The sequence below is a fragment of the Podarcis raffonei genome, chromosome 9, assembly GCF_027172205.1.
Source record: "Podarcis raffonei isolate rPodRaf1 chromosome 9, rPodRaf1.pri, whole genome shotgun sequence".
NCBI lineage: Eukaryota > Metazoa > Chordata > Lepidosauria > Squamata > Lacertidae > Podarcis > Podarcis raffonei.
The window spans coordinates 28,369,453-28,441,541 of NC_070610.1; the positions used below are offsets into that span (position 1 = coordinate 28,369,453).

Consider the following 72,089-nt stretch of genomic DNA (forward strand, 5'->3'; position numbering starts at 1 on the left):
CTATTGATAATTTGTCTCCATGACTAGTTTTGACAGCTAAGCTGTTTTGTAACCCTCAGCATACAATTAATGGTTTTTGAAATACAGTATATCACTTGCTATCTATTCTAATTCCCTTTGTAATAGATGCTGCAAGTCCATCAATTTACTACATCAGGCAGCTTTCATTTATAGCTTTCTATCGTTTCTATCGTCCCATGGACTGCAAGAAGATCAAACCTATCCATTCTTAAGGAAATCAGCCCTGAGTTCTCACTGGAAGGACAGATCCTGAAGCTGAGACTCCAATATTTTGGCCACCTCATGAGAAGAGAAGACTCCCTGGAAAAGACCCTGATGTTGGGAAAGATGGAGGGCACAAGGAGAAGGGGACGACAGAGGACGAGATGGTTGGACAGTGTTCTCGAAGCTACAAACAAGAGTCTGACCAAACTGCGGGAGGCAGTGGAAGACAGGAGTGCCCAGCATGCTCTGGTCCATGGGGTCACAAAGAGTCGGACACGACTAAACAACTAAACAACAACAACAACAATAATAATATAGACCTCATGATGTATAATTTGGGAAACAGTAAACTGCCTTAAGTCAGATAATTGGTCAATCTAGCTACCAGCATGACTTTGACTAAACTGCGGGAGGCAGTGGAGGACAGAAGTGCCTGGCGTGCTCTGGTCCATGGGGTCACGAAGAGTCGGACACGACTAAACAACAACAACAACAATCATTTTTTAAAGCACCAACTGTATTACATCTGTCTTTAAGACTGTGAAATTATGTGTGAGAGGAACCTTTGGCCCTCCAGATGTTGCTAAACTGCAACTCCCATCAGCCACAGCAAGCATGGCCAATGGCCAGGGGTGATAGGAGTTATATTTCAGCAGCATCTGAAGGGTCAAAGGTTCCCCACACTTCTTACAAACATTCCAATTTCAGGATATGAATCTCTTACTGACTCTACAAAATGCAAGAGGTGCCACTGAGGGTAGCTGAAGGCAGTCCACAACCCATGTTTTAGAACAGACGTTCTCAATCTGTTTCCCTCCAGATATTTTCAACTATAACTTTCATCAACTCCAGCCACCACAGCACTGAAGAAACTTACTATAACTTCTGGTAAGCTTCCTTAGAAATTCAGAGGTCTTTACAATGAATGACAACCCTACTCTTCAAAAGTCTTGTTCAAACAAGAATGTGAAGACTATTCAGGAATGCCCTGGGGAATTATTTCTGCACAACTGATTTGAAAACTTTGGCACTGCCATTGGTCTCTGTCATAGGCCAAGATTCTCAGTTGCCAGATTTTAAGACTTACAGTGGAAGGGCAAAGTGAGCTCGTGGTCCCAAAGAATGATTTGAAAAGCTTATTTTTGATCTATACTTGTACAATATATGGAATCTTTTATTTTTAAAAAATCAATTCAAAGCTTTGAATTCTTTGGGGAATCCTGTACACTGCCTGCTAATAAAAATTTCTAAAACAATCAGACACAGTATTTTGCTAGCAGTCCTGAAAACAAGATTAAATGTAATACATCACAGACAGGCAGTGGGAATTCTAAGGAACATCTGAATGATTTTTTTTTGTCCTGCTAGTTTTCCCCCCTTAAATGAAAATGAATGAGAAACTTGCAAGTTTGCACAAACTTCCCTTGAGCTCCTACTACTTTTCAGCAGACAGCACTGTAGTAATTGAACACAGCACCAAGATTGATGTGAGGATTAAAGGTTATGAGCTATGAAGACAGGCTGGGAGCTGAAATCCATAAAGCCCAAGAATATTAGGTTCTCGAAATGGTATACTGCATGTCAACTTGAGTAAGTGTTTCAGCCTAACTGTGCTAATTGGACAATACGATGTGAGCAGAAATTAAAGACACAATCTGAAGGGCTCATCAGAAATCCAAAATTGTTCTTTTTGTTATTTCAAATTATGAAGTGTGCACAGCTTTGAAGTTACAAGGAATACCAAACTGAGTTTGTACCTTGGGGGGGGGGACAGCACGATCCTATGCATGTTTACTCAGAAGTCAGTCCTGTTGAGCCTCAAGTATCTATGTAATGCATTGCAGCCAAAATGGAAGCTGCCTCTTACTTCTTTGTTGGATAATAGTTGCATAAAAGGTAAAGGTAAAGGGACCCCTGACCATTAGGTCCAGTCGTGACCGACTCTGGGGTTGCGGTGCTCATCTCGCTTTGTTGGCCGAGGGACCCAGCGTACAGCTTCTGAGTCATGTGGCCAGCATGACTAAGCTGCTTCTGGCAAACCAGAGCAGCACACAGAAACGACATTTACCTTCCTGCCAGAGCACCACCCACGTCCCTAATAGTTTCATAGGACTTGCTAATTGTGGTAAGAGGTAAACAGTTGTCAAGAGCATCAGACATGCTCATAATAAAACAGGGGTGGGAGAATTATGGATGTTCCTGATATTGTTGAACTCCAGTTCTCATCAGCTCCAGCCAGCCTGGCCAACGGCCAGGGATGATGGAAGCCATAGTCCAATAACATCTGAAGGGCTATAGGTTCCCCATCTCTGTTACAGAGGCAGCAGTGGCCAGCTAGGTTGTAACTGTGGGGCTACATTGATAACCAGGCTCCCCAACACTGCATACCACCATCATGCATTGTTATCAAGGGGGAAAGAGGAGGGGTTAGGGTCAGGCAGTAGGGTTCTTGGTGCAATGTGGATGTAAGCACTGGATGCTCCTTCCACTGCACCTGCAGCACACCTGGGACTCAGCTACATTCGTAAAGAAAAAGCGCTTTATATGCATTATGACACTGTGACACCAGATGGCCCTGTAAAGTCCTGCCTTTCACCAGTGGGATTTCCCTTTATGAAGCTTACAAAGCATTCAACTGAAACGCTGTTATGATGTGTCTAGATCTAGCCCTGCTGTGGGGTGGAAGACCCTCTGGTCATTTACTAAACAGTGTCTGAGGTGCTATATTGTTGCAGAAAGCATTGACTTTTCTGCTGTTTAGTGAATTAGTTATTATTTACTTGTTTTTGAATCTGTTGCTTGATTGCTGTAGGTTTTTTATTTGTTCAGGTTATTTTTTTTAATTTGCACCATGGTTTTGTTTTGTTTTCTAATGCTTTGTGAGCCACACCAGAACCTCTTGGATCTAAGGGAGAGATATCAGTGCTTAAATAAATCAATGCTTCTTGCTTAAAAAGCTTTTCTGCAAAACAACTGCTACTACTGCAAAACCCAGCTGGCTGTTGTTGTCCAACATCACATCTCCAATTTTCTTTTTCGTCACCAACAGTATTTAGTGGCTGAATAGGCTTGAGTGTGTTTGTCTTCAGGCAGAACGCCAAGGAGACACTGCAATCGTGGCTCTCTGCCAGGCGTCTTGCCCTCACTGAAGCCTTTAAGTAAGCTGGTCTTTGGCTTTACATCTATCAACTAGAAAACATGCTTTATCATTCTATACGGAGAAAAGAAACCACTGCATAATGCAGTGTTGCTTTAATGAGAGGTCAGTATCTCGTGAGTCCCTTGATGCCCATTTTGTTCCACTGTCCAGGTTGTGCTTAAGCAAATCTCCTGCCCCACCTCTGCTACCCTCCTGGACAACTGCTTGATTATTCACTCCGGAAGGAGTAACTCAAGCAACCTTCTCTCCTCCATTTCTCACCAAAAACTAAAGGGCAAAGCAACGGCTATGAAAGTAAAACTTACACAGAAGCTGTGACTTGTGCTGTCAAGTCAAACATCTTGCCATATCTCTGTTCTCAGAGTTAACAAACACTACGTCATGTATCTGTCAAGAACCAAAGCACAATGCAACCTGTCATACTTGGGTATTTGTATCCTCAAAGTTCATTTGGCATGACTTACCATGTATCTGATTCCCTGGCATGTTGCTACAGATCAGATTGCTGTTTTAACTGCCTGACACTTTAATCTGGTACACCGTTCCCTTCTTTTAGCGGGTAAGAGAGATAGTTGAGCGAATGCTGATTTAAATGTGAAATAAACAAATCACAGCTATTCCGGGTACCCTGCCTCTTCTGTTTTTCTTCCTTACGAGACTGGGATTTCTTTTCTGATTTTGTTCTTACTGCTTTAACTTGGCTTCTTGCCAGACTTCCTAACTCAAATACTTCTTTATATCATTAGGGAAACGGTTATGAATTCATTAGATCAACAAATCTTTTGATTTAGAGAACCATTCAGTCCAATTTAAAAGCATGCAACTGCTGTAATGAGAAATTACATGCAATCATGAAAGCTGAGCAGAACTGATCTGAGGTGTGAATCTAGTATCCCAGTTTAGCATCTTAACTCTAGCACCATTCTTTCTTCAGTACCTTTCAATGGGAAATAGTTTTCCCAGGTTTTCCATGGGAATGGAAATTATCCCTGTCTTTCTCACTTTCACACAGGCACATACACCAATTTCTACTGGCATTACATGCTGCCATGTATTTATCTAAATCCAGATCGGTGGTCCCGCTGTGCTGCAACCTGAACCAGAATGCCTGATGGTGAGGGCAGGCTTCAGACCCATGCTGGCTGCATCGTTGTAGAACTAGGCCCAATTGAAAGCTGATAATGTTCAAATAATTTGCCAAAGAACATTATCTGAATTTTTCAGTACTGTTCTCCAATCAAAAATGGTTTACAAAATATTAGTGGGAAATGAGCATAAAAATGAAGATTTTAGTGAAAGCAACATACAAAAATATATTATATCAGGGGAGATTGCTTGGAGGAATGTATACATTAGTCAAAACTGCATATAAAATGTGAACTAGAATTCTGATGAATTTTCGTGAAGTTTTTCTTTTTTAAAAAAAAATACAAGCTGCTGCAAAATGTGGAGAACTGAATTTAAACTGAGGAAAATGAGAAACTGGAAGAATCAAAATCGACACATCTTTCCATCCTGAGGTGCTTATGCAAATGGAAATACATGGTATTTTTGCACATAATAACAGGCTACATGATAGGGATCCACTGGCTTGATCCATTTGTTTTTTAAAAAATTATTTATTTGTATCGAATATATCATATGAGTGGGATCTTACTTGAATAGTCATTTATAAACCCAATCTCCAGTTCACATTAAATATTCTGCATTTGTATTGGTAGTGTACACAAGTTAAGACTTGATCCTGACTCTCCTGTGCATGTAAAATTACACACTGAAGTCATATGTTAACCAGCCCTACGTGCTATTGAAACCAGTTCTGCAGGGAGGCAAATATTCTTAAATTTCAAAGTGATGTAGTTATGTGAAATTTAACTTTCTTTAATTTTTTTCTACCTTTGTTTCCTTTTTTTAAAATATAAAAAAAAAATTTAAAAGTTACAATACAGTTACAATACAATCCATTCTCAATCAATATAGCCCCTCCACCTTTCTACCTTTAACATGATTTTGTTAGAATTCCTGCTGATCGCAGTCATGGGATTTTTGTCTATCACATGACGGTATATGTTTTGACTCCACAGAGTGGGAAGTGACGGAGACAGGATGTTGTGTTACTGTGTTCCATGAAGTGGGACTATTGTCCTTTGTTCTTTTTCTCTTTGCTGTCTGATGCTAGAGAGAAAGGGAGCCATGTTGCAGTGCTCCATGTGTGTTTATATGTAAATAAAGTAGATTAGCCAAAATGCTGAGTTGCTGAGATCTGAGTTGCGCAAACTCTGCGGATCCCAAAGTGTGCCTGTGCCGGTTGGCATCAGTCACTGTGATGTTCAAGCTGAAGAAAGCTTTTGAAGCTCCCAAACGAACAACCAGGAGGGAGAGAACATGCCAGTTGGGCATGTGTCTCTGCCAGGGTCCTACTCAAGTATAGGCCGAGCTCCTGACAGTTTTGAGGTAGCCTAGGTATGTATTCCCCCCTTTAGCAGAAAATCCCCATACAAACTTTGTGCAATGATCTACAGCATTCCCGCCACTTCCTGGCATGTATTCCTCATAGGAAGACCAATGGGCAGCTGGGGAGGCTGCTTTTTGCAGCATCCTCAGGTGCTCTTCAGGTAACCTCCTCAGATGCTCATGAGTCCTGCCATATGGAATGCAAGCCAGGAAGTTCAAGCAGCCAGTGATGCTGTGGAGCACAGGACCATGCCTGTCTAGGGTTGTTGTTTTTTTAAGACAAAGGAAGATTGCATACACCCCTCAGCCACTGTGTATTGTTAATAAGGTGAGTGCCATATCAAAGCACGCACACTCCTGAAAAATCCACTAAATACTCTTCCTCCTTTGTGAAAGAAGCCAGGAAACACTGCCTCTTTCATTGATCAGCTTCCCAAAATGGATAAGCAGGGTTCAGCCCCCATTTCATTCTCCTCTGTTGCTTTGACTGATTCGTAACTTGAGTTTCTGAAACAAGAAGACACAAACTCAGCAGAGCTGGGGCTACACAGGTGGTCAATCCATAAAGAAAACAGCTTCCTTCTGTATGCCTCGTGGTATCTTTGCTTAAAGGATACAGACTCAGCAAGCAAGCTAGCGAGCTGCAGAAAGAAGCTGGAGCACATCAAGAGCTACTTAATCGCAGCAGGGATTGTAAACTTGTGTGTTGCTTTTATTTATTTACATTTATCAACAAACACTTCGGGAGCATATTACGGATCCCAGTGCAGAGGTAACTGAAAGAAGCCCCGTCATTACTACTTCCAGATCACTATAATCTGCAGATACAATCTTATCAGGAGGTCTGTTCTGCGCAATTTCAGAATCGGGTCATTCGTAGTGAGGCACCTCCCCTTGAATAATTGGTAATATGTTGTCTTTGCAGCACCCACTGAAGATCTTCCTTCTTCCTGATTGTATTTTAATGTATTTGATATTTGATGTTAGCTACCCTGAGCCCGGAGGGTGGGGTATAAATAGAAATTTACTTACTTACAACAAACCTTTTAAGTTGTGATCTTTCTCAGTCTGCATCTGTATTGGATTTTTTTTTTTAAAAAAATTATTGTTTCAGCACTTGTTGTTTGCCCCCCTGGGCTCCTTCTGGATGAAGGGCAGCATATACATTTAATAAATGGATAATAAAAATAGTACAACAAATTGCTGTTGCAACGATATGATACAATAATCTTTATTGTCATTGTCCCATACAGAACAACGAAATCTACATCAAACATTCTACATCAAACATTCAAAAACCAACAAGCCTGATATCCCAGCCTGGTTAGCACCCTAAAAACTCTGATACCCCATAATTAAATACAATCTACTCTCATAGAGACTACCTTACACTGCGTGTAAGGAACCAAAATCGCATTCGGATAGAAACTGTTTCTCAGGCAGCTAGTCATAGTCTTTATAATCCTGTACCTTCTTCCAGAAGGCAGAAGCTGAAAGAGAGCAGAACAAAGCACATCTTTCTTCTTTGGCAATCACTTGTAGCCGAGTAAGATTGTCTTCCATAAACACGGTTTTAACAATGAGTCTGTAAGTGACTGTGGAGGCCAATTCTGGATCCACACGTCCTTCCACAGTGCAGGGTGGGAGTTGATCACGGTGTGGATTTGCCAAGTGTGCCTTCCTCTTAGCACGTTTCTCCCTTGCGTCCTGAGTTTGAGCGTCTTCAAAGTCCATGACACCTTTGTTAAAGGCTGTTCTCCAATTGGAGCACTCGCAGGCAAGTGTTTCCCAATTGTTGGTGTTTATACTACATTTTTTAAAAAATAAAATTTGCCTTGAGACAATCTTTAAACCTCTTTTGTTGACCACCAGCATTACGCTTTCCATTTTTAAATTTGGAACAGAGTAGTTGCTTTGGAAGACGATCATCAGGCATCTGCACAATATGACCAGTCCAATGAAGTTGATGTTGAAGAATCATTGCTTCAACACTTAAAAAATATTAAGTTAAATGGGGTCTGACTCGGTATAAGGCAGCTTCCTGTGTTCCACAATTCAAGTGCCTTAGGCTGCAATCCTTTAGCAGCTTACTGGGGTGTGAGACACATTGAACTCAATGGGGATTATTTCTGAGTAGACGTATTTGAGATTCCCCATAAATGGCTTCATATGCATCATCTCAATAATCTTTCCAGCCACCTTGTAAGGTAGGAGGGGATTGGGAAGGATGTGTTGATAGTATAGAGGCTTGCTGAACCTGAGGGTTACCTAGTGATGTTCTGGCTGGAGTGATACTCGAATTGGAATGGGGACTTCACACTATTAACCACTACACTGCTCCCTAATGTGATTAGTTTTTAACATCGAATGTAAAAATACAAGTTGCATTTAGCCATTTATTTGCCTCTCTTTTTTGACGACACCCAGTATGCAATTCAGCCTTTTTATTTGCCTGTGCTGTTTTCGGCAGATGTTACGATCTTTTGTCAACAGCATGACATAAGGTCACACTGTTTTTCCGTTCTTGTTCCATTCAGTGTCACAAAATGAAACATCAGAACATGAATGTCTGGGATATCCATTGAATTATTATGATTTTGAATGCACAGTGCTGGCCTTTTCAGTATTCTGAATTTGAGGGACTGGGAATGTCACTTCTCGCTTGTTTACGGCCTCAGAAACCAGCACAGTTCAGATGTGGAGGCTAGCAAATCAAAAATAAAACAGCAAAGAAATCAAACCAATCCAGCCCCAGAGGTACTGCTTTTCAGATAATGGCACATTCCACATAAATACTCGAATCTTAAAATCCCAGTTGTCAGCATACACAATTGAAAGGGTCAGAAATTTACCAAACATGCGGCATCAGACAGCAGCAGAACTGTAAGCATATGTTGCCAAGGTAAAGGGCTTTTCCCATGCTTCCTGCTGGATGGAACCTACACTGAATGCAACAGAATGACTTCAGATCTGGCTATGTAGAGCTCATTTCTTCAGTTCACTGTCCGTTTTGAAGTGCCATGTGAATAAATAAAACCTTATGACAATGCAGAAAATTGAATCATATCTATTCACAAAAGAGAACACAAATGACAATATCAAGGTTATTCTTTTTGAGAGTGTCTGTATTCCAAGATTGCACCACACATGAATAGCTATGCACATCAAGTGCAGAACTCAGGATCCAGGGAATCACAGCTTTCATTGCTTTTTAGAAGTAACTTTCCAGTCCTTAATATGGCAGTCTTAATTCAGGTATGAGGAGCTGATATGCCAGAAATTTCATATACTTCTGTAAAAGTGTGTGTGTGGGGGGGAGTTATAGCTATTTTTAGATTCCCCATTATACTGAATAAGGATTGGGTGTCTGGCTTTTGTTTTTAACAGATCAAATTTGGATTGGAAAGACAGAGTGGTTCCCAAATAGAGTAGCTGCTTCCCAAAGCTGCAGATAGAGATACATGTCAAATGTTGTGGGTGGTACACAAACCCTTTATGTATCCCCATTTTATAGATGATAAAACTGGTGGTGAGAGTAACTGTCCTATCAGGCATACAGCTGCTAATTTACTCTTTATTGACAAGAAAAGCTTCCACAGTGTTTCGGATACATATCCACACATGCTTCTAACCTCTAGGCAGCTGTCCATAGATCTAGGCTTATATACCCTCTCCTGACAGGTTGCACACCCGTAACCTGAGACTTATCCTGCACAGAAGTTGCCGCTGCTTTTCCTGCTTCAAGCCCCTCCTGGTTCTAGGAGACAGCAGGAGGGGGGAAGTCTACTGACCCATCTGTCACCTGAACAGCCTCTTCTTCTTTTGCCACATCTGGTGTGCCTTCCTCCATCTTGGACTGCCCTGACTCTCCTTCCTCACCTAGCTCCTACCCTGTGGGAGGCACCAAACCCCATAAATCACAGGTCTCCTCTCCTGGGTCACTCCCCTCATCCCCTGCCTCTGCCCCACACAGTTTGGAGTCCTGTCAGTTCCTGTCACCAACAGTGACTTCCCAATTGCCATCCAGTCAGTTCATGGCTGAGCTGGGATCTGAGCACGTCTTCCAGTTCCTTTGATTAACCACTAGAAAACATCTCTGTCTGATGCACACACTGCAAAACTCCCCAAAGGCACGGTACAAAATAATGGGTTGTAGTCAACAAAGTTTTATTCAGAGTAGAGCCACTGAAATTAATATGACTAAGTTATGTAGATCTATTAAATTCTAGTCTGAGTAAGGTTCAGCTGAATACCACCTGATATATGGAAGTCACAGCAAGTAAACAATGACCTGAAAGAGCATAAGCTATGAATAGTGAGTGACTCCAAAAGGAGCCAGGGACCCCCATCCACTCTTGATTCTGTAAATGAGCTGTTAGTGGAACACAAATGTAGACAAGAAAAGTACAGTTCACTAGGGCTAGTTGTAATGGCTGACATTCCAGCTGTCACAGGTTGCACTTCTGTCTCTTGAGAAATATCATAAGATGCTCAGAGAAGCGAAAGCATATGAAAGTGGATTTATTTGGGCTCTCTTTTCAGGCTGACCCTCCACTGCCATCTTTGATGGTATGATAAAAGTGCAATTCCATTAGACATGGCACACTTCATTGCCACTTCACTGTCAATGCCACATGTAAGCTTCTCTCTCTTTCAACTCTTAGCATTGTAATTGCAGCCTTGTATTTCTTCGCAGATGTCAAAATGGGGTTTTAAGACAATGTGTGCTTGCTCGTGTGCATCTCAGGGAGCAGGATGCACATAATCAAAACTGGCAGATACTGCATGAAAAACCCATTCAATGTTAAGCAATACTTTTCAGATTATTTCAAAGCACAGCAGTATTCTTTTCACCTCTGCCCATTTCATTACTGCTTTACCCTCAGTAATGGATCAAGAATTAAATATAGGGCATAGGAGATAAATGAAGGACTCCACCGTGCACCACGTAATGTGCCTATGGGGATGTAATGTGCAGCATAATATAAGTCTAGATAACTGTCTGCGTTCTGCTAGATCTGTGATTTTTGCCATGTGGCATCCGTTTTTATATTAGTTTCCCCTGCATTTTGGGATTTCTTAAAAAATGGAAAGTCTACTTGCAACCAAATAGTCATAGCAGGGATGCCAGAGTGCTACGGGGCATGCTCTGAAAGGGATACAGTCTTTGAAATAATTCCAGCTGAATACTCATGAAAACATGAACGCAAGGGCAAAGCACCTGATCTTTCTACCTCCCATTTCCTCCGCCTCAAGATCCAAGGGCCCAAGGCCCTGAAAATTACCTCAGGGCAGGGAAAGCTCATAGCAGGGGCCCTCAGTCCAAGACAGAATAACTTTGTATTCCTAGAATCCTTGGCCAGAAACAAATTTGCTATGTGTTATTTCTGCTGCAGTTTGCTGGACTTTCAGCCTCAGATTCTGGCAGGAAATAATGTTCTTCCGGACTGTAGAAGCCATTGTTGTTGCTTACCACTGTCCCAAGCTCAGTTTCTCTGTCTTCAAGCTCAGTTTCTCCATCTTCAAGTTTCTCTGTCTTCAAGCAGGGAAAGAGGGTTTCAAGAGTCAGCACTACACACAAGATGTACCAGGCAGATCTACGTACACCTTGAACCTGCTTGCTCCATTATCCTAGTGTTTGTATTTTCTTTTCTCTCTCTTTTTAAAATGACCTTTGTTTTGAGCTCCATTGGCCATACCTGCTAGTTCCCCCAATTCATTTTTGTCTTCCCCCTATCCATCTATATCAGTGGTTCCTGTGAACAAAACCCTGAATATTGTTGTGTTGTTGGGTTTCTTTGTTTGTTTGGTGCTGTTTTATCAATGCACAGTGCCCCCTGGCATTGTAGAGTGGGTGAAAGATGCAAAGGATGGAATGGAAGGAATTGAAAGCTGTGGCAAGCCATGCAAGATGCAGTCCTGAAATTAGTTTTAGAAATCCCTCTAAATTGAACTTTAGGGAAAGTGGAAAATAGGGCAGAGTGAAACCGTATAACATTAAATAAAAGGAACTCTTGTAATCCATTCATTCCTATTTCAAAGCCTACATTAAGGACAATATACCTGCTTTTAGTTTAAGATAAAAGGTGAGATTCTTAACACCAAATTATGTGACTTTTTCTGAGCTTGCACAGAATTGTGGTATCCACATTGCTCTGTCAAAGTCTACCATAAACACCTGTGGGGAAGGTGAGCAATGTCATCTGCATACAAAATGTATTAATGGGAAGTACAATGCAATTTCTCCTGCTGGAAAGACAATCAATATAAAATGAAAGAAATATTGATTGTCGGTTAAAAGCTATTAAGCTTGGGCTTGTCATGGGTTACACATGAACTGAATGACAGCATTTATCTGTTCATTCATTGCAAGCCAAAAAAAAGATGACTTGTGAATTTCCACTTATTTAAGCAATGCTGTTTTCTGTTGAGGCTTGGCATGGACAGTGTAACTCTGTCAGAGCTACGAACCTGTGCCAAGTCCTATATGTTTATTGTCTACTGCACATTGCATAAACATTGCTTTCTGCCTCATTTCAGTCCTCTTCAATCATTTTATAACATCAGAATTTTGCCCCCCTGGAGAGTGATTTTTCTTCCCTTTTAACTTAGAAGTCAATTTGACTCCACTGTTTCAACACATAAACAAAAGTTAAGATTTACAGAGGCTGACAGAAGGGGCATGAGGTTGCAACATATTTGTTAGACAAGTGCTTGGAGGCAATGGAGGACAGGACATGCACCAATGAATTGAAGCTGAATCCTGATAAAAAAAACCAGAGGTGTTATATGTCCCAAGTTCTTGAGTCCCAAGTTCTTGGCCTGTTCTTGATGGGGTTGCATCTTTCCGAAAGGAGCAGTTCCATCGCTTGGGAGTACAGTGGTACCTTGGGGTAAGTACTTAATTCGTTCTGGAGGTCCATTCTTAACCTGAAACTGTTCTTAACCTGAAGCACCACTTTAGCTAATGGGGTGTCCTGCTGCTGCCGCACCGCTGGAGCACAATTTCTGTTCTCATCCTGAAGCAAAGTTCATAACCCAAGGTAATATTTCTGGATTAGCGGAGTCTGTAACCTGAAGCGTATGTAACCTGAAGCGTATGTAACCCGAGGTACCACTGTACTCCTAGATTTGACACTTTCAGGGGTAGCTGAGGCGGCCTCAGTAGCTAGGAGAGACTTTTTCCAACTCCATCCAGTTCACTAGCTATGACCTATTTTGGACAGAAATGACTTGGCCACTGGACTTCATGTTGTTGTAACGTCCAGATGAAATTATTATAATATGCTCACTATTGGACTGCCCTTGAAGATGACTGAAAAACTTCACTTGGTCCAAAATGCAACAGCCAGATTACTGGGGTGGCATTCCACTTAAAACTTATATAATATCTGTTTTAAAACGGGTGCATTGGTTGGTAGTTCATTTCTGGGGCCAGGTTAAGGTACTCACATTGGAATTTAAAGTCCTAAACTTAAATCCTAAATATCTGAAAGGCAGTCTCCTTTGCTACAGATCTTCTCAGGTGTTAAGATCAGCAGAGGGAGACCACTTGGTGGTTCCTTCACCCTCAGAAGCTTGGTTGGTGGTGATCTGGGAGTGGACCTTCTCTGTTGCAGCCCCTGAGTTGTGGTGCTCGCTCCCCACAGAGGTGTGTTTGGCAACTTCACCATACAGTTTTCATTGAATACGTCTTTACTTTGGCTTTTGATACTCAAGATTTCTATTTTTAGGAGTCACCCTAAACTTGTGATTGTAATTATAGTGTATTTTAAATTGCTGAGACCCACCATGGGACGTCAGGGTAAAGTGCAGGTAAAACTTCAAAATGACAACAAACAATAATAATATAATAATAATTTGTTATTTATACCCTGCCCATCTGGCTGGGTTTCCCCAGCCACTCTGGGCAGCTCCCAATAGAATATTAAAAACACGATAAAACATCAAACATTAACAACTTCCCTAAACAGGGCTGCCTTCAGATGTTTTCTACAAGTCAGATAGTTGTTGATTTCCTTGACAACTGATGGGAGGGCGTTCCACATAGTGGGCACACCTACTGAGAAGGCCCTTTGCCTGGTTCTCTGTAACTTCACTTCTCACAGTGAGGGAATCACCAGAAGGCCCTCGGAGCTGGACCTTAGTGTCTGGCTGAATGATGGGGGTGGAGAAGCTCCTTCAGGTATACTGAGCAGAGGCCATTTAGGGCTTTAAAGGTTAGCACCAACACTTTGAATTGTGCTCGGCAACATACTGAGACAAATATGTAATATTTCTTATTTAACAAGATTTATTTGCCACCTAATCAAAAAATGATCCTAAGTTATTAGTGCTGTAATATTAAACACAGTTCCTAACCACCCTAAGGGGACTTACAACACAATCCTAACCATGTCTACTCAGATGTATTTCTCATTGTATATAATGGGGTTTGCTCCCATGGAAGTGGGGTTAGGATTGCAGCCTTAATTGTGAGTCAACATGCCCAGGGTTGCACAGAAAGTTAGACAAAGATAAAATTTCAGAGAAACAGATCCATGTCACTATAACACCAAAATGAATCCATTCATGACTTTATGAGTGTTGATGAAGCAGAGCTAAGAAGACCTGGGACTTGAGGTTTCTGCCAGCTATTCTTCATGTATCCCCAGAGAACACTTATTAATCTGCTGATTTATTACCTCCATGCTAATCTGAATACTGATCATACAATGAATTAATGAGGAAGATGCATTAAATAATTTAATAGCATATGTCTAGCACAGGTATGGTGACTTCCTCTTTTAATTATGATATTTAACTTTCCCCCTGTTGATTTTGTGGCCTATTGTGCAGCGCTAAACATTTGCAGTGTTTTTAATTTTTAATTTTATGTTTCTTTTATCTGCAACCTCCTTATCTTAAAGCGATCCTTTATCTTTCATGGGAGAAATGCTGACAGCACTCTTTCGTAGCTCAGTACTCTTTCATCATTGTATTTTTGGCCTTGGGAGCGAAAGAGAAAAAGTATACCTCATCAAATTCCTAGATTTCCCCTCATTCTCCTAGTAAAGGTCTTAATTGTGACTTGGTTGCCTGTAATTTGATTTTGATTTTTGTTCTTTTTGAAATTTGTCACATGATATCTAACAATACAAACTTTGGTCCAAATGGATGTGTTCTTGTGGTGTTTTATCTAGTATATCAATCCTTTCTATCACCATCATCTTTGACATGGCCTTATGAACCTACTGGTGAAAACATGTCGTGCTCCAGGCAAAATGTTGAACTTTCCCAGAACTATTTTCCCTTTGAGAGCAACATAGCTTATCCAAGGGACCTGTCAGGCTCTGTACCAGTACATCCTCTCTAGGTATGGGGGATAAACATGATTCCGTTCACTTTTTAAAAAAATACTTTTAATTAAATTTTACAATTTTGTCAATCACAATCAACATTATTTCAAAAACAAATTACAATATAATTCCCCTCCCCACTCCCTCAGGACTTCCCTCAACTTCCTTTTCTGGTTCTTGAGACTTTGCCTCTCCTGCTTATTTTCATTTACCTTAATATTGCATTCTTTAATTTAAATATTATTATATTCTTAACATTTTCATGCCATACTTATTTTCATATTCCCTCTTACACTTTATTATTTCCCAATTTTTACCGCTTAATTTCTATGTTGTTAATTGTAAGTATTTAGTCAAACCCTGCTAGTGAGTCTATTTCTTTATAGTTTTTCTGTAAATATAATATAAATGGTTTCGTCTTTTTTGAAGTCTCTATTGTCCTTGTCTCTAAGTTTTCCGGTTAGCTTTGCCAATTCCATCAGTTTTTCTTGCCATTCTTCTTTAGTTGGTGTCTTGTCATCTTTCCATTTCAAGGCTAGTAGAATCCTAGCCACTGTTGTTGCATACATAAATAATATTTTCTGTTCTTTTGGCAAGTCTTGGCCTGTAATGCCTAACAGAAACGCTTCTGGCTTTTTAACAAATGTGGTCTTATGATTCAGTTCACACTTAAAGGCAAATTCTACCTATTCCACCCTTTCTGAAAAAGTACACAAAAATCTTCTAAATTTTACACCTCTCCGAATTTTGAAGTGCAGTCCACACCCCTGAGCCAGGTTACTACAGGGGCCCAGATGCCCAGCTGCAACGCCACCCACCATGAAAGGTGAGCAGTCTTCTTTAGCAAAGTAATGCATACAAAAATACACACATGAGGGTAAAGTCTCTCTCTCTCTCTCTCTCTCTCTCTCTATATATATATATATATATGTGTGTGTGTGTGTGTGTGTGTGTGTGCGCAAAATGCATAATATTTGGGGAAATAGTTTTGAAAAACATGTATATATTAGGGAAAACTGGATACAAAAATGGGTATATTAGGAAAATATGATGAAATTTCATGATTTTAAATAAAATCCACATTATGTGGAAATATGGAAAACTGAACTTAAGATTGGGAAAAATAAGGAACTGAGAGAAATCAAAACTGGCACATTTGCCCATTCCTATTCCTCTCACACTGACTCTTCTTATACTTGGACCTACATGGTTTTCATGCTTGGCCTTTAATAGACTTCTTAAGAGGATTCAGAATTATATGTGCTACTACTTTGTATACTAAAGTTGTTCTTGGGAGCGAGATAGGCAGTTAGCTATCTAGCTATATTAAATTAGTAATAATGAAGTGCTTCCAGAGCAAAAAAAATAGAGGAGGAGATATCAAGGGATAGATATTTGCTGCCAAGCCAATGAACATTGATTTAGAGTCCCAGTGGTGTCCAAACTTTTTTCAAAGAGGGCCAGATTTGATGAAGTGAAACGTTGTGAGGGCCGACCAAGTTGTTAACCTTTTTTTAGGATTGAAGTTGTTGGAGTTTGTTTTTTTAAGGATTTTACCCCAGGAAATAAACTGCCACAGGGGCCGGATTAAACTGACCAGTGGGCCGGATTAGGTCACCAAAACGGACTTTGGACATGCCTGAATTTTAGACAGAGGTGCCCTCTTCCAAAAAAGATACTGACATGGACCAAGACAGTACGAGATTCATCATTGACATAACAGAAATTAAAATGACAAACCTGTGGTCACACCCCAGCAAGACTAACAGACAGAGTTAAGCAGAAGGCATAAGAGCAACATTTCTAGGCCCTGCAGGTCATGCTGGCTGGTGTTGATGGGACCTGTGCAACACTGGTTTCCCCTAATATATGCCTTGTGGAATTTGCAACCCTGTCTGTAAACCTTGACATTCAACTATTAGGCTTGTTCGTGAACTGATGAAAGGAGGCAATTAATCAGAAATACAGACATGGAAAAATGTGTGTCCATATTATTGGAAACCCAGCAATAGTTGTTGCTGTTGGGTATTCATTGATTTAGCACCTTAGAAATACACTAGAATTAAATTTTGTTGCCCGTTATACTTATATGTCCTCATTAACTTCAGTGGATATTTTTCATTGGTGAACCATCTCCCCTTCCCCATCAGTTGCTTATTAAAATTACCACCCTGTTACATTGATAGGGTATATTTAAACAGCTAGAGAAAAGTGACAGACTACTGAAATGTGTGGAGGTATTCCAGCCTCTGGTTGGAAGTCAATAAAAGGTATTCTAAGTAGTCTGGGAAACAGTATAATACATAAAAGAAAAGTGTGTTGTCACTTCAACCTTCGTTAATATAGTACATATTAGATAGACATCTAACATTTGAGGTAAGCAAAGTCACCTTTCCTTCTGTTTGCTCTTGTTGAAAACAATCCCTGCTTTTGGAGAAATAGTTTTCACAGACTGTGTCTTTGAAAGGGGCTGTTTTCTTGCCACAAGCCACTCTAAGGGAGGGGGAAATGCCATTTAACTTTCAAAAGGTAATAGCTTTTTTGCTATGGCATGGCTTCACCTTTATCCAACCAACTCCGAACAAAAGGATTTAGGTCAATCAGTCACGGACTCTGGTCATATAAGCCTCTTGCACACTGAAGAGGTTACAATTAAAACCCTAGAGCTTCCTCTAGCCTCTTGCTACATCCTATCTAGTTTCAGTGCAGTGGTATGCAATGTGAAGGAGGTGGTACCATCTGAAAAACAGGGGGGGGGCAACAGTCACATAGCATATGACTAGCAGGTCCAGTAAGAAGCATGTCATGGGTGCATGTTGTGCTTTCAACACATAAGCTTTGAGTCATGCTGCAAAATCTCAACATTGTAGAACTTTTCTCACACCGATGCCTTCCCCCTCCCACCTTTCGTTGCCATCTAAAGCTCAGCATACATTATTTCAGGTCACACTGTGCTTTCCTTTCTAATTGCGACTCTTTTCTTGTCTTTGGCTGATCTGGGGAAGTTGTGAGTGCCGCAAGAGTATAATGCATCACTATGCAAATGTATGATAAACTGTCTCTTTGCGGTGAGGGAGCAAGGAGCAGAAATTGTTGTTTAGTTCAAGCTGCCACTGAAGAATAATCTAAAAGCAAAAAAGGGGGTGGGTTCTTAAAAAAGAAAAAGCACACCAAAGGGGACCACAAGGGGGTGGGAAAGAAATGCAATGGTGGCTTTGATTCCGAACAATGGATGTCACGATCTACTTTAAAGAGCCGTAACTTGAAATGTTTAGGCACCAGGTTTCCAAGTAATGGCATTATAACTTCACCCGCCCACACCTGCACACATGTGTGCTGGCTGGTGAAATAGTCTCCTTCCCTGTCGCTGTCAGAAATGCTTCCGTTAAGGTGCTAAAATGGTTCGCTTGAGTGCTCTTCTGCCTTCTCCTCCCCACCTACCTGCATTAGGCTGTGCTCAGAGGGAGAATCACCGTTTATAATTTGAAGTCAAAGAACTGTGAGGTCAAGGTACCTGCTTGGGAGTAATTCTGAAATCTAAGTGTCAATACGTATCATACTAACAAAATATGGAAGGGGAGCAGTGTGGTATAATGGTTAGAATGTCAGACAAGGTTCAAATCCCTACCAAGGTATGAAGCTCACTGGATGACTGGGTGTGGACTTTCCCACCCTTTTCCATCTTAACCTATCCCACAGGTTTGCTGTGATGATAAAATAGCATAGTGGCTGGAGAAGGGGAGAGAATGATTATGTTTCTGCTGACTGGGGCGGAGGGCAACTGTAGCCTAGCCAGTGTGGTGCAGTGAGATTTTAGAGGTTCTTTCTAAACTAAGGTACTTGTTTCAGATGCTTAAGCAGTTGCAAGCAAGAAGAGGAGGTGAAGATGTCAGGAGACAGGGAGTTACAGATAAAAGGAAGAAGAAAATAGAAGAAAAGATTGAAGCTGTGAAATACAAGTAATAGACTCAAGAATGAGCTCAGTGGCTAGGGTAGGATTTGGAGGTCAGCAGTCGAGGACCTACCTTAGCAGAATGAGCAGGAAGGCCCCAATAAGACACAGCAGGGCTGACTTCCTGGGTACCTTTTTGATTATACAGTGGTACCTCGGGTTAAGTACTTAACCTGAAACTGTTCTTAACCTGAAGCACCACTTTAGCTAATGGGGCCTCCTGCTGCTGCCACGCCGCCAGAGCACGATTTCTGTTCTCATCCTGAAGCAAAGTTCTTAACCTGAAGCACTATTTCTGGGTTAGCGGAGTCTGTAACCTGAAGCGTATGTAACCTGAAGCGTATGTAACCCAAGGTACCACTGTATGAATCTCATCATTATTGATTGTATGAATCTCCTAATATTTATTTAAAGTTTTTATTTCCTGTTCTCCTATTGAAGAGATGCCCTGTTTCTTCCTATACCAATTTATCTGCATCGAAGTGATTTCATTCCTTTGTCTCTGGTGTCTTCTCAGCCATATCAAGAAGCTCACGCTAATGTAGCTTCCAATTTAACATGTCACACTGAAATGTATGAGTGTCTTGCCTGTGAACCCGACAAAACAGCCCACATAACTACTTTAAAATGTGGTACTTTCAACTTTGGATATGTATGAGTGGTGTGTTGACAGGAATCCAGGAATGGCACAAAGACTATATGCAACCAAGATTTCCTAGGCTTGTGTAGCACTAGTCCTAAAATTAAATTGAAGCTTTAAGTAATTAAGCAGTTCATTCCTCTTCTCTGTCAAGGAATGTGTGAGCAGGATGGGACAGCAGACAAGTGCTATGTTTTTCATCACCAGTGACAGATGTTCCAGAGATGTGAATAGGTGCCCCAAACACCTTGACTGTAGGGGACAGAGCAATGCATATCTGCACTACTGAATATGAAGAAGGCATCCCACTCCCCTCTGGGAAGGAAGAAGTACTCTTTTACAAAATACCTGCAAATATCAGGTCAAAATTTAGCTGCTTTTAATTATAGATATTTCCTCTTGATTTTTGGATAAGCATCAGCTGATTGGAAGCAAGACCACATTATCTGGGTATGTGCTATTCATCTTTGGAGACAGATCCTCTCTCTCCCCGCTGGTATGGCTCATTCAGTGTTTGTATTATTTAGCACTGTTATAATTAGACCCACAGTTACCAATAATATCAGTCTTTCGTGCCATCTATGCACAACGGTCTGTTCAGCTGTTTGTGCTGCATGGTTTCAATCACGCTAGTCTAGGCAGCCTTCTTGTGTTGAGTGAGTCACTACAAATGACAGTACATCAATTCCCAGATTAAATATATCCATAAACGATGGATTCATTATTTATAGGAATGAAACTGCGCCCCCCTGGTGAAAATAAGAACCATCCCTGCATGAAAACCTGCAACAAATCAACTTAACTTCCATGTATAGGTCGCTATCACTATCAGGAATAAATAGAACCAGTGTTTCTTTAGAATGGCTCCTTTGACGATCTTAAGATAAGTATTCAGATGAATATTGTTATTTCAGTGGATATTCTATTACAGTCATACCTTGGTTGTTGAATACCCTAGAACTCGGATGTTTTGGCTCCCGAATGCCCCAAACCCGAAAGTGATTGTTCCTTTTGGAACCCAAACATCCAATGGGGCTTCCACAGCTTCTGATTGGCTGCAGGAGCTTCCTGCAACCAATCGGAAGCAGCGATTTGGTTTTTGAATGTTTTGAAAGTCAAACGGACTTCCAGAACAGATTCTGTTCAACTTCCAAGGTATGACTGTATTGTTTTAGGGGATTCCAAATTATATTTAACCCCCCTTTTAAAAAGAGAAAAGAGAAAAGAGAAATGTTGTAGCCAAAGTTGAGAACTATTGAGCTTGGTAGCCTATAAACTCTGGAATGGACTAAGTCCCATTGAACTCACCTGGACTTACATCAGAGTAGACATGCAAAAGAGTTCACCCTAAACCCACTTGGCTTCAGTTAAAAATATATAAGCATGTGATAACTCACCCATGGAAATCAGTGGGACGTAACTGGCCTTTAGTGTAACTTTCCCTAAAGTGTGGATACAAAGACATCTCTTAGCACACTTATGAGAAAGATCCCCCATTTTTACTTTGACATCAGTTCTTCAAGGAATTTCTTATTTAGTAAGAAGTTTGTGTGTGCCTGTCATATAATATGCTGCTGACTGTAGCTGCTCATTCTTCACTTCATAGCTTCTTTCAATTGTGCTTGTACATGCCTCCATAGCCACCTCCCCTTTCCCTACACAGTTTATGATGCTTCCTATTACTTTTATTATTCTTTTCTGCTGAGACTGTATAAATCTCTGTCGATAGCCATTGCTTGTGCATTGAATAATGATCAACACGGATCACAGTCTTTCCACATTGAACTCATGTGGAAAATAGGCAGACTGAGCATCTGTGATGAGCAAGTAGTTCTTAATAATATCAGACAGCTCCTTGCTGCTGGAGAATTTACTAATTTATTAATCAGCCGTCCATGTGATAGCAGCAGCTGCCAATTAGAGATGTCAGCTCTTGGCAAGGTTTCACAGTGTGTTGGGGCTTTCCATAAAGAGTGAAAGGATTTTGATAGGACTCCCTGTATGAGCCAAGAACTGGCATATTTCTCTTGGGGGGGGGGGAAGATCCTTAGAAGGAAATCCTTACTTGCTTACAGCACCATCCTAACCATGTCTACTTAGATGTAACCTCTATTAAAGTCAATGAGGCTTATTCCCAGATAGGGATGGGTTAATCTGCCAATTATGTTTTGCATTTTTCCAATCTTATGCTCAGTTCTCCACATTTCCACATCAGTTGACACAGTGATTTTTATTTTTTAAAGGTGCTGGTACTCACCATGATGTTACAGTAAGTGGACTTTTAACATTTGGGGGGGAAGTGCTGGTAATGCATAACCTTAAGTTCTCCTAGGGGGAAAAAAGCACTGAGTTCTTTTCTTTTTTTTTAAGTGCTCATGAAATCTCATTAGCATATTATTGTGGATTTTTCCTAATAGACACAGGTTTGCATGCAATTTTGCTTAATATACACATTTTTGCAAAGCAATTTCCCCAAACATAATGCATGTTCGTATATTCATATGAATGTATATTTGAATATATGAACATGCATATTCATTTTTATTTATATTCTACCCTACTAGATGCATTGCTAACACATACCTGGAGAACTACATCACAACATTTTAATAAGTGAAACTTCCAAATGAGGGATGTGTTTCAGAAAGTGAAAATTACGTCAGTTCACCTTTAAATGTGAACTGAATCAAATGTGAGAGTGAATCTCTTTTTTAAAAAATGGGCAGAATGTCTCTCTAGCATTCATGTCACTGTCTAGACCTGTGTTTCTTCATATTGCTCATGAGCTACATACACCATGTGGATAATTAGGACATGAGCAATCTCCTGAGATTTTTTAAAAATGGGATCAGTCTCTCTAATTTCCTTGAATGGAGAAAGAATATGCTACCACATGCCCAGTGCAATATCCATAATTAAAAAGAGCCTGACCCATCAAAATACAAAGCGAAAGTTAAGTTTTGGACATTTCACCTTTGAGAACAGCCATTGCATTAGCTGGAAGATTCTTACAGGGAGAACTTTCTTCTCCATCTTGAAATGAAACTATGTAGAGATGATCTGTGAAGCAATATTTTAGCATTCTGCATGGTTTGATATTCCATCCATAAAGCAGAAGTAGGATCAGAAGCTAAAGGTATATTATGGAGGGAATGAGGTAGAGAGCAAGGCTTTTGTACCATCCTAAGTTAAACAACATGAGAGGAAATCCAAGAGTGGTTGTCAGTGAAGAGTCCTTCATTTTAAGGATAAAACTGACTGCATAGGATCTTCAATTGGGTTCTTAAACGGAAATCCTTTAGTTGTATTCCATTTTATTTAAGGTGAGGTTTCACCAATAGTAGATGGCATGGTGGGGTGGTGCCACTCTTCTGACCTGCAAAACACTGAATTGCCTCTCAGGTCAGGTGAGTGCTGATGCCCCACCACACTAGGTTTAACCACTTCTCGCACATTAAGACGGTGTTATTGAGCAATCAATGTACCAGAATAAATTTTGAGGTTAGAAAATGTAAGAATTAAATTGCTTGGCTTACATTTCCTGGGGAAGCGCAGTTACCAGTCTTCAGCATCCACGTTTGAAAGTTGAAACTAGTAATTGTGATGAGTTGCAGGCCTAATAATAATAATAATAATAATAATAATAATAATAATAATTTATTATTTGTACCCCGCCCATCTGGATGGGTTTCCCCAGCCACTCTGGGCGGCTTCCAACTAAGATGAAAGATACACTAAAATGTCACATATTAAAAACTTCCCTGAACAGGGCTGCCTTCAGATGTCTTCTGAATGTCAGGTAGATGTTTATCACTTTGACATCTGATGGGAGAGCGTTCCACAGGGCGGGCGCCACTACCGAGAAGGCCCTCTGCCTGGTTCCCTGTAACTTGGCCTCTCGCAGTGAGGGAACCGCCAGAAGGCCCTCGGAGCTGGACCTCAGTGTCCGGGCAGAACGATGGGGGAGGAGACGCTCCTTCAGATATACTGGACCAAGGCCATTTAGGGCTTTAAAGGTCAGCACCAATACTTTGAATTGTGCTCGGAAACGTACTGGGAGCCAATGTAGGTCTTTCAAGACCGGTGTTATATGGTCTCGGCGGCCGGTCCCAGTCACCAGTCTAGCTGCCGCATTCTGGATTAGTTGTAGTTTCCGGGTCACCTTCAAAGGTAGCCCCTATGACCTGGATCACTCTCTTATTAAAGGTCTGGCTACTCAAACTCCCAGAAGTCTACTCCAAGAGAAACACCCATATTTTAGGATTCTGGCTAAATGCTGACCATGAATAGTTCCAGGCTTCCTGTGGTATGTCCTAGAGTTGTAATATATTCCTTTGATCATGGCTATATTGAGATGTATCTTCTATTATGTGAAATGACTGCATATTTGGCCATGCTTTATACCTGCGTCCTCCAGTTTTCTATTTCCTACTCTAGCACATAAATTCCCATTCACTTTGTAAACAGACCACCTGATTTTGATCTTGTCCTGCTGCTAGACAATTTGGTGTGATCCCAGTTTGTCCCCCCAAACTTGGCTTGGGGACTCTTAGGATAAAATCTCAAATACTGACTTAGATTCAGCTATTGGATTGCCTGATCCTACCTAAACGTATGCAATGAACCTAATTTTGCAAGTGCTTTACTTTGATTTCTGACTTGGTATGCCACAAACTTTTTAAACTTCAAAATAAGAACATCCAGTTACTTCTCTCTTTAAATATTCTATTAAAAACTGTTTAAAGTGTTCTTGTTCTTTTTCTAAAGAAAAAGCAGCTCAGATTTATTCAGTTTTAAAAGCTGAAGCTTTGTTTCATCCCTGATTCAAAGAGAAAGTGAGATCAATTTCACCCACACACATATGGAACGAAGAGAGAAGACATTGGCTTTTAGTGAGCAGCAGTTTTATTGAAGTTTATAGCACTTTGCAGTGGGTTATTGTTTCAGCACAACTGCCTTCCTCCAGTGTGGTGCCCTCCTGGCCAAAGGTAGGCAACCTTTTCCTGTTGCCTCTGTAAAATGTTATGAAATGGGTGGGCTATTTTGGAAACGTACTTTGACATTTTTCATTACTGGTATGATCATCATTTGAAATGGTGGTAGGAGGCTACACACACCAAACTCCAAGTCATTAGCAGCACTAGCACTCTAACCCCTACTACATCAGAAGAGACCCTAATCTCTCACTGTTTAACCCATCCTGTCAACTACTGACCTCAGCAACATACAGGTACAAGTCAACCCTCAGGACCAGGACAATGCAGGACATCTCTTCTGGTTCCAGGCCCTTATCTCAGAGCATATTTTATGCTGTGGTGGTACAGTTCTGACTAACTGTATTATAGATAAAAGTCTATGAAAAAAGACATATATTGTGCATAAAATATTAAGCAGTTTATAAATGTTTTAAAGAAATAAAAGAAAGCAAGGGTCAAGCCCCATATAATATATTTCTGCAGCATAATTTTAGAAGTATTAATCAATGAGTATAAGTATGTGCACAAGTATGTGTTTGTGCTTGTGTATGATATTTTTTAGAAAATCACAACACTCTGTTTATATAAAGAATGCTGCTCTCTGCTGCAAGGTCCCAAAAGGGATCCAGATGGGAATGCTTTTGTGGAGGGACAGGAAATGGGGCAAGAAGTACTCTCAAGAATAACTGGTAATTGACAGTAGGAGGGAGAAGTGGGCAGAAGCTAGAAATGCCTTGTCCCTTTCTTATTTTTTTTGTGAAACCGTTAAACGAAAACCTCACATCTCATTGATATCAAGGAGTGATTCAGGAAGAAGAAGAAAATTCACACGAATTGAGGTTTTAAGAAAAAAATCATCTCTGTGTAAGGCAGATGCTGCTGTGGGTTGTGGGGCAAAAGGAAAAACTGAGGAGACAATTTGAAGAGTGGGAAGAAGAGAGAGGGAATGAAAGTCAAGGGGAACAAGCCTGAAGTTGAAATCTTGGCTCTTAGATAATGGGTAAATTCTGAAGTGCTTTATCTTCAAGTTGCATCATTACTGGAACTGCCATAAGGAAAAGGCAGGGATATCAGGATGACAGATCTTTTCTTCCCTCAGGCCAGAAAGGAGAACATTCTGCTTCACAAGACCCAGCTGAACTTTTTTTCCCAGCTGCTGCAGCAGACGTTTCCTTATCTTTCTGTTTAGAACTGAGTCTCTTCTAATTGGTTAATGTGCTTACTTTGCTTTTTCTTCAGGTGGACACCATCCTGTTGAGTCTAAACTTCTCTTGATTCTGAGGGGAAAACACAACACAGAACAAGGCTCTTTGAAGCTGAAGTAAAATTTGGACTTGGAAACCTATACATTTGGGTTGAGGAATAAATTCATTTCGACAAAGCAGCAGAAAAAAAGCAGGTGATCTAATCTTATCACTGAAAATTCCAATCTACTTCATTTTCAAATGCCTCAACTGTTTCTGTTTTGAGGAACTGACATGAGCACATCCAAATTTGATGGGGACATCGGCAAAGTGCCATCTCCTCTTACATCAGTGATGGGGAACATCTGGCCTATGGTCCTTTCCATTTGGCATGCTGGACCAAGCCATGTCTATCTGCCTTGACTAAGAATGTCAGAGTGCTCAGACAGGAAATGGGAACAAGAGCAGAAATATTTGCTTATGTCCGTAACAAAATATCAATCCTACAAATGCATTGATAGTCACTTGTTTTCTGTCCATAAATGATACATAGTTGATGCCTGTATTTTTCCCTTCTGCATTGAAATGAATGGCCTTGGCATTGAAATGAAAAGGTGTGGAATAATAGAATGATAACTTAATTAACTATGTAAAATTCCACCAGAGCAAACAGCAAGCCACACACATCTGAAAACATCTGCATGGATACTAAGATATCATCTAGTGTACAATCGGACAATTATTCCTTCAAAGTATAACATCATTTTTGCTTTTCTGTTAGCAGATCAGGTTAGGACTTAGATGCTTCATTACTGCTGCCATTTGCAGTTTCCATTCTACTTTCTTCAACGTTTGCTAACCCAGCTGTAAATGTTTCTGCATGTTTGGAGCTGCAGTCTTCTCCAACAAGACCCATTGGGGGGGTTCTACATTCTAATTAAGCAGGTATGTTTCTTAAAGAAATGAAATGGTTAGCTTACTGGCACATGGCTGAACAGTAGAGGAATGTATGTAACAAGTGGAGCAGAGCTTTCAGCACTGTGTAATTGTATATGTGTACACATGCACAAGGAGATTGTGGGGATAAGACAAGAGGGAGAAAAATTCCAACCCCAGTACACTTGGGAAACTTTCTTCAGTGACGCCACTCTGTGTACTTTGGATTTGGAGCATGCCTACATTCAGGGTAGGAGACCACTGCTTCCCCTTTACTTTAACTTTCTGAGTTTCAATTTCCACATGGAGAATACTCTTTAACAATGCAACAAAGGTAATGCAATTCCCATTTTTCCTTTTGCAAAAAGAAAAAAAAAATCATCTCCTACTGACAGTTTGGCAAATGATTTTGCCATTCAATTGCTCCAACACAGAGAGAAGAACCAGAATTAGCGAGGAAAATGAGAGAGGCTTTCCCAACTGAGAAGCAGTTTTTGTGTGCATGTGTGTTTACAGAAAACAAGTTAGTAATGAATGAGTGTTTGAACAAACTGACAGCAAAGACTTGCTAGAGGAGAAGCCATAAGACAACTGCACTGTCTGCATCCATTGGGTTGGAGGGCTTTGCTAGATCTATGAGCATATGGCTTTCCCTTTAGGGAGAAAACAATCTTGTTTATGTCATTCAAGATTCACTAAATGAAGGTGCAGAGCCTGTAAAGCTTTGGCAAGCGACTTGATTTCTCAAAGCATGGGGGGACATCTGGAACTGATAGTTCCTCTGTTTATTTTGCATGAACCACACTAATACCAACCCATTTTGTAAACCTTTCAACAACCCTGAAAGCCATCCAACTTATAATAAAGAGAACTGTTCTGTCATTACTGAAGTATAAACACGAGCTGAGCAAATCTTAATTAACAAGAAGATACACGCTCGCCTGCTTTGTTCGCCTTCCTCTTCGGCGTGTCTCATTGAACAGATTTCTCCATGCAGTTCCTTTGCATTTGACCTTGACTTTGAACTATGCTATGGATGTTATCAAATGGAAATATTCTCCAGTAACCCGATACATCTTCAGAAGATTCTTTCGTAGCAGACAATGCCAGGATGTAAACATAATTTAAACCTTGGGACATATTTTCCCAGGGACTTTAAGCAGGTTAAGAAGAAGGTTGTTATTACAGCCATTTATCTACAAGAGATTGCAAGGCAACTGTGTGTGTGTGTGTGTGTAGATATAGATAGATAGATAAACATACAGTGGTACTTCGGGTTACAGACGCTTCAGGTTACAGACTCCGCTAATCCAGAAATAGTACGTTGGGTTAAGAACTTTGCTTCAGGATGAGAACAGAAATCGTGCGGTGGTGACGCGGCAGCAGCAGCAGTGGGAGGCCCCATTAGCTAAAGTGGTACCTCAGGTTAAGAACAGTTTCAGGTCAAGAATGGACCTCCAGAGCGAATTAAGTACTTAACCCAAGGTGCCACTGTATATAGATACAAACACAGAGAGAAATCTTTAGCTTCTGTGTTGCTAATAGTGGTGATATTGCCAAACTTAATATGCAGTAGGCATGCTCATGTCATGAAGCATGTCAGTATTGCCAACCAGCATGCCCTCATACCAAAGTTCTCTGGTTCAGATTTCAGTCTGAACTAGGGAAGAAAAAACACTTCCAGACTCTATTCCCTCACTCCCCAGGTGGCTGTTGAAGCAGCAATGGCAGTAGTGGGGAGGAGTCAGGGTTCAGCCATAATTAGGAGTGTTGGGAATATCTTCTGTCTCAAATCCTGGAGAGTGACTGACACTCATTCTAGACAATACAGAGCCAGATAAACCAAGGATCAGACTCAGTATAACACAACTTCCTATGTTCCCATGGAGAGGGCAGTGATAAGGAGGTTATACTGGGCCATTAGCAGTTATCCAGCTATATTATCTGATACCACAAGGACAACATAAGGACAAGTTCAGGAAAGCCTCAGTCCATGGAATGCAAGTATGATGATACTGATGAGAACTTGGGTTTCCTAAGGTTTCCATTCCTCATCGTCCATGAATTTTAAGGAGCATGAGGTTGGTTGGTTTGGCTCTACCAAACAAAGTGTACCAATAGCTTCCTTTCCATTTCATTCATTTCTGGCTCAGTGGCTTTACAAGGCTAATATGTTTGGATTATCCAAGTCTGACATATCCAATCCATGCCTTTCCAATGAGAAAGACAGAATGGCTTCAAAGAGGCATCAAAAGATAGATGAGTAATTTAGTATGTGGATGTGGGTGGGTGCAGTTTATCTCCATGTTCAGCTAATCCCTGTCCATATTGGTGGGCTTCCCATTTTGATATAGTGTTAAAATATCCCCCGCTTTGGAGGAAATGGCGTGTATTAAGTACCTGCTTCTAGAGAAGTTATTTTTACACTTTAGAAAAGTAAAAAGTTTCAGTAGCCCTCTGCTCGCATTTACAGATAGATACATAACAAATGGGTTGCCAGTTAATCATGACAGTTCTGCAGAGGAAAAATAGGTACTTGAAAGCAGGAGCTGGCAGAACCTTATTTCACACTCCAGTCACCAGGCAACTGCATAGCCCTCTAACACAGAAATCTCAACTTGCGCTGCTCAGATTCAAAAAAACACATGTCCCTAACCAGTGAGTTAAAGAACCACTTCCATCAGCTAATCCACCAGAGAGAAGAGCTATATATGAGATGTCTTGACATGTGTATATTACAGTAAAAGGTAATGGTGCTCATACATACATCACATAACTGTCAGGGTTTTTTTCCTCTCTCTCTCCATGAGACAGACCCAATGATTAAAAAGAAGAAGATCCTTTTCTATCCTCACAAAATTTTCATTTATAGCAGTTATGAAAGACTTCCTTCTCAGCCCCTCCATATAAACTCTCTCTCTCTTCTGCATTCAGTAAATCACTGAAGCAAAATAAATGGAAAGTTGTCCCCAGACACCCTCCACCGTCTTCCTTATAGTCAATGCACATTATTTTCGATTTGGGGTTGCCGCAATGAAAAATGGGGAGAGGAGAAACTTTGTATCTTTAAACTGTTCTCTGAGAAACAAAAATTATAAGAAGTACTTGTGGCGATTGACAGTTTCTCCACAAGCATGAATGTTGGTGGAATGAGCTGCATGCTATATTTTTGTATTCTGCTGATCTTTGCTAGAGTGTTTACACTTGAAGAGCAGTTGGAGGCTCTGGTCTTGTTGGTAGATGGATGGGGGCAGAGTGTCCTCTCCTCTCACTTCTGCAGTTCCAGGGCAACAGGACAGTTGGAGCTGAGTGTTCTTTCTGGCAAGGAAGGAGAATCAACATCTATGGTGCTGCTCTTTCTTGGTGTGTTTTGCTTGGGGCTGGAGACACATCTGTGTAACTGCTGCATTTTATAGGTTCAACATGCACATGGAGATTTATCATGGGTTCCAAATGCCTGAATAAGGCTTTCCTGGATTGAGCATCAAGTCACTTCTGGGTCCACCTGCCACCCCTGTGCCATCTGATTTGCACAATGTCCAGCCTGGTGAAGAATACTGGAGGCCTTAAAAGTCTGCTTGCTAACTTCCGATATATTGGTTAGTTTTAACAAAAGTATCACAAATCATGGATTTGGGATATAAAGGACAGTGCTCACCATTCCCAGAGTTCTACAATTCTACCTTGTTCTATAGGTAAAGGGACCCCTGACCATTAGGTCCAGTTGTGACCGACTCTGGGGTTGCGGCGCTCATCTCGCTTTATTGGCGTACAGCTTCCGGGTCAAGTGGCCAGCATGACTAAGCTGCTTCTGGTGAACCAGAGCAGCGCACGGAAATGCCATTTACCTTCCCGCCGGAGCGGTACCTATTTATCTACTTGCACTTTGACGTGCTTTCGAACTGCTAGGTTGGCAGGAGCAGGGACCGAGCAACGGGAGCTCACCCTGTCGCAGGAATTCGAACCATCGACCTTCTGATCAGCAAGTCCTAGGCTCTGTGGTTTAACCCACAGCGCCACCTTGTCCTAAAAGGAGGGCCAAAAAGCAGCATAAGAAACATCAGTATGAAATTTCCTCATAATTTTTCAGAAGAAGCAAACAATTTTCCCAGAGGTTGGAAGTGTTAATTATATGTGGAGGTTTTAAACCTGCATCCTCTCTCTCCTCATCCTTCATCCTCATCCTGAGGGCCTAAGGGGATGTGTTGGTGAAGCTTGACTGTTTTGACACACCAACTGCTTTTGGGCAAAGCTCTCTGGCTCTTCCCCCTCCCCACAAACCCAGATGTCTGCATAAATGCATCACTTCTTCCAGTGTGTTAGAGAAAAAAGATTCTGGTCGGCACACTGTGGAAATGCAAGCATCTGTCTCCTTCTGCAAATTGCAAAACAGCCCATAACAGACAACTTACCTGACAGACAGGCCATATTTGTTTTGTTTTGTTTGTTTTCCCCTGATACCTGACTGGTATCAAACACCTCACTTTCCTTCATTTTCACTTTGGTGTGCAGGAGCCATTAGGAGGCATCTCCACTTCTGAACATTTCTAGACACAGCACAACCTAAATTGGCATTGTATAAATATTTTAACCACATAATTTCCTGCCCTTGAGTGCCAATCTGGCATATGTCTAGGGTTTACGTAATACAAAGATTTAGGCAACCTTTGGAAAATATTGTCCACTTTGCTCTCTAAGCAGATGCTTCATGATCACAAAAGCATTTAAGTCTACATCTGCCATTAAGTCAGGTATACAGAGGAGATTATCTACCATTTCAATGCACTGATTATTTAGATGAGTAGCACACTTGTTTGACAGATGCTGGCTTGTTGATTTCTTTCCACTTCAAAGTTTGTTGAGTGACTTGAAAGAAGATGTGAAACACTGGGAAATTTGGAAAGACATAGGTAAACTCTCCTTGGTTCCTCCTCAGTTCCCCATATACCTGGATTTAGAAAGAACCCTTAAATTGCCTGTGTAATATAATAATAATAATAATAATAATAATAATAATAATAATAATAATAATAATAATAATTTATTATTTATACCCCGCCCATCTGGCTGGGCTTCCCCAGCCACTCTGGGTGGCTTCCAAAAAAATATTAAAATACTGTGATACATCAAACATTAAAAGTTTCCCTAAACAGGGCTGCCTTCAGATGTCTTCTAAAAGTCTGGTAGTTGTTGTTCTCTTTGACATCTGGTGGGAGGTCATTCCACAGGGCGGGTGCCACTACCGAGAAGGCCCTCTGCCTGGTTCCCTGTACCTTGGCTTCTCGCGGTGAGGGAACCGCCAGAAGGCCCTCGGTGCTGGACCTCAGTGTCCGGGTAGCTAGTGTAGCATGGGGACTAAGATACTAAGTTTCAAATCAGGAAGACTGGTTCAAAGCCTAATAATAATAATAATGGCAGCAGCAGCAGCAACAACATTAATTTATTATCTATATGCAGCCCATCTTTCTGGGCTGCCCCAGCTAAATGTGAACAGAACAAATTTCTCCTCCAGCCCCACATCAGCTCCAGAATGTCTAGCTAATGGTATGGGATTATGGAAACTGGAGTCCCAAAACATCTGGAGGGCCACAGGCTCCCCACCCTGGTGTAGTTTTTATATCAAAATGTTAATTAATACATATTTAATTTATATGCCAAAATGTTTTGTAAAAATCCAAGTGGATTGGTCTAAAATGTGCTGGCAGAGGCATTAAATTCCTTTAGAACATCTATTGCTAATGTCTGGATTGAAGAGTAGGTTGTAAGCATAAGGGGGTGGGATCTATCTCCTGATTTCTAGTATTCTAGTTTGAACAATCCCTGAAATGATAGTCTTGTGACAAAAGAAAAAGACCTGTCCTGAATCCGAGATGTCTAAGGTAAGGTTATGGTTACTCAGTGATGAGGTGCAGATGGTTACAGGCACTGTTTATTTTCACTGAACCCTGGTATTCAGAACAGGTAAGCCTTGGCGAATCCTGTTTCAAATTAATTCCTGTCTTTGTAGCTTTAATTGTTGCATTGTAAAAATGGCAGAAAGTTAGGTTGACTCATGAAGTCCATGCAGCTGGACAAGAAGAGAAAATTGAAAGATTTGAGAGTGTGGAGAAAGAGATATATGTTGTTTCTGAGGAAAAGGAAGGAGGAGATGTAATGTTGCAGATGACAGAGCCAGAGGCCTGACATGATGGCTACAAAGGAAAATAAGTACTGGATGATGAAAATCTGTTTTGAATTGAAGATTGAAGAATGGAGAGATCTCCTTATGTGGAGATCTGAAGACCTACGGATTACAAATTTGATTAAGGTGAAAGTTGGAGCTTTTGGGACATTTGGACTTAAAAGGAGAAAGAAACAAGATTCAGGCTCCACTTTTAAGTATGGAGGTCTGGCTGCAAGAAATATGGACCCTATCGGGACAGAGCTTCTCCGAGATCTGGTGTTTAATATTAACGACTACCAAAAAAACCGGCAGAGAGGAATTGAGAGAGAATTAAGAGCCTCGGACGTGAGGTCTCCAGGCTGATAGTAGACTAAGACTGATGGACATTTGTTGGGGGTGGGGTTTGGGAATCCAAAGGGTGCAAAATAATAATCTGTTTTTTTTATTTTGTTTTGTTATTAGTATGAAAATTGGGGAATTCGTGGAAGGGAATTTGGGTCGACTTTAGAAAAAAGTTTTAAGAATGAGCACTGATGTTTAAATACTGATGTTTATAAGTTAAAATTGGTTTTGTTTTTTTAATGAATTAAATATAAAAAGGTCAAAAATTGGGGACAAGAACTTGTTGAATTAACAATTTGAATTGGAATATAAGAAGGGGAGGTGTGGGGAAGTCAGGGAAATATGTTATTGAAAATAAGGATTGTAAACTTTATGTGTTTTTAACTTTTTTGTTTTTTCTTTTTGATTTTTTAATGTATAAAGGTGGAAAAACTCAATAAATATCTTTTTTTTTAAAAAAAAAAAAGTTAGGTTGGAAAAGTTTCCCCACCCACACTCTAGATCCATGAGCAGGGTATGCAGATCCAGGGATGAGTGTGGAAGAGAATCAGTGAATTTCTGCATGAATAAAGTGAATAAAGTGCCTCCTTGTGAGATGGTGTGGTCCCTGCATGAAACCACTCCTCAAGAAACTGTCTATTGATATCGTGTTCAATAATTTTCCCTTCCTGCTTGAATGCAGCTGTTAAACTAAATTCTCCCTCCCCATTCCCCACCCCCACAAATTGATCAGTTCATATCCCTTTTCTCTAAAATGGTGTTTTAGCTTCTTACTCTTCAATTTCTGTAACGCTCTTTAAATGAGGTCATATATTGCTGTACTTTTTTTTATGTCTCAGTCTGCCAAGCGTCGATTCAATATTTTTCTAACGGAATTCACATAGATCAATTAAGCCAGAGTACTTGGGTTTAAGCCAGCTAAAATCAATGAGACCATATCAACTTAGAAGTCAAGGATTTTACTAGAACTGCTCCTTGGATTTTAGGGATAGCCATGTTTTCTCTAACAGATGTAATGAGAACAAAACAAAAATAATTTTAATCCCTAACCAAGCCACTTACTTCTACTTCAGGTACAGAATCACTTTACCAAGGATGCTATCAGCTGCCTACAGTACCCTCTTGTCCAGTTATTTTACCTAGATTTCTGATTAAAAGACACAACATCTGCACAGGGAATAAAATTGTAATATTTGCATTTCCAGGAGAACTTCCCAATACACTGTTGCCTTCCTTTAAAAAGAACACACAAGCCTAGTGAACTATCAACTGTGCCAGGGGTTCAGTTCCTAGTGTCTCCAGAAAGGGCTGGGGAAGACGTTTGTCCCCAACCTTGAAATTACTATTTATCAGTACAGAGTCACTACCGAGCTAGATTGACCAATTATCTGACTTAAGGCAGTTTACTATTTCCCAAATTATACATCATGATATCTATATTATTATTACTCACATTTATATCCCACCCTTCTTCCAAGAAGTGGCATTCATGGGTTACCTCTAGTCCATCCTGCCAAAAATACTGCAAGGTACCTAGGGATATACAGCTGTGTCTCAGTCTGTTCCAAAATTCACCCTTAGAGGTTAGGCAGAGATCTCCCCATGAGCTGAACCAGGATGAGAAGCCAACTTTCTCCAGTCCAAGTCCCAAACTCTAAGCCAACCTTCCCAACCCTAGTAACTTCTAGGTGATTTGGATTACAATTCCCATCAACACCAGCCAATAAGGCCATGAGGGCTGGGCATTATGGGAGGTCCAATATTTTTAAAAGATATCTTGTTAGTGAAGGCTGCCATGATCACACTGGCTTTCTGATGCAGTTAAGTGCAAAGAATAGTTCTTTGGCTCCTTCAGCACTAGGAACTGAACCCCTGGCAGAGTTGGTAGTTCTTTGACTCAAGCATCTTAGCAAAGATTCAGCAATTGGATACTAGGGATAGCCTGATAAACAAGTCCAGGTTAAAGCCCCTTGTCTGTGTTTGAAACCCACTCATTGAATCTGTTGGCTTTCCCTTTGGTAGAATCTACACACATATAAAAAAGTTGGGGAAATGCTTTTTAAAAAAATGTTTTGAAAAATACCTTGAATTTGGCATAGCTCACCATCGGTCTATAGTGTCACATTTGTATATTTCACTTAAAACATTTTATTTGCAGCTGTATAACTGGGTCCTTTGTCTTCCTGTGCCCTTCTCTGAAGCCTGATGTTTGACGGTTTATTTTTTAGCTCTCCTCTTCCGCAACCTGTGGCACTAGTGCAGTTCCATTGGGTACCATGACATATTTATTTGCTTCATTAGCCACAGAGTACATGTAATGTAGCAGGAATTCTTCAAGGGAAATGAAAATGCTCCAATTACAATGAAGAAGCTCTTACTGTCTCTGCAGTTCTTTCTGTTTTAGAACTCCTGTGTTTCTGCACTTTGGTTATAGATTGCTCTCTCTGCTGCCAGCTGTACACATTTCATATTCATTCCTATCTGTTACAGAGCCTAACTTATGGTGCCCGCCCTCAGGTTAACAGTTACAATATGTACACACAGAAACAGAATGACAGAAAAGGAAGCTGTTAGAATAGCCTTTGCTGCATAACCTGTCACCTGGAGATGTGCATATTTCTGAAACAAGCAAGTTAAATGGGATACAATTAGGAAGTATTTATCCAGCTTTTACCAGGGTCCGATTTAATTGGCTAATTAGGCCTGGGGAAGAAGGGGGAAAAAGATAATAGCCTTTCTTCTGTTTGAATGCTGCAGAAACTAATCTTTAACTGTAGATAATCCTGATATGCATGGAGGGGGGAGTTCTGAGCTCTTGGCTGTTTGCAGAAAGAGGGGGTGTAGATTAGGTACATTCCATGTTCAAACTGTAATGTGCCATTCAAATTATTTCCTCAGGCAATCAAAAGATCCCACATCCTGAGGGAAAGAAGAAACAAAAGATCAACTTGACTGACCGCGATGCCACATCTGGAGGATTGCTTCACAATCTATTGCTTGTTAACATGCCAAAGAAAATAATTTAAAGGCTTACCAGAAATCCAGCGAAGTGTTTAGTCATAAAAATGATTCAGTGCCACCTTTAATAATGCAAATCCTGTCTCAAGCATTCAAACCTAAATGATATCTGTGACTAACACTTGTTCTATGTCCCTAACAATTTTTTTTAATTATCTTCCTTGTAGCTTCCCATTTAATATTCCTCTAAAATGTATTTTTTCTTCTTCTTCCCTTCTTACAAGAGGGACAGTTTTCTGATGTTTCCTGCATTGACATTTGGAGCTTCCACGGCAGATGACAACCACTTAACTTCTCTTGTCAACCAACTGACAATTTCCTTTGTAAATATTCTGCAATTTTCTGGAATGTTTCAAGAGGTATTTTTGTTTGGTTTTGTTTTGTTTCAGTGGGCTGCTTAGAAGACAGATTGGCCCATTTTCCAATCTTCCAAAGGCAATAACTGATGACTGAGCATGTAATAGAGAACCATTTCCCAAATGTCTGTTTCTCTTTTAAATGTCCTTTTAACACTCACCTTTGTTACAATGTTAACTGAACCAGATAGTGGTTTGGTAACCAACATGATCCAAGATAGGGCTCATTAGTTTCCTCATTTTTCTTTCAGTTTCACTTTGTATTTTTCTTCCTCATTATGATATCTCTACTTCAACTGTGCACTTTGGGAGACAGTCATTATTTTTGTCACAAGCACAAACCTGAATGACTTTCAAGATGACACTTGTTCTTTGCAGTTGCTGACCTGGATTTGTTGCTAGAATAGAAAAACGATGTGGCGCAACACTCAGAAACAAACTAAACTTTCCAAATTATAAATCCCTCCAGCTTTTCTTATTTGCTTGACATCATTCAATCAACCAGGGATGTGTGCAATGTCTAGGGCAGCTTTGCAACCCAATGCCTAAGGAAAATGACTGTGTATTAGCTCCCTGTGTATCACAGCAAAGATTGAGTGAGCAAAGACTGAATGATCATCGGATTAATCTGCTGAAAGACTACCCCGCTTCAGACTTCTGATGGGAGTTGTTTCTCTTTTGGTAGGTTGGGAGCCTTCAGACTTGCAGTCTTCTATAAGTAGTCTGAACTTGTACAGTTCAGCAGCAGAAATATTGTTGAACCAAAAGAGAGGCAGAGATGGTTCTATACAAAATTTGTTAAGATTCCTGCTCCGTGTTTGCAGTCATGAGATTGTTGTCTATCACATGACGGTGTATGTTTTCATTCCACAGTGTGGGAAGTGACGGAGACAGGATGTTTTGGTATTACTGTGTTCCGTGAAGTGGGACTATTGTCCTTTGTTCTTTCTCTCTCTTTGCTGTCTGACAAGAAAGAGGCAGGAGCTCAGTCAGAATGCTCTGAGTGTATTATATGTAAATAAAGTAGATTAGCCAAAATGCTGTGCTATTGGTTCTGTTACACAAACTGTGAATACCCTGTGGATCCCTGAGTGTGCTGATGTTTCTTGGTATCCATCGTTGTGATGTTTGGGCTGAAGAAAGCTTTTGAAGCTCCCAAACGATCAACCAGGAAGGAGAGAACATGCCAGTCGGGCATGTGTCTGTGCTAGGGTCCTACACTGAAATGGATGCAGAACATGTTGGGAGGCAGAAGGAGAAAGAAAATAACCCCATTTACCAGGGTAATTGTACCAGCATTCTCTCCACAGTCAAGTTGATGGTGGTTGACTAGCTGGGATACCTAAGTAAGGATTACATGAGATTAGGATTGGATCAGCGTGAAAGTCTTTCTTTTACAAACAATGAAATCACTGCATTGATGCAGCAGGCTGAGACAGGAGGCATCAATCCCATTCAGTCCCCCTGACTGAAAGATGGACCCTAGGTTCACCTCTCATTTAACTATATCTGATTGATGATGAGGTGCCCTGATTTCACTATGTTCTGTATGTGATTCCTGATTTGCTGGGCTCATGTTTTTGCCCAAGCACCAGCAGATTTTACTTTAACTGCACTGATAATTGTATGTGGTATGAGGGTGGTATAAGAATCTAATAGAAACTTGGATGGATGTTAATTGCTTTGAACAGGTATAGAAATTCACACACACATACACACACACTATTTCACAAAACAGCCAAAATGCAGCAAAAATTGTGTGTAACAAAAAATCCTTAAGTCTTCTAATTATGGGTTTCGGCACATTATTATTATTATTATTATTATTATTATTATTATTATTCTGCCCCATACCTGCTTTTTACCCTTATTAGGTCTTTTTTAAAAGTGCCTTGAAAAGTAGCAGTTCCCTGTGCAAAATTATAAGACAGTCTAGCAAGATCTCTAAATACCTGAACACCTGAACAGAAAAATTACATATCTGCTCCTCTTCTTGTGCTCCTATATATTTGTAAGAGTTTTGAGGTGGCCTCTGCATCACTCAAATGATAGCTTGTAGGTAAATGCATCCCACATCAAAACCCTTAATCTAGTCTGACGTTGAAGGGTTTACTCTTTTCAGATGTTCATTGTATGAAATCTTTTCACCGAAAATGTTTATCACCATGACTCCTTTTCTTCAGCAGGCCTAAAGCTTCTGTTCTTGCAAATTTGCCATGCACCCACTGCTCAGAGCAAAGGGGATTTGCTGTTTTATCTTTAGTGTTCATCGTTTTTCCCCACTGTGAAGAAAATGTTTAATACGTGTTTATGGAAATTAGGAAACCATACTGTTGTGCTGAAAGCAATTTGCTCTTCCCCAGTTGGGAACTTAAGAAGCTGCCTTATACTGAGTCTGGCCATTGGTCTAAGATTTTAGACATTCCCTGCAGAACACAATAGCACAAGTACCAGCAGGTCTAACAGCACCCACCCCCAGTGTCACTCTATGAACCCTGCAAGCAAGTACAGAACCAATGTAGTACAGTGCCTCCAATACTCATGCAGGTATTCATTGAAATATAGCATTGAGGTTCATATAATGAACAAACAGTGGTCTGAAGTAATATAAAAAATATAGTGAAGTATAAATTTAAGTGTAATTTAATTTTCCTCCAAGTTTTCATTTATAAATAAACAGTAGCCCAGATGGGGTTGTAAGGAGAGATCTCAGGATTTCTGTTTCCACTCCTTATAAAACCCAACCTGCAAAAAAACTTTTCCTTTTTCAAAACAATAATGTTTGCATATGCCAATATTTAATGTGCCATTTCAGTCACCTTCAAGGTGTAGACTGCACATTTATTTCAACGTATGAGCAGATATGACCTGCACACTATCCTTGCTTGAAAAGGACTTCTTCATTAATACAAGTAATGTAACGGGTGAGCTTGTTAACCGTGATAGCCTTCCTTGCTACGCAATCCTATGCATGCATGCAAGTCATATTAAGTTCACTGAAACTTACTTCCAGCATAGAAATTAGAGTTGAGCAGGATTTTTAGTTGGCTACCAGGACTAGGTCTGGAGGTCTCCTGCCAACCTCATTATCAACTTCTCTTCCCTGATTCTTGGGGCTTTGTCCATCCGCTGGCCTCAAATTAGTGCAGCAGAGATGAAATGAGCTTAACATTTGACAAAAGTTTTAGTAAGAACACACAGAGAGAGACCCTGCCCCATACAGACTTCCCACATCTGAAGAGGACACAAGAAAAGAGGCATTTTTTGTGTTCTGAAGTAGTAGAGGTTAGGTAGCAGTGGTGAACTTTCAGTCCAGAGCCCAATGCATCATTAAACACATCAACCCAACCAAGTATTTAAAAGGATTAATCCTTAAATCAATCCATCAGTGTGCAGGCCAAACAACTCACACTGATTTTACCCAAATAGTTTTCTCAGCTTCCCCCTTAGCCTACACTCCAGATGCCAGACATGTGCTACTTATCCCTAGTTGCTTGTTCTGAGCACTTTCTTCCATGCTTCCATGTGCCACATCCATGTGCCCTCATGGAATATATTATGGACGGGTTCCTCTTTCTTAAATTCACTCTAGCCTAACGGCAAGCTATAATTTCTGTGCATTTGGCTTCTCATTAGGAAACAGCAATCCGCCTTCCCTTTCTCTGTTCATGTGGCTAAGTTACAGCTACACGCTGTTTGATATCTCCTACACCAGATAATGAAGTATAGGACTAAAGTCTTTCCACTTTTCATCTCAAGCTCCCTTTGGCAGCAGTGAGTGATTTCAGAGCAGTATTTGGTGGGACTGAACTACACAGGGAAAGGGGTTTAAAAATCCTCTCCACGCACCATCATCCAGATCCTATTCAGATCTCCCCATCATGCCTGTGGCTTCTATTAAGAAATTAGAATATACACATTCAATGCTTTTTCCAATAAACACTACTTTCCTAAGTTTAAAATTTACCATTTTTGATCCTGAGTATTGGTGCCAGTGTATCTGCTGCTACAGTATCACAATGTGGTTTATTATTATTATCATCATCAGCTAACTGAAAAGTATTTCATGTGATCCAACCTTAACACTTAATAGGATTGGGCTGTAAGAAAACATTGCATTCATTGTGCCTGCATATATAATGGAGGAGAAAACGAGAGCTATTACTGTGTGGTAGTGATGAAGAAATAATAGGCATAATGTAGTCTTGATGGGAGCCTTATTGAAACGTCAAAGAATTGAAACATCAATGAGGATGGCTTGGAAATCTCTATTTCAGAGATGTGGGTGGGTATTATGCTGATGGAAAGCAACGACTCATCAATAACGCGGTTTATGGAGGTTATTTTCCTTCTTGTGCTACTGTGGGTTTTAGCGATATGACGGATGAGTTGCTAGCAACCGAAAGAAAAAAGAAAAGAGAGATATTTGGAAGAAAATTAATGCTAATTTGAAATGTTAATAATCCTGTGCAGAGAGACAAAAATAAGGAAAGATGATAGCTTTAACTTGGCTGACACCTATGTGAGTGCAGACTGGCAAAGGGGTGAATCAGTTTTCCAACAATATTAGAGCATCCTCCATACTGTACATTTACCCTCATTTTGTAATAATAATAATAATAATAATAATAATAATAATAATAATAATGCAATTGGTTATGAAGAGGAAATAGCCAACTGTCCCCCCCACCCTTGTCGTTCTAAATTTAATGAGCAAACAGCATTTCTCTTTATGCAAATTATAAAATGGATAAATAATTCATCCTCTAAAATTACCAAATTTTCATAGTCTTAGAGCTCAGCTACAGAAAGGAAGAATTTAATATTTATGAAAAGCTGGTAGCTTGCTAAGAGAGCATTTCGACAATTACCATTATCACAAATAAAGCTCATTGTTTAATAATATATAATAAAAATAAGAATGAAAAAAAGAGACAAACTGTGTAAGTCTAAAGAAAGGCATAGAGCATAGTTTTGAGCACAGCCATGATGTGGAGGCTGTGGTTTTATATTTATTCATACTTATCTGTAAGGATATGAAGGAAATGGAAACAAAATCCAACAAATCCTGCAATCTTTAGAACAAGTACTTGGAAAGAAAGCTTAACCAAAGCCAATATGGTCAAGATAATGATGTAAAACTGCAATCTGACTTGGATTTTCTTGGACATTAACATTGCTGGGGAATGGCAGTGAGCAGGATGAGACTGCAAGTTGGTGGGAGACACTGGATTGATCTACCAGAGGGACTCAGGAAGACCAGCAGGCAGACAGAAAGTCTGGGAATACGTAATAAAGACAGGAGTGCAGGGATTTGCAAAGGGTCAGAAGAGCGTTAACAGAAAACGATGGAATTTGGCTGTTGTCCAGACACAGATCCAGCCTGATCCATATGCATCTATCACTAGGCCACACCAGGGGAGCTAATAGGCTCCTAGAGTGGTGGAACCAGGGATTTTTTCAGGTGGGTGCCATTGCCATTATAAGAGAACAAGTGAGGCATTCATTGTGAGTTCTGGCACCTCTTTTTATAGAACAATAGCACTGGGTGAAACTATCCATGAACACGAGTGGATCCTGCATCTGAATAATAATGATGATGATGATATGCTTCAAGCTTCTCTCCACACTTTTGGGCAGCTCACCAAGTCTCACTTCCTGTGATAATACAATTAAATTACCTGCAAGTAAGTGTGCAGGTAAGGGACACGGTGGTGCTATGGTCTAAACCACAGAGCCTAGGGCTTGCCGATCAGAAGGTTGGCGGTTTGAATCCCCGCGACGGGGTGAGCTCCTGTTGCTCGGTCCCTGCTCCTGCCAACCTAGCAGTTCGAAAGCACATCAAAGTGTAAGTAGATAAATAGGTACCACTCTGTCGGGAAGGTAAACAGCGTTTCTGTGCTTCTCTGGTTCGCCAGAAGCAGCTTAGTCATGCTGGCCACATGACCCAGAAGCTGCCTGCAGACAAACACCGGCTCCCTTTACCTTTACCTTAAATGTGCTTAAGGTGTTTAAGGTCTCCATCCACACTGCTAGAATAGTAGAGAGTGAAGTGACCTACTTAGTGATTTGAGCTGCTGGTCATACAGTATTTCAGCACAGATTAAGTATGCTTACCCTTGTTGATTTTAATGGGCTTAAGTGTTATTAACATTTGTGTTAAGAGAATGGCCTTTCTTTGTGCTATATGTGATGACTTCTCATTCAGCCACATCAAACAGAAACTGCAAAACCCATTATTATTTTTGAGCAGCAGTTGTCTTCCCCAGTACATTTATGGTAACACCATAGGTAGCAAGCCTATAGTGACATCATCAGGGACAAGGCTACAGTGACATGCTGTCGGATCCCAGTTGTCTCCCTTAGGAAGCAATGAATTTGACAGGAAGCAGTTTTTGCAAAACCACCCACATTAAAAAGCCTTATTTGAATAAACACTAAGGCTAGTAACCTACTTGAGACATTTTAACAGCATTTATTTACTATAGGGATTTTTAAATTGATATGCTTTATAACCATAATTATACACTGCTAATATGATGTTTGCAAATAATTTGTGTCAGATTAGCAGAAATATTTAACAGGGTTACAAAAGGTATGTGGAGAAAACTGCTTAAAAAAATAAAATACCGGTAATCATTTTTGTTCTGTGTCACTCCATTCCTGTGCAAATTTGACTAACAGTGAGCGGCAATTTTACATGAATGAATGATTTAATGCTGATTTTAATCAGCTCTCAATAAAACAATGGCATTTTATGTGGCTATATTTCATGTGAGGAATGTATGTGAGAAGATTCCTCTTGCATCTTAGTAGTACAATTAATATTAGCGAAGTGTAATCTTTTAAATATTAGATAATAAATTAAAGGTAAAGGGACCCCTGACTGTTAGGTCCAGTCGCGGACGACTCTGGGGTTGCGGCGCTCATCTCGCTTTATTGGCCAAGGGAGCCGGTGTACAGCTTTCGGGTCATGTGGCCAGCATGACTAAGCTGCCGTTTACCTTCCCGCCGGAGTGGTACCTATTTATCTACTTGCACTTTGACATGCTTTTGAACTGCTAGGTTGGCAGGAGCAGGGACCAAGCAACGGGAGCTCACCCCGTCGCGGGGATTCAAACCAATGACCTTCTGATCGGCAAGCCCTAGGCTCTGTGGTTTAGACCACAGCGCCACCCACGTCCCTCAGATAATGGATTAAGGAGGGCAATGATTGTGTGTGTGTGTGTGTGTGTGTGTGTGTGTGTGGTGGTGTATTGCTTGGATCCTAACTATACTTTTGTGAAAGTAGCAGGGTTTCACCACCTCCCCATTGCTTCTGCAGCCCATGAATGTCTGCCCCCATGGATTGGAGAACCATTGGGAATGATGTAGTCTATGGCACAGGATGGCGGGCTGTAGATTGAAAGGCAAGTTCATAGAAATCACCCCATGTTATACACAAAAAGAAGAGCAATTAATTTAGGACCAAAACGTATATTTATATTATTTATATTATTTATATTATTTATATTATTTATATTATTTATATTTATATTTATATTTATTTATAAAAAAAATTGAGGGTGTTCCATCTCGTTTTGCATTTTCTATGCTGACTGGCAGCTGTGTTCTTGGGTATCAAACACACATACTCCAAATGCTCCGGGGGAGGCCAGGGATTGAACCTATAATCTTTTGCTTGCAAAGTATGTTTCCTTTTACTGAGTTATGATCCTTCCTTCCTTTCCTAAGTCTGAATACCACCCGTGGGGAAAAAAATCTATTTCTAGTGGTTGTCAATTTTACCTCAAATTGAGGATGACTCCTGAAGTAAATTCTTTCCAGTGGAGCCCAACTCATATGATGGCTTGATGTATGATAGAAGCGAACCCTATGAGACTCAAGCCATTTTGGGTTTAATGCTTTGAACTTTGTATTTTTAAAAAAATAAGCTTAAAAAGGCTCAGTTTTATATGACCTTTATAAACCTAACAAAATATGTGCTACTGCTTTATGAATCAGCTGATTTCAAGCCTGCCTTCAGCACCAGCCCTGGTACAGCATGAAAATCAGTAAAAGAGACTTCTGGCTTCATATACATATGAGTGCTGAGTCCAGGAGTACCACCAAGTTGCAGGATTGAATGTTAACCTCCGAACTGCGCCTAACACCATAATAACCTTTATCTTGGCTAAATTGAGCTTCCATTCCATTATTGCACTAATGTGAATTTCTGCAATGCACTTCTCTGACCAACCAATATTTGCAACAATGCATATATTAGAGGAAAGGGTATATAAAATTAATATATTTGTGAAAATAACATACAAAAATGCATTGTATTAGGGGAAATTGCTTGGAAAAAAATGTGTAAATTACTCAGAACTGCACCCAAAGATGTGTTTACTAGAAAAATTCACACTAAAATGTTGAAAAATTTTCATGAGTTTTTTCCCCTTTAAAACTATTCACAAACTACCATGGAAACATGTATAATTGAATTTAAGATGGGGAAAATGAGAAACTGGAAGAACTGGAATGGACAGATCTTTCAAACCCTATCCTGTAGTTATTTGTCAATGACAAAGGAGTCATCAGAGGCTCCCTGACCAATCAGTCATTTCCATCTTGTCCAGTACAAAACACCACATCCTGGGTATAGTCTGCCAGATGGGCTGGCTCAGCAATAGGTTCATATAGATCCATATCTGCCATGAATTATCTGATTATTTCACTGTTAAAAAGCCTGAAATCCCAGGAACTGTAAATCTGAGGGTTATTAAGATCAAATCTGAAATCACCTTTTTCAGCTCAGGTAAAATACTTGATGAGGGGAGGTCAGCACACCACCTAACAGCTCTATTCTGCTGTAATCTTCAACACAAGGTATACATACACAGAATGTGCTGTATCAGACTGGTTTCTTTATGGACTACCACACCTCGCCCACTGACTTTTGGTCATTCCTGAGCAGAATATTTGGCTTAAAGTCATTGAGACCAAACAGAACTCTCCTTTCTCTCTACCTCATCCAGCCAAGTTCCTATGAAGCAGACCAGGTCCAACTTTCATTCATGGTGATGTCATGGACAATAGATATTTCAGTTCAGGCCAACCTGAGAGTAAAAATGAGTAATTGGAAGACAAAAGAGCTATTGATCCACATCCAGAGCTTTGTTATTTGGGTGAAAATTAAAACATGTAAATTTAGGGATAAGGCTAATTTCTTCCACAATTCTTCTGGAGCTTTCCCAGTCTGCTGGAGTTTACAAAGAGGACCAAACCTCAACACACCTCTTAGGACTCACACAGCATTTCGTAATGTTGTAAGTTAAAGGCCATGATGTTCTGTTCTCTGTGGGTTCTACCAACTCTAGATCTTTCTGAGTACTGTACAGTGTATTTGCTGTCCCATAGCAGTTGGGCTGACAAAATTTACATAAAAGTTAGGAGGATCGAAAGGGAACAAATTCACACATCTATGGTTAAACTAGGTCATGGTTAGTGGAGGAATGCGGTCTTTCTCAACAATTTGAGATTAATTGGAGAGAACACCACCAACTTTGCTGCAACTGTTTGGCTGTGACAACTTGGGCGTATAAATAGATAAAACTGTGAATTTAGTCTGTGTTTTTTATGCTGGTCTGTGACCGTAATAAGCTAAATTCGTTCATTCAGTCCGTGATTTTTAAATGAATGCTCCCCTTTCCCAGAAAACATGTTTTGTAACAATGCAGTTGTCAGGATTCAAGGTCTCTGGCATTTATTTTTTAAATGTAAAGGTAAAGGTACCCCTGCCCGTACGGGCCAGTCGTGTCCGACTCTAGGGTTGTGCGCCCATCTCACTTAAGAGGCCGGGGGCCAGCGCTGTCCAAAGACACTTCCAGGTCACGTGGCCAGCGTGACGAAGCTGCTCTGGCGAGCCAGCACCAACGCAGCACACGGAAACGCCGTTTGCCTTCCCGCTATAAAGCGGTACCTATTTATCTACTTGCACTTAAGTGTGCTTTCGAACTGCTAGGTGGGCAGGAGCTGGGACCGAAAGACGGGAGCTCACCCCGCCGCGGGGATTTGAACCGCCGACCATACGATCGGCAAGTCCTAGGCACTGAGGTTTTACCCACAGCGCCACCCGCGTCCCAAGAATTTATTTTTTAGATGAACTTAAAGAAATGTATTCTGGAATCAAGCCTCACCAAATGTTCATGCTATAATTTTATTCTGCCACAGATGCTTGCTATCCAGTTGAGGCTTCTGAGTCTGACACATTCAGTGGCTACAATGCAACTGCAGAAATGGAAGAGTTTAAAGGCTGAAGCAAGCATACATAAGACAGCATTGCAAAAAGATCATGGTAAAAACATGAGCCTCTGTGGACATATTCCTTTAATATTCCTTTATTGATTCAATTCATACCTTTCCCTCCTTCTGAAGGAGCCCACGGTAGCAATATGCTATCTTCCTGTTAACTTTCCAGGTGTGCATGATCAGAACCATACTGCCTGTGTTCATACATTCTTTCCATTGCCTCCAGCTTTTCACTTTCTCCTCTGGCTCACCATTATAGGAGGCTAAAATGATTGACTTTCCTCCAGAACGCACAGACTTTGAGTGAGTGTGCAGAGATGATAAAAAAAATAACCATTTTGACTTACAGAAAGGTTGATAATAAGGGCTGAACTCGATGGGGCTGAATACCTACATCAAGTTCTCCTTCTCCCTTCCCATTGCATCTAGGGTCAATTATCCCACATCTTGATGTTGCCATCTTGCATGTCTCATTCCATGCTCCACATAATTAGCTTGTGTAGAAATACATGATGTGTTGATGTCAAGACATAGAGTAAGTGATCTTGCGATTAATGGAGGAGGCAATAAGACTAATTCAGCATTGGAATGCTGGTTTCGGCAGTCACCTGTGTCAAGTGTAATGTGTAGCACAGCCCAAATAATTAACTAATGCAGAGAAGAAAATCCAACAAACCCTAAAGTTAGGGCAGATTTATAGAGTGGCTGAGAAGCACTCTTGTCACATTAAATCACCTCCCTCTTCCTCTTCCTCTTCCTGTCTCTCCCTCCACCCACCATTCAGCTAAGAAAAGACCACCAGCAGAAGCTGGCTGTGAAAGTGATGATTTGATTGAGCCAATCATGAGCTTGATTTCTCCCCTCAGTCCCTCAAAGCAATTCCACTCCTGAGGTTAGAGGCTCAGTTAGGCTTTAGCCAGTTCCTAACCAAATGTGAACATGGGTGGGCAGCAGCATTTTGAAAAATGAGTATCCCCTCACAAACCCATTCCCATCAAATGGGAACCAGAAGTATAGCTAGAGCTTCACTGGGGCTGTGTTTCCTTTGGCAGTACCAGCATCCAGGTTTTGCTATTATGTAAGATGCAAAGCAAGATAGACATTGAAGTGTGAAAAACCCACTGTGAATTTGTATATCTGTCTTCACTCTGATTGGAATAGAACTTTATAACTTCTTCAGAGTTCATTTAGGTCTGCTGGGTGGACCTTGTGATTATTCTTTTACATCTCTTGGAAACAGGACTACAAGTTCTAATCACCAGTAACTGATGAATAGATTCAAATGGTAATGGCTAAATTTCGATCCTAAATCGTGTACTAGGGTGTAAGTATAATTGAACACAGTGGGAGTTACTTCTGAGCAAACATACATAAGATTGCATTGCAAAAAGATCATGGTAAAAACATGAGCCTGAGAACACATCCCTTTAATATTTATGCAGCTGTATGATGTACTTTTGCTTTTAGAGAGGAATACAGAACCTAAAGAACAATGCCTTCTTTCACTAAAGTTTGCTCTGACTAAATCCAATGGAATACAAAGGCAAATATCTTCAACAATGTTTACACCCACATTAAGATGGATTTTGTTACATGATCTTGATTATGTTTCTAATTGCCAGATCCCCACACCCTGCAATTGCTATCTAACAATCCTTGCCAAAAAAACACACACATACCCTCAAAGGACGTAGCAACGGATGAGGTTCCTTGCATTAGTGACTGGCATACTTACTCTGAGTAAAGGCACTGCATCACTTATTAGCAGGGTAGCAAAAAAGACCCAAACAAGGCAAAACCTTCTCTGTAATTAGTGAGATATATCTAATGACTCATAAAGGAATTCTTTTCATTTGCTGCTCATTGTGAATACTGGTGCATTCTTTTAGATCATTCTACAAATTGCTGCTCAAAGGCATCAAATGGCTATAATGTCAGAGCCAAGTTGAACTCTCTGTTCAGTCATTGCTCTGCCTATAGTTTGTTTGTTTGTTTGTTTGTTTGTTTGTTTGTTTGTTTGTTTAAAGCATTTTGGCCCCACTGAAGAAGCCCCCATGGTGGCTTGTTTTCATACCTACTTTATTACATTTATGAGATCAATAAGCAAGGCCGTTCCTGCCTGTAGGCTTACTTTCTAAAAGACATAGCACAAAAGGAAAGGGGGAATAAGAGGGTAGAGGGGAACAAGCAAACTTAGGCACCAATTCTTAAATTTACATAGTTCTTAAAATGACCAGCTGGAATGGAAAATAGTTCAAGGAGAGAAGGAGCCAGCTGGAGCTGGACTCCCAGCAAAGCCATTGGAGTGGTCCTATGTAACAAAAGGTACATTCACACCATTCTTGGAAGACAGAAAAGGCTGAGAGAGATTTCATTTTTAAATCAGTTGCCACCACCATCATGGTGCAGTCTGAACATTTAGCTTGATGGAATGCTTGATCCCAGATGACAGTTGAAGGAGGAGGAGAATGATGGAATTGGAGAGCCCATGGAGAAGCCCAGCAGTCCCATCTCTCCCTCTGCTGCAGACATGATCTTACAGCACTTGACATACAACAGAGAATTTGGATCAGAACTTTAAAACGGTCAGCTAGTACAGAGTGCCAACAGGCACATAAGAGGCTTTCTCTTGTCTCTAGGTTCCATTCAGGTCTGCTTTAGAATAAAGAGCCAGTGTGGTGTAGTGGTTAAGAGCAGTAGATTCGTAATCTGGTGAACCGGGTTCGCGTCTCCGCTCCTCCACATGCAGCTGCTAGGTGACCTTGGGCTAGTCACACTTCTTTGAAGTCTCTCAGCCCCACTCACCTCACAGAGTGTTTGTTGTGGGAGAGGAAGGGAAAGGAGAATGTTAGCTGCTTTGAGACTCCTTTGGGTAGTGATAAAGCAGGATATCAAATCCAAACTCTTCTTCTTCTAGGAAATGAAACAAAAAATGATAAAAGAACCACAAGGGCTTTCTTCTTTAAAATTTAACTATCTAAATCATTTCCCATACACCTCTCACACAGAGAATGCTAAGTATGGACAAAAAATGTTGCAGATTTTAGATCAATTAAGGACAATAAATAATAATTTCATGCTTCTTTTTAAAAAACAAAAATAAAAATAAAATTAAAGCCTAAATTTTTTGATGGTTTTCCCAAAAATATTGGAATATTACCCCTATCTGGCACAGCTGTGTTTACACTCAGCTGTGTTGGATCTAGTGAGGTGTGGCAGTCAGGGCAATTGGCATCTACCTCTCAACTCTTGGATCAGTCTCCATATCTGGCAGCCCTGTTTAGGGAAGTTGTTAATATTTAATGCTGTATTGTTTTTAACATTTGATTGGGAGCCACCCAGAGTGGCTGGGGAAACTCAGCCAGATGGGTGGGGTATAAATAATAAATTATTATTATTATTATTATTATTATTATTATTATTATTATTATTTGTACATTCAGGTTGCAGTGATGGCCAGAGTGATTTTTCAGCACCTCTTTTTAAGACAGGAAAGAAGAAGCTGTGTTTCCCCAATGGACTGCAATTTTCATTTTCCCTAGCCACCATAATCAAAGGCCATATATATGGGAGCTGGAGTCTAACAACATCTGAAGTACTACAGGTTCCCATCCCTGCTTTAGTGAGAAAGATGTGGATAATTATAAATGTGAAAAATAATAAAGTGCTGACATTTGTTGAAATGTATATTAATTTGCATTTATTGTGTTTTGCATTTCTATGCATCTGCTCTGCTCAGCAAAGTAGAAGATGAGTCTTTGTGTTGTGTTTATGTAGGTGTGGGGTGATCGATTATACATCCAGCTGGACTGTGGGTTTGGGAAGGTGACACATTCTAAATTACCAGACACCATTTCTAAATTTCAAGAGACAAAAATGTGATAAAACAAGAGGAATAAAGAAATTGGCTTTTTGGAGGATTCTCTCTTCCTTCAGCCCTTCTTAGGCTGTCGGTAAACACAGCCTGGCAAATGACAAATGGTTGTAGTCAGAATGTCCTTTATGGGCACATTAGTATTCTAAACATGCTTAGATCCTGCATAAAAACCAAATTTACTTCTGTCAGTTGTATTTGAGACATTCTACCTCAAGTGAATGGATGTGTGTAACCCTCTCTTTGCCATAGCAAATAAATGACTCCATAGAAAGAGGATACAATTCACATTTCCACACTTGATAAAAGCATAGGTTGTCGAGTCGAGAAAATATGAATAGTGCTGTGAAAAACACTTTGGTACTTCTGCCATATTTTTTAAACAAATTCAGGACCTTGGATAATTCAGAGAAGATATATTTGCACAGCAAGCTATTCAGATATTGGAAAGCAATGAAAGAGACAGCTAGCAGAGGCATAGGTAAACCAGTGTGCCCATATAACATGAAAATTGCCCTAATAAAATATTTCTAATTGAGAACATAGAATGCTTCCTTATATACCAGGTCAGATCACTGGTCCATAGAGCTGAGACTATTGACTACTCTAAGCTCCTCAGGACATGGCTATAACAGATAATTTGCATGTAAGGATAGGCTGTCACAGAATATCCATGCACAGAACCTTAAAAATCTCCTCTACTCAAATGATTTTGGCAAGAATCCTTACACACATTTAGGTAACAGTCATCAAGACTTAAAAAAACAAGTGATGCATATGCATGTGTGAACAAGACCATAGATGTAGTTTACTTGAAATTATACTAGGTTTAGTTTCCAAATTTGTCTTTTGCCATTGATGGATCACATTAAATGGCTTCTATTCAGAATCACTTGCATATTTTCAAACCATTTGAAATCCTGTTTATCTCCATTAATGATGACAGATTTTAAAAGAACTCAGGTACCCATTTACAAGATCAGTTAGCAAACATGACTGGAGACAGATACAATCTAAAGAGGACTTACAATGCTGGATGAGGCCCAGGAAGCTTTGTCAACTTTCTCTAGCTACAGACAAAGACAAATCAAGAGGCAGGAGGGAGGCAAGGAGTGGTGAGGGCTATGGTCTTAAGAACACAAGTAGAGCTCTGCTGCATCAACCCAAAGGTCCATCTAGTTTAGCATCCTTTGGCCAGCCAGATGTCCCTAGAAAATCCACAAACAGAACTTGAAGGCAACACCTCCTGAATGTGACAGCCCTCTCTTGCAGTTCCTCTCCAGCAACTGGTGCTCAAAGGCACACTGCCCCTGTATCTGAAGTTTCCAAATCCATATAGCTACATGGCTGGTACCCACTGACAGACCAATGAAATTTGTCTGATCCATTTTTAAAGCCATACAAACTAGGTGCCATCATATGGTAACAAACTCTGTAAATTAATTTTGTATCATGTGCACAATCTGCCCTGAATCTCATGCAAGTCACTTTAATTAGATGATATTGAGTTCCCGTATTATGACCAAGGTCTGTCTATCTGTCTATCTCCTGAACACCTCCTGAATGGCTGGAGAATTTCAGTTCTTTCATGGAAAATATTCAGTGAAATGTGCTTCCTAATTTTACCAACCTTGACTTTTGCATGCAACTGTTAATCCAATTTTAATGTTATTTTAATAGTGTGGATGGAAGGATTGGTCTTGGCCCCAACTCCCTCCAGTCCTCCATCTTAGCCCATTGCTTTTCATCCTCCATCAGGAGCTGGCAGGGACTGGCAGGATGCTGATGAGTGTGCACCAGGGGAAGAGGGGCTGGAGTCTGACTTGCGCGAGGGGGTAAGTGATTTGTGGGGAACTGTATCAGCCAGCAGGCAAGAGGCAGAGGCAGAGGAGTCTTCAGAGCTGGAGGATGGAGCACAGGATGGGACAAAGGAAAACATGGCTCCTCTAACTTTCTTGATCAGCAAGAGAAAAGAAAAAAATAAAAGCAATACAGAATGGAACTGCGTATCTGAACATCCGTTCCCATGACATCCATTTACTGTGGAATGTAAACACAGACACGTGACAACAACAATCACACATCTGCAGCACGGGGGAAAGAATTCGATCAGTTGCCAGGCTCTTCCCCATCCTTTCCTGAACCACTGCCTCCCAGAACCAAGAAGGGGTTGAAAAGGGGTTGAAAAGGGATGAGCAGAGGATGTTGCCATGCAGGCACAGTCTCTGGCTGCCTACACACAACCCATCAGCGAAAGGTATATAAACTATTGGAGGGGGAGGAGTCCCCTGTGGCTGCTACTATTCCATAGAGTGTAGACCTGGGAATAGCTGCTTAGATGTTAGATTGGTGTGACTAGGTATCCAGAGCTGTAGAAGCAACTGTAAGCATTGTTGTTTTACAATAAAATTTGTCCTCTTCTGCAACTATTTTCAACCAGTAATCACGTCACTGGCACAGTTATCTGTTACCTTAAGTGTGACTAAAACTGGCAGCATTATGAATGTGCTGTGAGACCTTTTTAAATATTTCATCTTTCTGCAACCTAAAAAAAGAACCATTCCTAAAACACATTTTAAAATAATTCCCATTGTATGATCTAACTGAAAATCCCCAAGGCTGTTCTCTTATGTACAATGACTTGGGTGCAAGCCCCAGTGAAGTCAGTGCACACATTCCTATGCAAGGACTGCAAGTCTTTAGAAATAATTGTCTTTAATTTGTATAAGGAATTTAACAGTGAGACCCCACAATCCAGCACAGATTTTGGAGCTTTTAAGCCACTTGAGATCAATGGGCTTATGTATGCTTGTGCTGGGTTATGACCTAAATATTTGAAGGATATATTTAAGTAGTATTAAGATATTTCTATACAGTGAATTAAAAATAAGATTTTTTTCCCTGTATAGCCTATTCCTTGCTAAGGGATTTGGAACAGCATCTGGCAATAAAGTAATAAGACCTTGGAGGGAAAATGAAACAATATAGCACTTACATTAACATATCAAAAATACCAATTGTATGTATGTCACTTTTGAACTGAAGGTTAAGGACAACTGAAGGAAAACCGCTGGAAAAAATAATTAGCTGATGATTCCACTAGGGCGCTGGGAGTTTAGTTTGGCAGCCATTATCCACTGCAAAGAGGCAATCTATATACTTCTTTCTTTCTTTCTTTCTTTCTTTCTTGACACTGTTTCATTGTAATTAAAACTGAAGTGGTTTCAAAATTAGACACAGAAGATAAAAGTTGCAGTAAAACAATCAGTGTAGCTATAATCATTCTTTAAGACTGCTGTTCTGTGGCCCCTGGCAGGACAACTCAGCAGCTATCTTCTTCTTCTTCTTCTTTGGTGAACACTCGTAGGCAAGTAAGATTGTCTTCCATAAACACGGTTTTAAAATGAGTCCGTAACTGACTGTGGAGGCCAATTCTGGATCCACACATCCTTCCACAGTGGGGACATTGGTTTCCGTGCAGGAGTTGATCATGGTGTGGATTTGCCAAGCGTGCCTTCCTCTTAGCACGTTTCTCCCATGCATCCTGAGTTCGAGTGTCTTCAAAGCTCATGACACCTTTGGTAAAGGCTGTTCTCCAACTGGAGCACTCGCAGGCCAGTGTTTCCCAGTTGTCAGCATTTATACTACATTTTTTTAGATTTGCCTTGAGACAGTCTTTAAACCTCTTTTGTTGACCACCAGCATTACGCTCTCAATTTTTAAGTTCGGAATAGAGTAGTTGCTTCGGAAGATGATCATCAGGCATCTGCACAACATGACCAGTCCAACGAAGTTGATGTTGAAGAATCATTGCTTCAACACTGGTGATCTTTGCTTCTGCCAGTACACTGACAATAGATCAGAGCTCCCTTTCCAGCATCAGAATGGGAGATCTGATGTCAGGACAATCCCTCCCTACTGCTGCTGAATGCTCAGTCCCCCTGTCTCAACGGATTTCAGTGCTCCAATATCAGGGAGGCGGGAGGGAGGCTGAGAGTGGGAAACAGGAAAGGAGGAGAATTCTTTAGGGGAAAGCATTGGAACCTTATCTTGTTCTGCTGGGGTCTGAGTCTCCTATTAGTTGTTCAAGTAATAAATGGAGCCCCCATCAAATATGATGGCCCTCCAGAGATTGAATAGCTCTTCAGTATAAATCTGATTCAAGATATATAATGGAGATTGTGTTTGGACTGTAGAAACTGAATCCATTACTAGTATCCTAGAAGCTAAGGTCTACAAATACCCATACAATGCACATTACTGAAGTAGACATGTATTCTCAGGTGTGTTGTGCTAATGTACAGTTAACATGAATTCTGGTAGTTTGATATTTCTTCTCCAGATGTCACATATTAAATACTCCTCTGTGCAGTTCTTGGCTACCACTTGTGGAATGAATAATATCCTTTCATATCTTTTGGAAATAAACTTAGCAGATATCTGCAACTTTTAAGTAACTAACAACACTTACTATTTCTTGCTTCTTTTTCATACTTAAAGAATTAAACTTTTTGATTGAATTTTAAGCAATCTGAACAAAAGAAGAAAATAGCTGTCAGTAACCCAGAATATTTACTGCAATTGCTGTTTATTGTCTGTTGTAAGCTACCAAGGATGCTTAAATTAGCATGAACATTGCTGAACTGTTGTTAACCAGAATATACCAGAGAATACAGGAAAATTGCCAGGCTGATCTAGAAATGAAAGAGATGTGTTTGTGCTTATATCTTACATTTTAATAAAACAGAAAAAGAATTTAGGCTGACAGAGACAACAACAAAAATCTGGTCGATAATCCTTTGAAAACATTTACAGATCAGAGATCTTTCAGAAGACTATGAACATTTTGATTACTGAAACTGAACATTTAAAAATAGTTTTGGAATTACTTTCCAGCATGGCAGTTTACAATAGCTTGAATAGCCACAACGAATAGCCTGAATAGTTGATAGTTTCACGGGGCATCATTCATTCTCACATACAGTAATACTTGTTTGATCCAAGTTCTTCAGCTCGTTCCCATCTATTGTCTCAGAAGGTGCTGCAAATAAAAGGTGCAACAAGAAAGATAATTACTACCATGACCCTAGCTTCTGTTCTGAAACACCAACTTCTGATCCTTTTAAAATGTTATTTTAGCATTGTTGAAGGAAGTGATGGGACTGGCCTTTGTTCCTTCCAGTCCTCGTTTCCTGGCCCTCTGCTTTGTTCACCCACAAGTATGAACTCACAATTTACTTTCATTAAGTGTTAAATGAGCTGAAATTTCTCAGAAGAGACACATCTAAGAAATCTGCTGAGAGTTTTCATTCTTTTGCACACACATATACACACACCTCAAACTGTTGGACAATTTTGCTACCTTTCAGATAAAATATTCAGTAAAATAGCTCATCTCAGTTTTGTTGCCTACAAATTGGCCAGACAATTTCAGGAGTCCATGTTTGTTCATCTCTCTTCTTTTGAAAATGCTGGTCTGCCCCATGTTCCTTTTATCTCTGTGATGAGGTTGATGGGGGCAGAGGGCAGGGTTTCCTTCCTGCAGCAGCAGCTACTTCACGGAATACTGGAGAGATTTGACAATGAGCATCAGCTTTTTTCCGCTGACAAGTAAAAACTCACCTTTACTTTCAAGCTTTGTTACCAAAGAGGGCAATGAATTATTCTTCTGATGATGCTTGTTCCCCTTTCAGTCTTCAATGTCAGTAAAGCTAAGAGGGTCCTGGTTAGGTTGGACAGGAGCATGGTGTTGTAGCTCAGGGCAAAGCAATGATCTGAAGAACCCACAGCCTCCTGGGCCTCCTGACTGAATTGTTCTCCATGAGAGTGATGTTGAAGATCAAAAGAAGACAGCTGTGCCCTATTTTCCACTCTGGGTTAGTGTCAGGGACTAACTAGACTGAGGAGGAATGGTGGAAGGGAAAAGCTGGGAAATACTGGGTGAGGAGCAACAGAAGAGGAAACAGCAGGAGAGAGACACCTGGCAGATTCAGCGTCCTTGGACAGCATTCCTGACCACCCCACCCCTTCGCCTAAGACTTGACAGACTTGGAAAGTGATGGAACAGAAAGTGCAATGCCAACAAGCTCAGATTACCCAACGTAGGAGTGGTGTAGGTTAATGGGGACGGAGGGGGTGAACCTTTACTGGGAGCAAAACCCCTTTTTGGAGTGATGTGCATTCCTTTGTCTCTCACTGTGATTATTAAAGAACTTATCTAGTAAGAATGCTCTGAACATTTAAACAGATCAATTCCCCAGACCTACCAATGACTGATAATATGGTTCGGCAAATGGAAATCCTCTGCAATCACTAAATTCAGAAAGTGGGGGGAGTTGGTTTCAACCTTCACATACAGCTGTATGTACCAGGGGACCTTAGTTATTAGAGCCAAACGTGCAGCCTCTGGGAAAATGGGGGAGCAGCCAGTGGGCATGATCCCATTTCTCAATATACACAGAAGTTCAGCGGGGTAAGGGGAGAGGATAGCCGCACACAGAAATGTGTGGATTGGCAGGCGATAAGCTGAGTAAGTGTAACAAAATGTAATAGAGGGAATGAAAGTAAGGCAGCAGTCCCTAGTGAAACACAGAAGTTCCAGTTTGGCCCTGCAACCATGGGTGCTCGGGGCTGTGGGTGCATGCATGGCTCTGGCACTGAAATTTGTGGGTGCGCAGCCCCTTCATGGGGAATTTTGTGGGTGCTCGGGCCCCCCGGGAGTTGGCACCTATGGTGAAGCACCAGATTCAGTGCCACTCCAGTATGAATGGGGAAGGAATTAAATTCATTTTGCATTTGAAGATTAACCTCCCCTATTCACAGTTTTCAAAACAATATGTGAACTGAAACACCCTTTGAAATAGATCCTTTCTGGATTTTGAAAGTTCTCTGGCCAAATAATATACACAAAAAACGCACATACTCAGGTAACGTGTGCATAAAATTGCACATATTGCTGGAAATTACATAGAAAAATGCATTAGGTTGTCGAAAATTGCTTTGCAAAAAATATGTATATTTGGTAAAATTGTATACTAAAATGTGCATATTAAGAGAACTTCACACTCAAATGCTGATGAATTTTCACGATGGGTTTTAAAACACACACTAATGTGGAAATGTGGATAACTGAACTTAAGATTGGAGAAATGAGAAAATGAGAGAAAATTAAACTTACCCTGCACTCTAGTGAATGAGGATAATAATGGGGAAATAACAGCTTGGAAATTGTTAGATGTTTTCAGATGGTTGCTACCAGTATCTGACATGCTTTCTCTGTGGTCCGTCCCCCCCCCGCCTGTATGCTTTCTTTCTCTGCCTCTTTCACATCTTTTGCTACTTCAATGGGGACAACAGCAAAAAATATACCTGAAAAGCAACCTACTCAGTGGTGATATGTTATCACAGAGAGCAGCCATGATCACGCTCAACCTTCATCTTTAGCTTTCTGTAAACAAAAAAAGAAATATTATACTGGTGAGGAAAGGTCCTTTTCTGTTTTGGTGATGTTGTGTATAAACTCTTTGAGCTCTCCTTCCATCCTTTTAAATAAGGCTGCAAAGCTTCAGGTTAGAGCGTACGCAGAAGAAAGATAGCTGTATGAGCCATCCTTTGGCAAGCAATTCACAGCAAGGCTCAATTTTCACACACAAAAACTTTTGGATGCTTTGCTCGTTTGAAGTCGTAGGTGATTTTTTCAAGAGACCAGGTCACAGATCTAGGGCACATTTTCCTTTTAAACAGAACCTAATTTTTCATGCACAACACAAAGGCATTGTTTTGATTGACATATAAGCAATTCTGGATTTATCAAACAGCTGAAAGCCACACCTTTAAAAAATATGTCTGCTATGCTTCCATTTTAAGTTTGTAGTGTGCCGAGCCTTGAATGCTATTATGGGATTGGGGTTGAACTGAATGCTTCTTTGGATCTTCTCCAACCTCATGATTTTATAGCTGTAATTTTGGATTCAGCAGCAGAGGAGACTAGTATAGTCATACCTTGGGTTGAAGTAGCTTCAAGTTAAGTATTTTCGGGTTGCGCTCCGTGGCGACCTGGAAGTAACGGAGCGTGTTACTTCCAGGTTTTGCCACTTGCGCATGCGCAGATGCTCAAAATGACATCATGCGCATGCACAGAAGCGGTGAAACGCGACCTGCGCATGTGCAGATGCACAGTCGCATGTTACATTTACTTCAGGATGTGAATGGGGCTCCGGAACGGATCCTGTTTGTATCCAGAGGTACTACTGTATCATGGTCGAAATGGCTTCTTTCTTAAGCAAGTAGCCCTAGCCAGGTGTGTGAAGTATCTCCTTTGTTATGCAAGCTAGGGGCAAAATAAATGCAAAAGGAACTAAGTAGCTGGAGATATTTATGGACTGTGATGGCCAACATGGCAAAGGAGAGCATTTCTTTCTTACCCTCTCTGCAGGCTGGAGGTGCTGCCAGCAAGGTAGACAGGAAATGATGTCATCAGTAGACTGGAAGTTTCCGGAGACAGATTCGGAGAGAGAAAATGAGTTTTAAAGTCTGGAAGCTTCCAACATTTGGAGTGGAGCTTTGGGACACTTGCTCTACTGATCCTTGCACTAGAGAGGTGTTGATAGCCTAACCAATTTGTTAACAAGATTATATATACACATGTGTAATGAGTGTGTAAGATTCTTTTCCACATTCCACTATTCCCTTTGTTTCCATTATTCCTTTTGTATTCCTTTACTAGTTGTGTTGTTTATGTAGTTAAAGTACACAGCTTTTCATTTTATGATGCTTCTTCAGCAACCAGTTAGTGGGGTGAGTGTGCTGCTAGGAGGTCAGGTGCATAGTACAGGAACTTCCCACCAGTCAGTACTGGAATCTCAGTCAAATGAATTTCATGGAGATTTCCCATCTTATGAACACATTTAAATGCAAAGGTGGGGGGGGCGGTGGGAGATAGCAAACATGTTCAGCAGAGCACTGATTGATATTCTCTGAATACACCAGATCTGGCATCTTTCCAGGACCTACCTGGCCTCTGGAGAAGAACAGCAGAAAAGAGAAAGACCAGGAAGTGCAGATGCTAGGAATGGATGAATGTCTCCCACTGATCAATGTCATTTTTGTATATATTTTGTATCTATCTTGGCTGAGTCCTGGAAGACCAGCTTCCTGTCCTGCAGGCCTTTTCCCCCACCTGGCCTCGGAGGGTAGTGACCTGACTGACTCCAGCTACAAAACACTGAGGCTGCTGAACTTGGACCAGGGTGTTGTTTGGGGTTTTTTTTGTTGTTGTTAAGGGGTGTGTTTTGTTGCTGTTGATGATGCAGTTTTGTTTTGTTTTTTATATCTTCTTGTGATTTATGTGGGAAATGTTTGGTTTGGTAATTTGTTAATGATTTATTTATTGGTTATGACTATGTTTGCTATGTTGGAGTTTTATATACACAGTGGTACCTCGGGTTGCATACGCTTCCGGTTACATACGCTTCCGGTTACATACGCTTCAGGTTACACACTCTGCTAACCCAGAAATAGTGCTTCAGGTGAAGAACTTTGCTTCAGGATGAGAACAGAAATCATGCTCCGGTGGCACGGCAGCAGCAGGAGGCCCCATTAGCTAAAGTGGTGCTTCAGGTTAAGAACAGTTTCAGGTTAAGTACGGACCTCCGGAACGAATTAAGTACTTAACCCGAGGTACCACTGTATATTTATATTGTAAGCTGCCTTCAGCAAGGTCTGAACAAATAAAATTATGTAAGAATGTATATTTACCCACAGCTCCATTCCATTTCTGCATGAATCTACCTCTATCTGCAGAGTTTGTTTTAATCTTCTCAAAATACGTGTTCAAATGTATATGTTCTCCTGAAACAGTATTTAAATGCAGATGTTATATGTTTAAACTTAACTTTACCCCCACTTGTGAAGGTACAGTCATCCCTCTTGAAAGTGGGGGCAGTGGTACGTATTGCATGGCTTTCAGAAAGACTAAAGATGATCTTTTCTTTGAAATACAAGATTTCTTTCCTTTTTATTTCCCTAATGTGGGGGAACCATGCTGCTTCTTCAAACAGTACACCAGGGAGTTATTAGCAGCTTGAATGTGGTGGATAGCACAGTTTTCCTCAATGGAGTGTAGACACTAAAAATCCAAGAAGCACATGACTCATGGATATTGGACTTTGAAGTAGGGCAAGTGACTCAGCCTAGCTGGACGAGAAGAGTTAGACTCTTTACTAGATTTCAAGAATTCCATGTTAAAGGTACTTTATTCATGCTGTGGTTTAGTGAACACCGATTCTGTTACTTCTCATGCTTTTTATGTTCAGGAGCCCAGAAAACATTCTATTGTGTCAGCTCATTTGACAATGATAATTTGATCCATTTGACTTTAATGCAAGTGATAAATTGCTCTGGTAAATCAGCATATGAAATGCCAGCGGGAATAAAGTCTCTGATACCAATAATTAGTATCTTTATCTTTTATGTCAAATTTCCACATAATAAGCTATTTTGTCAGCTACAGCTGTATGCCGAATGTAAAAGAAAGGAGTTCACAAAGTGGAAATGTTTTGCATTTTATTGGGAACTGAGCATCAAACATATGAGTGGTGGCCAAGAAGCCTTTGGTCCTACTGTAAAGTAAGGTGTGGCTGTGTCCTACAACTTCTTTACTTCATCTCTCACAAAATAATTGCTTGCTCGCTTACTTCGCCAAACCATTACAAATAAAAAAAATTCCATATATAAAATTTTAAAATATATATAAATGAACAGCCATGTAAAAATATGTAATAATGAAGATTTTCCTTGGAGTTTCTTCCTGCTAAATAGTGCCATTCACCACTCTAACAGATACTATTGATAACAACTTAGCCACCCTTGCAGTTACTTCTGGGTTAATGTCAGACAGATAGAATCTGATATTTTCATTGTGCCGTGATGTTACACTACCCAAAAAAGGGAGATAGCACATGTTTGTGTAGCTGGTTGTACAATGGATGGTAGAAAAGAATATGTTTTACTGTGTCCAGCACATTCAAATAACATCCACAATGTCTGTCGTTTCTGGGAATGTTTAGATATCTGCCCTTGACAAAAGCTGAGGGGAAAACATTCAGTCGGGCTAACATAAAGGCCCTGTGTTGGACTGGAATTATTCATTTTAAAATATAAGTGACCCTGTTATCTGTTGTATTTAAACCATAGAACATGGGAGAGCATACTTTATTTCCCACTGGCTCAATGTTTTGACTTTCAGTGTCCCTTAATCTGATTTTAATATTATGATAAATATATTGCCCACTTGAATTATACAAGAGTTCCAAATCAATACAGATAGATCTGATTTTGCTCTGTAAGGGTTGGAACCATTTGGATTTATAAGAGTCCTTAAGTAAGTCAGAAAGCAGACTCAAAGGTTGGCAATGGAAATCACAATGCAACCAGTATTTTATAGTGCTAACCCACACCCAATATTCCATCGTGTGTATACCTAGTTCTTCAAATTTTGTCTCACACTTGATTGAACTTAAGAGCCCCAGGATATGTTTCAAGAAACTTGAGTGTATCTTATCTAAATCACTATTATATGCTTGTATCCATATTGGGATCCCAAGAGGAGCTGGGATGACACTTTAGCTTGAAAAATTTGAATAGCAGCTGGTATAAATTGGTTACATTTCTGAAAATAAAAGTGAGCTGAGGAGGTACGCTTTACCTGTTTTATAGCACTTGTGCGATGGTTTGACCAATGTGAGTTGCTCTGCTATAAAATTCCGAGATATCTATGCATCTTTACTTGCTGGATTTCTTGTCCTCTTATTTTCCATTTCTCTAATCTCTGGGAATTAGAGAAGACCATAATTTTTGTCTTCTCATAAATTACTGAGAGTTTATTGGTTTCACAGTAGGAAATCAGGGAGAGCAAAAGACGTTTGAGACCTATCCTTGTCAGTGATAATAAGGCCACATCATCCACCTACGGTAACAGTGGGATTGGGTTTTGATTGATTTGGGAGGCATGCGATTCTATTTTTTGAACGTGCTCTGGAAGATCTGATAAAAATAAATTAAGAAGAAAGGGGGCAAGAATACACCCTTGTTTTACACCTTTCATATTAGGGATATCGGAGGAGAGGTGACCTTTGGCATTGAGCTTGATTTGGCAGATGTTAAAGGAATATCAATTCTGTATTAAGATCAGCCAGCATTGATTGATTCCTAACTCTACAAGCTTCTTCCACAACATCACACAATCAACTGAATCAAAGGCACCATGAAAATCTATGAAAGCTGCATAAATCTTGGGGCATGTTAGGATCACAACATTTCTTTACATGCATAAGCAGCCTTAGGCTCAGGATTCTGATTTGAGATGAAACATTGTTTGCCAGACTCAGAAAAGGATTTAAGCAATCCACCAGCCCTTTGAGGATGTTATACCCATGCAAATGGGCCATGCCCAAGTCACCTGGCCCAACATCATGTGCACCAACACTGCCTGTTGGCATCAATGTATATGCAGTGTGAACATTTGCAGGGTGGAGAACTCGGCACATACAGTTGTATGTGTTAAGGCTTCCACAAGCTTTGGGTTGCTGACTGACCAAGGTTCCAGATCAAGTGGAACTCTTTATGTGTACCTTATTGCAGATGTTTGTACTGTACACAGAGGTGTGGCTACTTAGCACAACTCACATAGCATTTGAGAAGATAACTTCTGAATAGGACTGTAGTTTCTCAACAAACCACAGTCAAACTGTGGTTTGCCACCAGGGCCAGCCCAAGACATTTTGGCACCTGAGGCGAACCACAAAATGGTGCTCCCACAGCAAGTAAGAATGGGTGAGTTAAGATATACAGCATGATTAAGGGGGTGAGTGAAGATCTACATCAGCATTAGCAGGGAATCAAATCAACCTTACCCAATGGTTTAAGTGGGAATTAAAGGCAACCATGGTGTGTGTGTGTAAGGGGACCACTCTGAACCACACTAGGCAGATGCAGAGCCCAGGATACCTCAGAGGGCAGCCCCCACCATTTTCTGCCTAGGGGTGGGAGGAGACAAGCAGTGTCTCCTATTTGTGGAGAGGCTGCTGCAGAGGCAGCATTGGTAGAGGCTGCTGAGGAGGTGGCAGATCTGACCTCCAAGAAGCAGTGGGTGATGCTTTCTTGGAGGCCAGATCTGCTGCCCCTGTGGATCCTGCTGCCCAATGCGCTCACCTCACCTAGTCTCATTGGTGGGCTGGCCCTGTTTGCCAACCTGGTATAAAAGCGAAGGATGGCTTGTTCAAACAAAAATTAGAAGTTCATAATATGCTTCCCTTGAGTATGGAAGGAAAGGAAGGGGGATGTGGAAGCATGCCAGTCTAAGGCTTATAGGTGGATGATGAGGATTTATTTATACCCTACCCATCTGGCTGGGTTTCCCCAGCCACTCTGGGCAACTCCCAACCAAATATTAAAAACAGAATACAGCATTAAACATTAAAAACTTCCCTAAACAGGGCTGCCTTCAGATGTCTTTTAAAAGTAAGATAGTTGCTTATTTCCTTGACATCTGATGGCCCTCTTCCAGGTTCCCTGTAACCTCACTTCTCGCAGTGAGGGAACTGCCAGAAGCCCCTCGGTGCTGGACCACAATGTCCGGGCTGAACAATGGGGGTGGAGATGCTCCTTCAGGTATACATTACATTCAGGTTGAATGTAATGCCAGTACAGAAACTTAGAACTATCATTCATTTTACAGATTGCATGTGCGCTGTGCTGGTACTTTAAGTGGATTTGACATTTTGCCTATGCAGTTGATCTATTTCCAATAACCAAGTCTTTGCACAACAACAAAACCATCCATTTATTACTGAGCCTGTTACACAACATTGGTAGGAAACGTGACTTTTAATGCATGTCAAAAAACGATGTGTGCACACCATTAAAAATGAAACCTATTCATTCGGAATGCTTATTGATTCGCATTCATAACCTAATGCAATATGCAACAGTCAAAAATACATATATTAAAAAGTTGCTATTATTATCTAATTATACAATTCTGGCAGTACGAACCAGAGAATATATTCTGTATACAGATACATATTACATACAATAATAACTAAAGAAAATAATCTGTGAGGGAGGGAGAATTTAGTATTACAGTTTTATCCCACCTTTCCTTAAAGGAGCTCAAGTGGTATATATGGTTCTCTATCCGCTCACCATTATATCTTCGTAACAACTGCAGCTCAAGGTCACACAGTGAGTTTCAGGGCTGAGTGGGAATTTGAACTCTACTCTGGTGCAGCAATAAAACTGCTAGCACATTTGCTAAGCTAAGCAGGGTCCAGTATGGTTTCAAGTTGGATGAGGGACCACGTTTTGAGATTCCTGCAAGGCAGGAGGGTGAACCAGTCACTAGATGACCCTCGGTATCCCTCCTTTTTTACAACTCAATGAATCTATTCTCCTAAGTCATAGAACAACACACTAACTGCTACACCACACTGGCTTTCACACACAAACAAAGCAAAACATACATATGTAAATCCACAATCAGGCACTCACATTTGATGACTTCAAATAAAACATCAGAGATGTAATAGAAAACATCAGCATATATTTATATCCTGCTTTCCCACTCATAGAGTGGCTTCCATAAGTCTCCCATGTAGGTACTGATCGGTTCCACAGACTTCTGTGGTATCAGATGCTCCCAGACCACTATATGGGGTCATTTGGAAATGTTTCATTTGAGGGATGAATGGGGGCACATATCTGGCCTACACTTGTGCATTTTCTTTTTTTAAAAAATAAATGAATCACCCCATTTAGACCAGCATGAAATGGTGAGGTTCAAATCCAGTCACAGAACTGCTTCTACTTTGGCCCAGTCTGCAAAAAAGAAACAGTGGTGTGATGACTGTTTTAAATCCAATCTGTGTGTGTAATGCCGTATGTTCATGAGCAAGCAGCTCACTGTATGGTGCAGGTGTTTTTCACAAGGCCACAGCAAAACATCCTCATTGGCGTTTTGCTGTCCTGTGCTGAAAATTATCAGATCCACCTGCCAGTTGCAGCATACTGATAACTTCCTGCATGGAACATCCTCTGTACAGTTTGGATTTCAAGAGGCCACTGTGCAGCTGTGTATTGGGATGCTAGAGGCATTTGATCCCTTTGAATTCTGATGCAAATTGTCTTATTTGTGGCTACTGAACTAATGAGCGGATCTGAATTTAATTATCTACCTGCTTTCACACTTCCTAAATGTTCTTACACAGTTCTAGGCTAAAAAAATAAATAGGAGAGGACAAAGTAATTTAAAAATGGGTGTCGAGACAGAAAATACTTTTCTCAAATGCACATAAAATAAATAAATACAAAATAATGTGTTTTTAAAATACGCATTCACACATGTATTTAGCAGTTTTTTAAAGTGCAGATTATGTTATGATAAATAATTAGTGTTCATAGTCATAGGCTATTGCAAATAATATTGACATAACTATAGATACAGATGATAGGCAAATATTAATAAGGGCAAATATGTGAAGGTGACATGGGCTGAGGCTGCATACACACCACACATTTAAAGCAGAAAGCCCATAAAACAATACAGATAAAAATAGCCAGTTAAGAAATATAGTTGTGAATGCAAATCAGAATGAAATAACAAAGCAAATTCTCAATACATGCCAAAGAGCAGAAATTCAAAATTGATAATCTATAGCACAGACAATAGGATCTCCCAAGTGTTGGAGGGCAGCGGGGGGAGGTATGGAAACTTCAGGAAACAAAATGGGGTACAAATGGAGAACAAGGGGCAAAAGGGAAAACATAGCAACTGAGGTGCACCTTCAAAGCCTGTCAGAAGGTGCAGAATCTAGAATCTTCCAGAACTTTGCTGTACATGCATTCCCACACAGCTGAAGTCACTTCCCACTCTGTGGTTTATTACAAATTCAGTTGTGAAGGCCAATTCCCAAAAGAAAGAGGGATTTGAATAATATAGTTTAAAAAAAAACATTGAACCAGGAGACTGAAATAATAACTTGCATGAACTGTATGGGCTCTCCCTGCATGCAAAGACAGACCCCAGCAGATTGAGTGGACAAGAACAATAGTGGGTCCAACAATCAAGAAGGCAGTTTCTGTGCATGCTTTACAGCAGCCTTTCTCAACCTGCGCATCCCCAGATGTTGTTGAACTACAACTCCCATCACCCCTAGCTAGCAAGGCCAGAACTCAGGCATGATGGACGTTGTAGTCCAACAACATCTGGGGACCCACAGGTTGAGAACTGCTGCTTTAGAGGGAAGTGAGGCGCAGATGGGACTCATCAACCTGAGAAGGTAGCCCATGTAGGAGAAGGAAAACTCTGGGCCTAAACCTCCGCTTCCTTGTGTTATATCTTCAGGAGAAGAAAAGGTTAAGGAATAAACCCTAAACAAATCCAGAGTGGAGACCCTAAGATGGTGCCTTGTATGCCTCCTTCTGGCAACTCCTGCAGCCAAATGTATTGCTCTGATTTCCCTTGGACCACATCAGGGAAGCCAAAAGTGGGGTCTTGTAATCTGGGCAGCTCAGGACTTCCAGGCTTGCGTCCTGGGTGGCCATTTGGGTGCTGCTAACACAGCAGTTTGACTTGCACTTCTTTGTCACTTGAGACAGACAGATGCCAACACTATGACCACTTGCTTTGGAATGCTTGTTGAATCTGTTATTGCACCTTGTTAATTTTAAAAAAATGATGCAATGTTTACATCAAAACAAGAATTATCATGTATTGCCATGATTTAAAATGTCAATGGATCACCTGTGGGAATCTGGAAGCACCATTATGAGTGTTTAGAGAATGTGTAAAGTGCCAGGTATTGGCAAATCCCGGAGGCAAAATGCCAAACCAGGACCAATAGCCTTAATAGAACACTGAAACTCTGTTCCTAAATTGGCCGTATATTATTGATGCACTTTGTTAGGCAGCCAAATTAACTCAGTGGCTGAGGTCCTGCATTGAAATGACAAGTCCATCATTAGATTCATTTGGTGTGAACTCTGTTTTTGTTTTTGACTCTATCTATGCTAATGAAATTTTGGCTTTGGAAACACTTCTGGATGACTTTGACATGGTTTGTTTTTTTTCCCTTTTAAAAACTGGGCACCTTTTAAAACCAAATTAAAGGGGGGGGGACAGACAAGGTATGTGATCAAGAACAACTCCGCTTGCTGCTGCCAGACTTGAAATATTTATGGGCAATCCAATTTTAAAAGCCAAACAAAGGAGCCTTGCATATTTACGTTCATTCTCGTTGATGCAATGAAACCAGATCTATTGAAATGGTTCATTTATTCTTCTGCCTAGATTTCCTGCTGTTTCTGAAACATTACCATATAAAACCAAATATCAAAATACCTCACCTTAAAATTTCAGCTTAAATTTGCCTGGGGAATTTAATTAGAATATTAGGAATGTACTTGGAATATTAGGAATGAATGAACCTCTCTCTGCACTTTCCTCTCAAAACCTCTGATTCTACAAAAACTTTTACTTTATATTACACATTTCTTTCTTTTTATTCATACACAGTCTCTTGAGCATGAGTACAGAAGTGGCTACGAATCATTATAACAATGATTGAAAGCCCATTTTTTGTTATTTCTTTATTCAGTGTTGGGGTTGATCCAGAGACAGTCTCTTCCTTTCATCTGCAGCAGAGACTGAAAACTAGGAAAACTAGTCCCTGTGTCTAAATCATAGCTGTCAATGTTTCCCTTTTTAAAAGGGAAATTCCCTTATTCCGAATAGGATTCCTCGCAAGAAAATGGAAAAGTTGACAGCTATGGTCTAAATCTATCCTGAATGGAAGCTCTGCTAGAAAAAGGGGCTAGAAATAATTTTTGTCAATTCTCCATGAAACAGCATGTATTCTCTTTCCTCATCCCTCATACATTCTCTTTCCTCATCCCTTCCTCCCACAGGCGTAAGAGATGGGTGAAAGTGTCAATTTTGGTTTCTCTCAGTTTCTCATTTTCCCAATCTTAAATGTGCTTTTTTGGGTCCGTTTTGGGGTGCTGTGCACAAAATAGCACTTCCCCCCAGTCCATGATCTCACAAGGGTCATGTGACTGGCACAGGATTTTGAATCTGGAAGATGATGTCCTGGATTTGGGCCCCACCATGTTGGAGGTTATGCTCACATGCAGCCAGCATGAGAAACCTCTTCTCTCCCAACTAGCTAAGCCAAAACATAGGCTTCTAAACTTCAAAACAAGCAGATAGGAATATGCGAGCCCATTCTTGCAGAAAATTGCAATTAGTTTCAGGGTTATGACTGTCAAGATGGCGTTTACAGCCCTTTTGAAACATTTGCACCATTTGGTTCTACACAATGGTTGTGTTTGCTTTCAAAATGACTGGCCCCAATATACTTCAAAATAGTGAGTCTGAGAGAAAATGCCAAGCTTAAGTCACAAAACCAACAATCGTCTCGTGACCTGAGCTACGGGGCACAAAAACAGAATGAAGGCACAGGAAATTACCCAGCCTCACCAGGCATTGTTCTACTGCTCACTCATTAAAGGAAATTAAGAGCTTTTCAATCCATTTATTTATCTAACCAAGCTCTCATCCACAACCTTTGTCATAGCCAATGGAAAATCTAATTATGTGTCAATGGCATTTGAGTAGTAAAAACACCTATAATATCCACCAAATAATATCCGCCTTGAACATGACAGATTTCCTAAAGTGATAACACTTCTGTGTTAGGGGGAAATATTCAAGACACATGTAAACTGTTTTTACATATGTAACTGTTTTATATATGTTCTTATATTGCGCATCACTTTGGAATGCCTCATGGGAAGTGATTGAGCAATAAAATGATGGTGATGGAATACAACATCTATCTATTGTGTCACATGATAGATACATATATAGCATGCATGGCATATGCTGCTTGCAAGGAAATTACACCTGACTGTGGCTTCTCAATAGGTGTGCATGCTTAAAATAGATGCAAGTGAAACTTTCATATTCAGCCCGAGTGCAGCACTTCAGTGGAACATACTTTTGACAAATCCACCATGTCTTGTGATAATTGTGGGCCATTTGTGTGACTATATACATTTTCTGACAAATACAGTACAAAATACTAACACAATTGTGGACTGTTTGTGTGACTGATACAGTACATCTGACATAATGCTACCTTTGTGATATAGAAATCCAGGACTGTGTATTACCTCAGCAGACTTCTGTCTGATGACATGGATACAGTGTGGAGGGCATTCTTAAAGGAGAAAATTTGTATGGTTATCTGCCGTATTTACTTGAATGTAATGCACACCTTTTTTGGCCAAATTGCATCACAAAAATCAGGGTGCGTATTAGATTTGATGGTGCCAGCAAATACTTTTCGGGTTTCAAGCTTTTGAAAACTGAGGTGTGCATTAGATTTGATGGTGCGTTACATTCACGTAAACATTGTATTTATACTCTAAAAGTGACCTGCAGTTGAGAGAGAGAGAGGGAACCTGCCCTCAGGCTATAAAGACATGGCACAAAAGGAAAATGGATTGGGACATAGAAGGAAATTGCTTAATTACAATGACCATCTGGGCTGGAAAAGCTGAAGGAGGTGCCAAAAGTTGCTGGTGTCTCAGCTGAGCAGGAGAGCCCTACAGTTTTCTCTTTGTCCCTCTGCTGCAGTCTGATGGTAATAGGAGTGCTTCTCTCTGACAGATGATGGAGGAGGAATGCTGGCTTCTCTGCTACAGTGGTACCTCAGGTTACAGGTTACAGACGCTTCAGGTTACAGACTCCGCTAACCCAGAAATAGTACCTCAGGTTAAGAACTTTGCTTCAGGATGAGAACAGAAATCACGTGGCGGTGGTGCAGCGACAGCAGGAGGCCCCATTAGCTAAAGTGGTACCTCAGGTTAAGAACAGTTTCAGGTTAAGAACGGACCTCCAGAACGAATTAAGTTCTTAACCCGAGGTACCACTGTATAGCCTTATGTAATGGGTGCTGTGAAACATCAATAGCCACTTCTTTTCTCCCAACACATTGATGCCCAAGTTTTCCTTCACTCAGGCAGAATGCTAGCCCTGAAGCCTGACTGAGTAGAAAGTATGAATCAAGGGAAGAGTTAAGTACTCCACCTTCTTCAAATCCCACCTGTGTGATTTTAATGCATTAAAAAGTATTAAAAAGCGAACATAGTTTTTGGAACCATGTCTTTTCCTGATAATAATGCCATTCCAGGCTTAGGCAGTAAATTTCTAGGGTCCTCATGACTAATTAAAAATCATTCTTTTCTAAAATATAGCTTACCAGATCAAAGGACTGATCTATTGTTGAATATCAAGGAATGATAGCAGGATATTTTACCAATGCAAAGCTTTGAGCATCAACGGAACAACTGCCTGAAGAAATATATATATATATATATTAGAGTTGCATTCTGACTTAGAAACTAGGCATCATTTCCTAAAGATCACAACTTTTGATCATCCCTCTCTTTTGGGGGCTACCCTGGTGGCAACATGCATACCATTGCTAAACAAAGTTTACATGAAGGTTGATCTTAGTGGATTTCAGAGGAAACATGCCCTTGTCTGTGCTGCCGGCTTACTGTCCCACTTTGAGTATTTGAAGGGGAACAGATCAAACATAAGAAATTCAAATACATGCAGTGGCAGTGCAGAGGCTAATATAGGCAACACAATTACTGCTTGGTATCAGCTTGTGGTACAGTGTCTCTGATAAACTCTTTAGCCTTATTCCGAATAACTGTGTACACATTATATCAACAGATAAGCAGGAAGTTGGGCTCAACCAACTGACTCTGATTAAGGTTAGAAGGATCTGCCAATTTCAGTTCACCCACTCTCCCCCCTCCCAATTTTGAATTGAGTTATCCACATTTCTGCAGCAATTGCTGTTGCTTTTTCAAAAAAGAAAAAAATCCTCATGAAAATTCATCATCATTTTAGTTTGAGCTTCTCCTAACAAACACATTTTTCTATGAGGTTGCAACTGATGTACAGTGGTACCTCTGGTTAAGAACTTAATTCATTCTGGAGGTCTGTTCTTAACCTGAAACTGTTCTTTGTTAGGATATTTCCGTTCCACCTTAAAAGGGAGCAGGATGTTTGTATAACAGCCTGCGTAAGTTCCTGTCTCACAGGATGTTT

General features: G+C 40.5%; 2 long non-coding RNA genes across 3 annotated transcripts; both read left to right on the top strand.

Moving 5' to 3' along the window:
• The first annotated feature begins 22,009 nt into the window (after positions 1–22,009).
• On the top strand, positions 22,010–26,133 carry LOC128421111 (uncharacterized). The gene is made up of 3 exons (XR_008332230.1): positions 22,010–22,038; positions 23,976–24,075; positions 25,985–26,133. It is a non-coding gene; the product is annotated as an uncharacterized LOC128421111 (long non-coding RNA).
• Positions 26,134–26,714: 581 nt separating this feature from the next.
• On the top strand, positions 26,715–50,721 carry LOC128420975 (uncharacterized). 2 transcript variants are annotated; one of them, XR_008332190.1, is made up of 5 exons: positions 26,715–26,874; positions 36,269–36,499; positions 46,957–47,080; positions 47,204–47,337; positions 50,522–50,721. It is a non-coding gene; the product is annotated as an uncharacterized LOC128420975 (long non-coding RNA). The 2 variants fall into 2 exon arrangements; XR_008332191.1 differs by lacking the exon at positions 26,715–26,874 and adding an exon at positions 30,208–30,464.
• Positions 50,722–72,089: the final 21,368 nt, after the last annotated feature.